This window comes from Medicago sativa, chromosome 8, assembly GCF_051527215.1.
Source record: "Medicago sativa cultivar Bolivia chromosome 8, Bolivia_mono, whole genome shotgun sequence".
NCBI classification, from domain to species: domain Eukaryota; kingdom Viridiplantae; phylum Streptophyta; class Magnoliopsida; order Fabales; family Fabaceae; genus Medicago; species Medicago sativa.
Genome location: NC_140756.1, coordinates 50,181,927 through 50,254,015, shown reverse-complemented (window position 1 = coordinate 50,254,015; position 72,089 = coordinate 50,181,927). Strand labels below are relative to the sequence as shown.

The 72,089-nt window shown below is 38.3% G+C and overlaps 1 protein-coding gene and 1 pseudogene across 1 annotated transcript; both read right to left on the bottom strand.

Annotated features, from left to right (window-relative positions):
- Positions 1-18,882: 18,882 nt before the first annotated feature.
- LOC146899353 (putative LRR receptor-like serine/threonine-protein kinase At1g12460) lies at positions 18,883-19,639 on the bottom strand (annotated as a pseudogene).
- Positions 19,640-39,997: 20,358 nt separating this feature from the next.
- On the bottom strand, positions 39,998-52,466 carry LOC146899352 (cyclic nucleotide-gated ion channel 4-like). Its single transcript, XM_085739343.1, has 8 exons — positions 51,578-52,466; positions 48,422-48,637; positions 44,529-44,845; positions 44,065-44,173; positions 43,640-43,876; positions 43,406-43,492; positions 41,035-41,300; positions 39,998-40,483 (listed from the first exon to the last, which is right to left on the bottom strand). Exons 1-8 carry the CDS (start codon positions 52,115-52,117, stop codon positions 40,234-40,236), a joined length of 2,022 nt encoding a protein of 673 aa, XP_085595469.1. The 5' UTR covers positions 52,118-52,466; the 3' UTR covers positions 39,998-40,233.
- Positions 52,467-72,089: the final 19,623 nt, after the last annotated feature.

Here is a 72,089-nt window from a genome sequence, read left to right as displayed (position 1 = left end):
ACATGGGTGTAAGGTCCGGTGTTGCTCATGAGGCCTATACACGGTGGGTAATAAACCAAGCCGAGGAGATTGGTATGCCTTACCCCTCTATGAGATATGTGTACTGCATCTGTTCCTACCATGCCTTTGCCTCTACTCCCACCTACCCGGAGATGTATCAGGAGCATCTAGCTATGGAAAGTCGGGAGAAGCATCGGTGGAGGGCTAGATACTATGAGGCCGAGAATTTGATCATGACTTTGGACGGAAAGGATGAGCGAGCAGACTCATGAGGTCCCGACACCGAAGAAAGAGTTAGCTAAAGCTCGGAGAGAGATTGAAGAGAAAGATATGTTGCTTATGAGAGACTCTAAGAGGGCTAGGGGTGCCCGTAACTTCTATGCACGATACTTCGGCTACGAGTCCGAGTACGAGGATGACGCTTCCACTTCCTATGCTTAAGGATTTCTTTTTCCCGTTGTTATTTCCATTTGTTTATGCCGGAATTGTCTTGTAAAACAATATGTTGGTTGTTTCCCGTTCATGTTAATTGTTGTTTAGTAATGTTTACAAGTTTCTAGTTTGTCTAAAAACCCTTCGATAACACAAAAAGAGTCTTTTTGCATATGCATTAACACATTTCATGCATCATATGCATTCGTTGGTCACAAAAAACTTCTCTCGTGCTCATTGCCTCCTGGTTTTGTCCGCCGCGGTCGAAAAGTGGCTCGTGTTCGCAAAGTCTACCAACCGGATAGAATTCATCAAACAAGATTTCACAAGAGAAGGATGATGGCTAACTTTGAAGAAGAAAATGCTCGGCTCCGTGCCGAATTGGCTGCTATGAAAGAAGACTTGGCTAAGGCTCATGATGCTATGTCTGCTATGATGGCTACACAGGAACAACCAGCCACATCTATTCCACTGCTACCGAAGCAATTCCATCTATCCCGCCGTCTACCGTGGCTACCGATGCTCGTTTTGTTATGCCCAACGGCCGTCCTTATGGCCTCTCGGCTTACTACTCTCCTAATACCGCCGCCGGTGTCTCTGGTTTTGCCGGTCAAGGGCGATTCTGTGTCCACCGCTATGCCTCAAGTAACTACCGTTGTCACCGACCCTATTGTACACACCGTGCAACAGGTGATTGATGTTGACACTCCGCGTGGACAAGATCCCGCAATGGAAGCTATGAAAAGACAGTTGAGGGAGTTGGCTGGAGAACTCCGTGAGGTCAAGGCTAGCCGGGAAACAATGGCGTTCCCGCTAAAGCTCGTGATCTATGCTTGGTATCCCGATTTGAGGTTCCTAAGAAATTCAAAGAGCCAGAATTTGACAAATACAATGGGACTTCTTGCCCACACAACCATGTCATCCGGTATGTCCGAAAGATGGCTAATTACGCAGACAATGATGCACCGATGATCCACTGCTTTCGAGTAGCTTGACGGATGATGCAGCAGATTGGTACACTAGTTTGAGCAAAGATAACATCCATACTTTTGAGGAACTCGCTGCTTTTGAAGGTCAATATGAATTCAATACCCGTACGAAGCCAAATAGGGACTCTCTTAAAGCCCTATCTCGAAATCGGATGAAACCTTCCGTGAATATGCTCGTAGATGGAGAGGGGCAGCTGCCCGTGTTTCTCCTCGACTTGATGAGGAAGAATTAACACGTACATTCCCGAAGACTCGAAGAAGGAATATAAGGAGAGAATGATAGTCTCGCTCCGAACAACTTCTACGATATGGTCACAATGGGAACTCGTCTAGAGGAGGCTGTCCGAGAGGGCATTATTGTTCTTGAGAAAGGTGAATCTTCAGCCAAAGTGCACCAAAGAAGTACGGTAATGGCCACCATAAGAGGAAAGAGTCCGAAGTAGGGATGGTATCTCGGCAACCCATCCGCAAATGCTACACAATTACCTCTGCCTTATCAATACATGCGGTACTCTCAACATCCTTTCTTCCCACCATTCTACCAAGAATATCCTCTCGCCACCGGGTCAACCACCAATGCCCGTCAATGCCATCCCTCGGCAAGTACAACAACGGCCTCCTACTCGGCGGCAACGGCGGCAACAACGGGGTCCCCGACCCAAACCTTCTTTTCCACCAATACCAATGCGGTATGGTGAGCTGCTCCCAACTCTACTTGCTAAGGGACAACTGCGTCACCGGACCAGGCAAGCCTCCGCCTAATCCATTGCCTCCCGGGTTCCGTCGGGACCTAACATGTGAATTCCATCGGGGTGCTCAAGGCCACGATGTTGAAGGTTGCTTTGCTCGAAATATATTGTGAAAGACACGATAGAAAAGGGACGGTTGACTTTTGAGAATAGTGTTCCTCATGTTCTAGACAACCTGCTTCCAAACCATGCCGCCGTTAACATGATCGAGGCCTTCGAAGGAATCCCTCGTTCCTCGGGAAGAGCCCATATTGGATGTCCGCAATGTTGTCACTCCCTTTGTGCCGTTACATGTCAAGCTCTGCCAGGATTCTCTTTTCAAACATGATCATGCTTCTTGTCCAGAATGTCTTCGAAATCCTATGGGCTGTTATGTTGTGCAAGATGATATCCGAGAGGCCGATGGATGACAAACACTTGATCGCCGGTGATGTATGTGTGATTGTGCCGGTGTTCCATGACTCTCCTATTGGAAGTGTATCTCGGACAAAGAATGTTGAGCCTTTGGTGATCGGGTTACCTGGTCCGGTATCATATACCTCTACCAAAGCAATTCCTTACAAATACAATGCAACCATGGTCGAGAATGGAGTGGAAGTGCCTCTGGTATCCCCGGCTACGGTTGATAATGTTGCTAGTGAAGTTACAGTTTACCGAGAAGCGGGAAAGTCCGTCCACCCTTGTTTCAAAAGCGGGTGGTCACACCTATTGCCACGATAACTCCACCGGTTGATCCTCCCGTTGACAAGAACACCGGCCCAACGAGCCAATCTATTGAAGAGTCTAATCTGGATGAAATTCGAGGCTTATCAAAAAGAGTGACTACAAAATTGTTGACCGAGTCGCAAACTCCGTCAAAGATATCCATCCTGTCCCCGCTCATGAGCTCGCAGGCTCACGGGAAGGTGTTGATGAAGATACTTGAGCAAGCTTATGTTGACCACGAAGTCTCGGTGGATCAGTTTGATGGGATAGTGAGTAATATTACCGCCCGCAACAACTTGGGGTTTGGTGACGATGAACTCCTCGAAGCGGGGAAACACCACAACTTGGCTCTGCATATCTCGGTACATTGTAGATCCGACATGATATCCAATGTGTTAGTGGACACCGGATCGTCTACGAATGTAATGCCCGAATCCACACTAAGGCAATTGAGCCATCACGGAATTTCTCCGAGGGGTAGCAGCTATCTGGTTAAAGCTTTTGATGGATCCCGCAAGGATGTTCTCGGGGAGGTAGACTTGCCAATTACCATTGGTCCGGAGACATTCCAAATCACCTTCCAAGTCATGGACATCAATGCTTCGTACGTTTGTCTCCTCGAAGACCGTGGATTCATGACGTTGGGGCGATCACTTCTACTTTGCATAAGAAGCTCAAGTTCATGAGGAACGGTAAGATCGTCACCGTACATGGTGAAGAAGCATATCCGGTTAGCCAAGTATCATCTTTCTCTTGTGTTGAAGCGGGGTCCGCCGAAGGGACGTCATTTCAAGGCTTGATCGTTGAAGGAGCGAGAACCCCGGAGGGCCGGTACTAGCATGACTTCATTGAAGGATGCCCGAAGGCTGTTCAAGCGGGGCAAGCCGCTTGTTGGGGCAAAGTGATTTAGATCTTGGAAAACAAGCGTAAAGAGGGCCTTGGATTCTCCCCAACCTCCGGTGTTTCAACGGGAACTTTCTACGATCTTGGGTTCATCAATGCTATTACGAAGATGCCTTTGAAGGAAGTCACGTGCCTACATTTGTTATACCAGGAGGCACCGTGAGAAATTGGGAAGCCATTGATGTTCCTTTAGTCATGCATGCTTCCATGTAATGCGTCTTGTTGCTCATGCTTTTTTGTTTTCAAAAATAACAATCCTTCCGCTCTACCCAAGGCGAAAGTGATATCATTGTAAGGGCGTGTTTGTTTCGGCATTGCCGTTATCAATAAAAGTTGTCGTCTTTCTCACGACTCTTTGTTTTTTACTTTTTAGTGCCTTTTTCTTGGAAATAATGGTAATGCCGAAAAAACCAAAACATACGTATTTTTCTTATTAATTTCAAAAATCTGCATGAAAAACATTTTTCTAAAAAAAAAATCATCCCAATCATATTATGCGAGATTGAACCACAATAAACCCGTTGAACACGGTGACCTATGGTTCCTCCAAATTTTGAATTCCCTGTATATGAAGTGAAGATGAGGATGATGATGAAGAGATACCGTATGAGATCACTCGGCTTGCTTGAGCAAGAAAGAAGAGCCATTCAGCCTCACCGGGAAGAGATTGAGCTTATCAACTCGGGTACCGAGGAAAACAAGCGAGAGATCAAGATCGGTGCTGCACTTGAGCCGAAGTGAAAAAGAAGATCACTCGGCTTCTCCATGATTATCCGGATGTCTTTGCATGGTCCTATGAAGATATGCCGGGTCTAGATCCCAAGATTGTGGAACATCGGATACCGACAAGGCACTGAATGTCCTCTGTCAAACGTAAATTGAGAAGATCTCGTCCGAGACATGGCTCTTAAGATCAAGGCCGAGGTGCAAAAGCAAATTGATGCGGGTTTCCTCATGACAGTGAATATCCCGAGTGGATTGCCAACATTGTACCGGTACCAAAGAAAGATGGGAAAGTTCGAATGTGTGTTGATTACGGAGATCCGAATAAAGCCAGGTCCAAAAGATAACTTCCCATTACCTCATATTGATGTGCTTGTTGACGATCTTGCTCAATCCAAAGTGTTCTCCTTCATGGATGGTTTCTCTGGCTACAACCGGATACGAATGTCACTGAAGACGGAGAAAAGACGTCTTTCATCACTCCGTGGGGAACATTCGCTATAAAGTGATGTCGTTCGGCTTGATAAATGCCGGTGCTACCTATCAAAGGGGTATGACCACTCTGTTTCATGATATGATTCACAAAGAGATTGAAGTATATGTTGATGATATGATTGTGAAGTCAAGTGATGAAGAGCAGCATGTTGTGTATTTGAAAAAGATGTTTGAAAGACCGAGAAAGTACAAGCTGCGGTTGAATCCTAACAAGTGCACATTCGGTGTACGATCCGGAAAGTTGCTAGGCTTCATTGTCGGTCAAAGAGGCATTGAAGTTGATCCCGACAAAGTCCGAGCCATCGAGAGATGCCGGCCCCTCAAACCGAGAAGCAAGTCGAGGTTTCCTCGGACGTCCGAACTATATTTCAAGATTCATATCTCACATGACCACTACTTGTGGACCAATTTTCAAATTGCTCGAAAGAATCGGCTGTTGTATGGAATGATGAATGTCGGGAAGCTTTTGATAGCATTAAAGAATACTGTTGGAACCACCTATCCTTGTCCCACCGGTGGAAGGAAGGCCTTTGATTATGTATCTGTCGGTGTTAGATGATTCGGTGGGTTGCGTTCTCGGTCGGCAAGATGAGGCTGGTAAGAAAGAGCATGCTATCTACTATCCGAGCAAGAAGTTCACCGACCGTGAGACTCGGTATACAATGCTTGAAAAGACATGTTGTGCTTTAGCTTGGGCTGCCAAACGCTGCGTCATTATATGGTGAATCATACAACTTGGTTGATATCCCGAATGGATCCAATCAAATACATCTTTGAAAATCCTGTTATTCTTGGAAAGATTGCACGTTGGCAAATGTTGTTGTACGAATATGATATTGTGTACAAAGCTCGTAAAGCAATCAAAGGAAGTGTCCTTGCCGAGCATCTTGCTTGTCAACCTCTTGATGATTACCACCAATTAAGTTTGATTTCCCCGATGAAGAGATCATGTATCCGAAAGCAAAAGACCGTGAAGAGCCAGCGATCAATGAAGGGCCGGACCCCAATAGCAAATGGGGCTTGGTATTTGATGGTCTTGTTAATGCTTACGGTAAAGGAATCGGAGCCATCATTGTAACTCCGCGGGGGCACCACATTCCTTTCACCGCTCGAATAACTTTCGAATGCACAAACAACATAGCTGAATATGAAGCATGCATCTTGGGCATTGAAGAAGCCCTTGACACGAGAATCAAACACCTTGACATCTATGGAGATTACCGCACTTGTTATTAATCGGATAAAGGGTGAATGGGAGACTCATCATGAGAAGCCGATCCCATACCGTGACTATGCAAGACGTCTATTGACATACTTTACCAAGGTTGAGCTGCACCACATCCCTCGGGATGAAAATCGAATGGCTGATGCTCTTGCTACTCTGTCTTCCATGTTTCGTGTCAATCACCGGAATGATGTGCCCGTAATCAAAGTGCAGCGTCTCGATAGACCCGCTCATGTGTTTACTTGTTGAAAATGTGCCGATCGGGCCGATGAAGATGTGAATGATAAAAAGCCTTGGTATTACAACATCAAACAATTCTTGCGAATCGCGAATATCCACTCGGTGCTTCCAACGGGGATAAAAAGACTTTGAGAAGATGGGCTAGCAAATTCCTTGGATGGAGAAATCCTATACAAGAGGAACTATGACATGGTCTTGTTAAGATGTGTTGACAAACAAGAAGCCGAGAAATTGATGCATGATGTACATGATGGTACTTTTGGGACCCATGCTTCGGGTCATACCATGTCAAGAAAACTCGTTAAGAGCCGGCTATTACCGGATAACTATGGAGCGTGATTGCCACAAACATGCTAAAAGATGCCACAAGTGTCAAATTTATGCCGACAAGATTCATGTGCCTCCACACGCTCTCAATGTTATATCTTCCCCATGGCCTTTCTCTATGTGGGGCATTGACATGATCGGAAGAATTGAACCAAAAGCCTCCAATGGACATCGTTTCATCCTAGTGGCAATTGACTATTTCACCAAGTGGGTTGAAGTTGCTTCCTATGCTAATGTGACCAAGCAAGTGGTGTCAAGTTTATCAAGAATAACATCATCTGTCGATATGGTGTTCCCGGCAAAATCATCACCGACAATGGTTCCAATCGAACAATAGTATGATGCAAGCTTTATGTGAAGAATTCAAGATCGAACATCACAACTCTTCTCCTTATAGACCTCGGATGAATGGTGCAGTTGAGGCCGCTAACAAGAACATCAAGAAGATTGTTCGAGAAGATGGTCACTACTTACAAAGACCGGCATGAAATGCTACCTTTTGCCTTGCATGGTTACCGTACTACGGTGCGCGGTTCAACCGGGGCAACCCCTTTTTCTTTGGTGTATGGTATGGAAGCAGTTCTCCCTCTGGAAGTGGAGATTCCATCTCTCCGAGTGATCATGGAAGCAAAGTTAACCGAGGCTGAATGGTGTCAAAGTCGGTACGATCAATTGAATACGATTGAAGAGAAACGTATGGATGCTATGACTCATGGACAGTTGTATCAAGTGCGAATGAAGAATGCTTTTGACAAGAAAGTCCGACCTCGAGGATTCAAAGAAGGCGAACTTGTATTGAAAAGAAGGATAAGTCAACAACCCGACCCAAGGGGCAAGTGGACACCTAACTATGAAGGTCTTTACGTTGTCAAGAAGGCTTTCTCTCGGTGGTGCTTTGATTCTTACACACATGGATGGTGTTGAACTCCCAAATCCCGTTAATGCCGATATAGTCAAGAAATACTTTGTCTAGAAAGAAAAGAACAGCGTGGTAGGTCGAAAACCCGAAAGGGCGGCCTAGGCAAAAATGCGCTTCCGATGGATCGAAAACCCGAAAGGGCGATCCGAGCAAAAGTTAGGGACAAAAAAAAATGAATATGAAAGAGCTCGGCGAGATTGTACGCAACTCGAGCAAGAATGAGCGCCTCGATGAACCGAAAACCCGAAAGGGCGGTTCATGCAAAAATGAGGTTGACAATAAAAGACAAGTAACTATATCCGGCAAATCACCATCACCCCTTCGGGCATCTGCAATCGTCAATGATCATCTTCATCGAAGCTTCGTACTTGTGAATTCAAAATTTCTATGAAATGTAGCGGTCATCGTGTTCAATGTATCACCAACCAATAAAATTACCATTTTCCAAGCTTTGTAAATCCGTGAAGTCATGCCTTTGGTGACTCTCACTCTTTTACGTCAATTTGAGCCCGTGCTATTGTTTGAAACTCTATTTTTATTTCTACTTTCAAAGCCATATACAAAACATTTTCTTTCTATTTGATAATGTCAATATACGAAACAAACATTTTTGAAAATTAAAACATCTTATCCTGTCTATTTTGAAAGCAAACATGAGCAATAGGGTACATTTCAATGAAACATGCATGAATAAATGAGTGTCAATGTCTATTTCAATACATGTTACGAGCGAGGTTACTCCCCAGGATGATCTGTGGTCAATGGCAAGAATGAAAAAACATAATGAAAAGAAAAATGAAAATGAAGATAAAAAGCTCGCTAAGTTGAAAACCCGAAAGGGCGGCTTAGGCAAAAATGAGCACCCCGTGATTGACAACCTATGAAGGCAATTCAGGCAAAAATGGGGCAATAAAAAGAATATTACTCCCCGGTGAATCGAAAACCCGAAAGGGCGGTTCGAGCAAAAATGGGGTTTGAAAATGAAAAATGAAAGAATGAAAAGAATATTGAAAAGCATTGACCACGGATGCGAACATCCAATGTTTACCCAAAGACCGACACGCCTAGCAACGGCGACTGTATCCAAGAATCTTCCAAGGGTCCCTCCTTTACAAGTTTTATTGCCCTCAGCCATGGTTTCGATACGTCTCTCAACGACGGTCTCTCCAAAGAGGTTTTCCCCCGTGAATATGTTGCAGCACGAGCCACTACGTGCCCAATCTTCCAATGTTTTGTCTATCTCTGTGAAACTTTCTTGTCAAGTTATAAACCAATCATGCATTTCAAACATTCATACATGCATACTCATGCATTTTATGTGCTCATACATTCAATAATCTTGTTATACCATACATACATGCTGCATTTCCAATTTCAACTTTCAATTCAACTCAACTTCCAATTTCAATTCAATTCAAATTTCAACTCGTCAAATTCAATTTCAATCTCCAATTTCAAACCAATCACAATTTCAACTCAATTTCAACTGTCAAATTCGATGCAATCCCCAATCTCAATTTCAATTCAAATTTCAACTGTCAAATTCGAAGCAATCTCAATCTCAATTTCAATTCAATGTCAATGTCAATATCCAATCTCAATGTCAATGTCAATATCCAATGTCAATGTCAATTTCAACTTTCAATTCAATTCCAATATCCAATTCAATGTCAATTGCAACTTTCCAATCCAACGTCAATGTCTATGTCTCAATTCAATTCCAATTTCCAATGTCTCTTTCAATTTCAACTCTCCAATCCAATGTCTATGTCTATGTCTCTGCTCAATCTCAATTCTCAATCTCTTTCAATGTCAACTTTCAATTCAATTCAAATCAATGTCAATTCACTCTCAACTTGCTTTTGGGCCAACAAAAATGGTCATGTTTATTTTCAAATCAAGTCAATGACAATTTACCCTCAATTGGTATCTTGTTAAACCAGACTTTCAATTTGTATCTTGTTACCGGTCAAGTGCCGGGTTCGATCCAAAAAGAACCACTTGTACTGCTTATATGCCTATGCTTCCGGACAAACGACAAGTTCAATTCAAAGAACAGTTTGTACCCGGCTTATGCTTTGTTATCGGTCAAACGGCAAGTTCGATCTAAAAGAACAGTTTGCACCTACCCACATGATGTGGTGATAATCCAACGGCAAGTTCGATCCAAAGAACAGTTTGTATCTACCCTTTTGTCTATATCTCGGCCAAACGGCAGTTCGATCCAAAGAACAGTTTGTATACGCTTATCTGTTTGTATCTTCAATCAAGTGTCAAGTTCGATCCAAAGAACCGCTTGTATGCCTATATGTCTATGTTTCCGGTCAAGTGCCAAGTTCGATCCCAAGAGCAGACTTGTACCTATCTCTTGTTTTGTATTCCTTGGTCAAGTGACTAGTTCGATCCAAAGAACGGCTTGTACCCTATTTTCTATCCCCTGGTTTGTCCACCCCGTCAATGTCCATCTAAATCCCCGGTGACATGACATGTTCCATGGACTCCATTGTTTGTCTTGCATTCATAATCAAAGTACCGCATGGCATTCATATTTTTTGAAAATCGAAAAACGTATTTTTATGTCCAAAACGCATTCATATTTTATACCCTAATTTTGGACCTAAAAATACCAACTCAATTCTTCTTTTCTTGCATTTCAAGCCATTTGATATATCTCTCGATCAATTGCATCTTTCTCTCGCATTTTATTTCAATGTTATTTGCAAAATTCACATAGAAGGGTATTTTAGTCATTTCCTATGGCAAATTTCTCTCGGTCTTTCAAAATTTTGTTTGAGTCCTTTCAAGTAGTTTGAATAGGTCCTTATTTCAATTCTATGTCAAAATCCATTTCAAAAATTGCATTAGAAGTCATTTTGAGTCGGTTGCCCCTAGAGGCATTTTAGTCTTTTCAAGTGTTAAAACTCGTTTAATCTCTTAAAATTGTCTCGAGTCTTTTAATTTTGCTTGTATAAGCTCTTGCTTCAAATCCCTGTTAAAAATCCATTTTTAAAATTTGCATTTGAGTCGTTTAGTCGTTTTAGCCCCAAGGGCATTTTGGTCATTTCACACGAAATTTCGGCGAGAGAGAGGTTACTTTAAAGTACCTCATTTAGGCCATTGGTCCATTTTAGTCCGTTTTGTCAATTTTAATCGTTTCACTTTACGTTATTTCCAAATTACGTTTTTTTACCAATTTTATTATTAATTACTTTTTAGTCCTTTGTGTCACTTTGCATTTTAGTCCCCAATTTTTAATAATTGCAGTCTAGTCCAAAAGTTAGTTACGGTCCAAAGTGCCACATGGCAGTCTATCATTGGTCCAGGTCCATACATGTGTCGGCTATAAATAAGCCAACTCATCGAGTCAAAGGGTCAACAACTTTCTCATTCCGCACATTCCCCAAAAAAATCTCGAAACGATTCTGCTTTCTCTCTCTTCCATTCACAAATCAAAACCGAAAATTCACACAAATTCGAAGAACATTGAAGAACGAAGATGAATCTTCATCTTCAACCTTCAACAACATTCATCCAAAATTTCCAAATTAAAAAATAGCCATAACCGATTCAAAAGAAAGTTCCTAAACTCATCAATTTCATCCACACAATTCAGAATTCGTCATAACCATCACCATCGTCACCGCTTCTTGATCCCATTAAATCAAGAACAACAACTGAAATCAAATTCCATACATGTAAATTCGAGATCGTCCAATACAACCGAAACGAGAATCACATCCGGAAATACAAGGGAGGTGAAACGGCACAAAACCGAAGCAACCTTCAAACGGCTCAAGCCGCAAAGTGCAGCGAACCGGATCGAAGGATAGGAACGGAAAGAGCAAAACACGAACAAGAGTCTTGGCACCGTCACGGATCCACGCGAGAAAACGGTGAAGGTATTTGTTCCCTTCGTTTTAGATGTTCATGTTAAAGAAAAAATTAGATCTAGGTCATATCTTCGATTTCCTTTGAAAAACATTTGAAGATTCGAGTGGAGGAGAAGAAAAGGAGTGGTTTCCATAAAAAAAATTGTTGAAAAAACAGGTTCAGTTCTTCCGACGCGGTGGCTCCGCCGCCGGAAACCGGCCGGCCGCCGCGTCGGAACTCTTTTCTTCTTCTTCCCGTTCTGCTTATTCTAGAGTGAGAGGGAGGAGAGAATTTCGACCTAGAGAGAGAAAGAGGGTTGAATAATGAGGGTTTGTGAAGGAATTATGCTTTTATACCATTACATACCGTGTTATCTTGTGTGTGCGTGTGTACGTTCCTCACCATGCCCCTGCGTGTTTCATGACCATTAGATATGAGTCGGTGTGACGTGTATGGTGCGAATCCATTCTTGCCGTGTCTTGGACTTGTTTTACCATGTGTTTTTCGTTGTAGACCGTTGGATCTAGGTTTTAGTTGGATTTGGATCAATCAAACGCCCACGAGGCTCTTGGATGATCCCGGATCCACCCATATGTGCGGACTTGGGCCTCTCGTACACCGTAGATTTCGTTTTTGCTATATTTCTTGCTAAATGCACCACCGTTCAATGATGTTTACACCCCTGGCTTGCTTAAAAATCTTGTAAAAATTCCCCAAAATTTTCTATGTGTTCTTGATATTTTTCTTAACATTTTTGTGATATCCTTTTGTGCTAAAGCACGAGGAAAATATATGTAGCTTTTTTTACTATTCTTGTTAGAATTAGTGATTTTCTTGCACATTTTAAGCCTAAAACCCCTTTAAAAATTCCTAAAAAATTTCCAATGAGTTCCTGATCATTTTCTTGATATTTTTTGTGATGTTGTTATGTGTTGAATCTTGATTAAAAAATAGGTGGCATTTTCTAGTTAATTGTTCATTAATTTTGTTAAAACTTGTGAAATTTCACATGTTTTTTTTGTGTCTAAAATTCTTAAAGCTCCTAAAAATTTCATATATGTTCTTGATAATTTTGTGGTGTCTTGTGATGATTTTTGCATATTAAAATTGATAAAAAGATAATGTGGTAATTTTCTTGTTATTTTGTGATAGTTTGTATTAAATCTCTTGTGAAAATTGCTTGATTTTAGTTCCAATTCTTTGATGAAAGTTTGTGACCTATACCATATGATTTTGTGAAGTTTTAGCTACTATTTGTTTGTGTCTCTTGCTGCATGTGTGTGAATTGGGTTTAATTGCTTAGATTGCAAGTTATGTTTGTGAATAAATGATGCCAATAGGCCTAGATACATCATAATTCTTGACTTGAATGTGTCCTCATAAGTCTCACTTTATTGATTACAATAAAGCTTTTGAAACCTTGTCATGATGTGAGGATTATAGGTCATATGCTTGTCTTGATATTATGGTAAATTTTTAGGCATATTTTGCTACTTGTTTTGCTAAGTTTTGTCACTTTGTTAGTGCTATCTTACCTACCTATATCTCTATCTCTTTGCCTTATATTACTAACCATTTGTTCATTGTTTCATACATCATGAGCATTTCATCTTCCATCTCACATTTTCATCCTTTAATTTCTTACACTTTAAAATTCATGCAAAGGCTTAGTATGTAAAACTTAGGAATCTTTTTGTACTTTATTTTTTATGCAATTTTAATTTCTTGCAAGACCATAGAATGTATCTTGGCCAAGGATGTAATAAGGACAATGGACTCTAATGATGTACACCGACACAAGCACCGACACATGCACACACATCACTTTAGATATATAGCTAGAATATGCATGTTTAGATGTATGTTTAGGATTGTATGTTTAGATGAATGTTTAGGCTTTACACTTAGAAAAATCATTTTCCAAAAAAATGTGAACAACATCACTCAAACTATTTTCAAAATAAACCTTGGGATCAAAATCCCATTGAATTTTCCTTTTTCATTTTCTTAATCAAATTTCAATGAAAAATAATCATACTTAGACCATATTTTGCAAATTACTAATTCAACCTCACAATTTCATAATCTCATGCCCTTGAGGCCTCTTTCTATTCTTCAAATTCCAATTTTCAAACTTAAAATCAACCAGCAAAAACAAAAACATTTTTTGGAAGAGAACTACGGTGGATTTGATCCCTTAAACGGGTACGTAGGCAAGGAATCAAAATTCCTTCAATTCAACTAAAATAAAAATCCAAAAACATTCTTCTCCCTCCAATTCTTCACTTAGCAAACTTTTGGTGTAAATATCATCTTTTAAATAGCATTTAAAAATAAAGCGCGCGCGTAGAAATTAAAGACGGTTCCTATAGGATATTATAGTCGTTATGGGTGCCTAACACCTTCCCATAGCGAAAACAACTCCCGGACCTCGATTCTCAAGGGTTTTGCTTACTTTTTCCCTTCCCAAGAAAAAATAAGATATCACCGGTTTAAAAGGTTCAAACGTAATCAATGTTTGACACCCGAAAACCAAGATAAAACAGCGCTACCCTAGATTAGATACTTAGTTTGTGACGGGGCATAAACTAAGGTTCTATGAGTGTCCTAAGATTCATATATTGGTAAATCTACAGGTACCTTGGTCTTCATTGCCTTGGAAAATCTGGAAAGCCAAAATAAAGTATATGCTTTCAATTACATTTGAGGTGGTAAGACCCCACATGTAAGGATTACCTTGTGACCAGCAGGTGTAACCAAACATTGGAGGGATAGACCTAGTTAACAGAGAAGTATAGACCCCACACGTAAGGATCACCGTGTGACCGGTAGTTGCAACTTGACGACCGACTAGGTTAGTAACGTCCTAACGGCCTCATCAATTGTTTGGATGAAACTACAATCCCTATGGATACGATACTCAACTTATCACTTTATTACTTGGTAACGATTTGGTACACTTGCCTAATTTGCACATCAGTTGCATTAACTTTCCTTGTTATTATTATTTTAATAAATATCGGTCAAATAAGATATTAATCAATTGACTTGTTTGATATATTTTAATTTATTGCATTACCTTTCGTTGCCATAACCTTGAAAAGACCTCTATGTGTGTATGTGTGATGATATATACCTTGAATGTATGTTTAGAACTACTTCCATCTCATAGTAAGGTGCATTCATATGACGACCGGAGTGTGGCAAATGCCTTGACCATCCTCATCGGCTTTTGGAGATACATACGTGTATCTTTATAGAGTCACTATTACACTAGAAACTAGTTAGTTATAGTTTGTTATAACTAGTAACTTGGTAGACAAGTTAACCATATAGAATATATGCTATCACTATAAATAGACTACTTAATCTTAAAAAAAAAAAAAAAAAAACTACTTGTAACCGGCGTGTAACTAGATCAATTCATTCAATATATTCAGTTTCTCTCATTTTTTTCTATGCTTTTGATCTTATAATATTTATTACCCATTTTTTTAAATAAAAATTTACCTATTTTGATTCCTTAAACAATGTTCTAAAATCAATTTTTTTAGGAGAATGTTATAAAAACAACACTTGTCAATCATTTCAATTTGATTTTAATTTTGATATAGTGTCAACAAATTATAATCAATCATATATTTGGGTTTTTATAAGAATCATATACGTCATTTTTAATGTAACTATGATTAAAATCAAATATTTGCAATGGGGAATTTTTTTTCAAAATCTCAATAATTCACTATGTTTTTGCTAATCTTATCGAAAATCAGAACATATAATTAGTCATCTTTTATCAAGTTGCCTGGTGCCATCATTCATTCGGGGAAATGGATCCTCTCTTGCCATTATAATTATTCAGCCATCCATCATGTGTTTCATCCAACAGTTGAGAGTTTATAACAAATAAATAAATAAAACACAGCATTTTTTAAAAGAGAGAAAAACATGAATGAGTGGCTGAAATGATGGCAGGACAGACAACAGCAGAAAAAGTGCAGTGGAGGATCTAGATCCTTCATTCGGGGTACAACAATATGAAATTATTTGCGCCAATTTGTTGGAAGCTCAAAGAGAGGGTTATTGCCAATTTTTTGTCCATTATGTTATGTAATTTTTCTTCTTTTTTTTTTTATGGTGGTGGCTGGAGCTTGAACCCTTGACCTTGCATATATTATGCATTGTCCCTACATATTGAGCTAAACTCACAAGAACTAAACACACTAGTTTACATAAGAAATAGAAAATTAAAAAAAGAACTTTATATTTTCGTCAAACAATCTTGTGTTGAGAAAATTATAAACATATTGTTTTTTTTTTATTTTCAATTATAATTTTTAATTCTCTTTAGTGTAGTGTTACTATTAACTATGCAACTATTACGAAAAGCTTTGTATATTAAATAGCATTTTCAATTAAGAGAATCTCATTCTTACAGATAAAGATAAAATTCATGGAAAGAAAAGACGATAAATGTGTCGAGCTATAAAATGGAACATACCTGTGAAAAAGTTCGTATCTAAAAATACGTTTGTCAGCGATGTGCAGTTTGCAATTGATGGTGGGATGTTTCCTTCAATATTTTTATGACAATAAATTAGTTTATTTAAATGCTACTCACATGGGCACCAAATATCCCCACAGTTTTTTTTTTCTAAAAAAATTCATCAACATTTTTGGTTCCAAAAATGCTAAAGCAAATTGTTACGTGGACTAAAAGTGTGATTTTGTTAGGACTAAAAACAAAATTCTTGTTAACAATACAAATACAAAAGAAAGAGAGAATATCCATAACAACGGAGGTTATATCCATAACATCGTGTTACAAAATGTTATAAGAGAATATATAATAGAATTCTGCTCTTTACCCAAACGATTCTGCTCATTCCCAAAGTAAAAGTCAAAAATGCCCCTACGCAACTTAACTTGCGCTAGTGTATTACGAGCAATAAAACGAAACACACTAGCGCATGTTAAGTTGTGCTAGTGTATTCGAGCTCATGTTAAGTTGTGTTAGTGTATTACGAACAGAAATACACTAGCGCATGTTAAGTTGCGCTAGTGTATTCGAGCTCATGTTAAGTTGCGCTAGTGTATTCGACCACAACTTAACATAAACTCGTAATACACTAGTGCAACTTAAATTGCGTGGGGGCATTTTGGACTTTTACTTTGGGAATGAGCAGAACCGTTTGGGTAAAGAGCGAATTCTATACAATAAACCTAATGGACTCTAACTTACTAATATAAAGGCCCAATAACATAGCCCGATACTTTATTATCTAACACCTACCCTCAAACTCATAATGCATCACAAAGATGCATTGTGAGTTTGTCAAACAAAATACGAAGAAGCATACTAAATAATATAAAGTTCTAACACTACCCTTCAAGTTGAAGCTTACTAAGCTTTAAGCTTGTTACAAATTAAAGAATCAAAAAGGGGGAGAAGAAACCAAAATGTGAGCACTCGACTCACCAAAAAACCAAATGTGAGAACTAGACTCACCAAACAACCAAATTGAAGAATCAAAAAGGGGGAGAAGAAACCAAATTATGAGCATTCGACTCACCAAACAACCAAATGTGAGAACTAGACCCACCAAACAACCAAATTGAAGAATCGGAAACCAAATTGTGAGCATTTGACTCACCAAACAACCAAATGTGAGAACTAGACTCACCATACAACCAAATTGAAGAATCGAAGGGGAAGAAGAAACCAAATTGTGAGCACTCGACTCACCAAACAACCAAATGTGAGAACTCTACTCACCAAACAACCAAATTGTGAGCGCTTGACCCATCAAACAAACAACCAAATTATGAGCACTTGACCCACCAAACAAACAAATTGAACCAAACGAAAACAAAAACAAACTGAACCAAACTAAACCGAACAAAACTAAATCAAGACAACTTGAAGAACTAAAACAAACCGAAACAAATAGAGGCAAGCTGAACCAAAGCAACCCGAAACATACATACGAGAGAGAGACCAATTAACCAAACACAAACACAAATAAACACACGAACACTCAATAAAAGATTGAGACAAGAAGACTTCAAAGCTGAACCCAAACACCACATATGTCATAAAAACACCCTAAGACTCAACCAACCTACAAATAGAAAACTAGAAACAAACAAATAAACCAAAACCTGAAACTAATCCGAACACAAAAGATAAAGACCAATAAATCATAGGGACGAATCATTGTACCAACAAAGAGATGATTAACCAAAGAACCCAAACAAAGCCAATAGAAATCAAATTGACAAAAGAAAACCAAAAGCTAAAGAGAAAAAGGAAGCTTCACGTGTGAGAAGAAAGCCTCACGTGTTCAACTCCAACAATCCACATAAAAAGCAAGAAAACACTTGGATGGAAAAGTTAACCAAACTCACAAATTCCAAAATTCCAACCTCTTGCAGTATCAATTAACAGCCACGTGTGTCGAGTTGCTTTGCAAATTCTAAGTTGCCAAATCTTCCTTCAACATGAACAATCCGAATGGCAAATAATTCTAAAAAACTATCAATGATTCCGCAAACCCAAATAAAAACGGCGAGATAACCAAATCACGATTAATATAATCAATCATCAAAAGACAAACCAAACACAATCCCAAACTTTTTTGGGAATTCGATAACGGAAGCAACGAGTAGTTCAAGGCGGATCGAAACAAGCTCTTGATACCATGTTAACAATACAAATACAAAAGAAAGAGAGAATAGGAATAACAACGGAGGCTATATCCATAGCATCATGTTACAAAATGTTATAAGAGAATATATAATAAACCTAATTGACTCTAACTTACTAATATAAAGGCCCAATAACATAGTCCGATACTTTATTATCTAACAATTCTAAAGGTGTGTTTGGATTGAGGGTTTAGGAGGGGAACGAGAGGGGATGACTCACTTTTATTTTTTAAATTACGAACAATGTAAATGTTTTTTAAAATAAATTTAGTGTTTTTGAAGTATTATATGATTATATATCATCATGTTGTTAATTAAGTTTTCAAAAAATCATTTATAATGTCCGTAATTTAAAAAAGAAAAGTAAACCCTCCCCTCCGTTCCCCTCCTAAACCCTCCATCCAAACACACCCTAAATATTTATAGAGATCATTTACTTAATTAACCCAACTATTTTTATTTAGTCAAAAAATTAACGAGTATTTTATCCTAAGTCGAGTCTTCTACTTTGTTGTTTGTAAAACAATTTTAATAAATAAGAATAATATTAGAAAAACATAAGACATAATGTTATTAAAAAAAATTCCATCTGTCCTATTAATTTTTTCAATTTTACCTTTATTTAATAATATGTGCATTGTTTAAAAAAAAATTACTATTTTGTAGTATGCATTTACGTCAAATAAAGTGAAACAGAGATATATTGCAAATATCACGTTTAATATCAAAGCTATGAGTATCTGAAAAGTAGTTAGATGATAAGCCAACGTATTCAATTGAAGACATATTTGAAATTGTTTGAGGTATGAATCCAGAGAACCAGTAAAAAATTTCAACTGACGAAGGTTACCGATAGATCTTGGGGAATAGAACCACTAAAATTGTTACCCCCAAGACGCAAATATTGAAGTTGTGATAAGTCCCCCAACACTGCAGGAATTTCTCCAACAAACTCGTTAGAGCTAAAACCAAAAAACCTTAACCGGCGCAACCAACATATCTCTTTAGGAAACTTACCACCGAAGCTATTGTTGCGGAGGTCAAGTATAACAAGGAACGACATATTCCCAATGCTTGGGTAAATAGTACCTCTAAGCTCCATGTTTGTGAGATTCAAACCATAGACTCTATTGTGTCGTTCATCACAAGTTACACCAACCCAACTGCATATGGGAGAGGATGTTGACCAATTATTAGCCAAAATATCAAAGGGATCTGAAGTAATAAGTGATTTGAACTCTAGAAGAGCATATTTATCTGTAGTGATGTTTTTTGTATTTGAAGCTAAGCAAGCAAGGAAACAATATTGCATTGAGAGCAAAAAAAGAAAGAGATCAGACAATAGATTGACCATTTTTTTCATAGTTTGTGGATCTTATTGTTAGACGATTCAACTGCAAAGGACTGATGAGTGTATATATATTAGTTTAAAAATGATTTTCCTACACTATTATGAATACCAACGTTTATTGACCGATTTGTGTGAATGTGATTGAAGAAAAAGATGTATAATAAATAGGGGCATGTATGTAAAGAAATAATTAATGTAGTTGGAAATAGCAAAGGGGTCTTATAAAAAGAGACAAAAAAATTTCTCAAAAGGGTCTTATAATTAGGGACGGAGGTGGTATCTGCTTAAGGGTTCGATACAAGCTACTGTGTATGAGTAAAATTCAATTGATAAGGATGAACTCACCTTATGTGTTCCACTAGAGATTACTCATCACTAAACAACAATGAATACTTCATACCTTTGACACACCGACTCAATAAATATAGAAGGATTTTTTTATTTTTGAAACGGTTTAGATAGTTTGGGACACCGGGAATATTTTCTCATTGAAGACTCAAAAGGTGGAAGAATTACTTGATGAAATTAAATATATATCTTGAAGGTGATTCTTAATAAAAATAAAATAAAAAATGGTTTACGTGCTTGTATTACGATTTACGAGTGGTTTTGGAACACTCTCCTTTGTTTTAATTCTTATTGTTTTGAGAGTTTGAGATGGATCAAATACTATTTGTATTTTTCTTTCTGTCGTCTAATAAAATTTATTTGAAGTTCAAAAATAAATTCATCTTTGATAGAACTACGGTTTGAAAGGAACTATAGGGATATGTTGGGTTGTAGAGGAGAAAGTGAACAAAGATAAAGATGTGAGAAAGAGAAAGAGGAGAGAATTTTATTTTATAGAAATACGATTTGAAAGGAGCTATAGGGATTATTTTTTATAAAATCATGTTAACCTTATAGGTAAAGGGATGAAAAACACTACTAGCTCTGAATTGTAAATAAATAAAAAACTATAAATTGTATGTTGTTTTTATTTTGATTCATTTTATGACAATTTTTCTTTTTTTGTCTTTTGACAAATATAACAAATAAATGATATTTTTCCTCTAAAAGTTGATATTTTTATATCAAATGTTTTTAACAATTGTACTTTTTAATTAAATGAAATATCATTATGGAAACCAAGTATTTTAATTAATACATTAAAAGTTGTTTTGATTTAAATGAAGTAAACGGTCATTTAATTCGTGACTAAGACCGATATAAATACTTTAATTCGAGACCTTTTCATGCTAAGTTCCACATCTCGTCGAAACTCCTTAAGTTGAAGAGAAAACTTCGATTCCTGCAAGAGTAAAAGTTAACTAATGTTGACCATATTAAATGAGGTTGGTGAAAATACCAGCTAACAAACATCTCAAAGAAACAATAAAGTTTCACAATTCCATTTTACATAAAAGACGGACAATTATCCACATCAAGACATTCACCATATTAAACACTCATTCATCATTGATTCATTCTTATCCCATCATATTATCATGAAGGTAAAGTCATTTACAAGTTATCCGGTCTAAAAATCTCTTTTTGACAAAGTGCGTCTATTTTCACAAAAACTAACATTTTCCGAATAATTCACCGAAAGCAAAGCATTCATGTTCAAACACCTCAACAAAGCATATACACACATCTCGCAGTTCATATACATCTTTCAAAACCATTTTATAATCATTGTTACGTAAAACAAACCTTGACCCTACCATTTCATTTGAGAAAAATAAGTTTACGAAAATTTCACGTTCTTGAACATTTTTCAAATAATTTCAATTCGATTCAAAAAACCGATCTCAATCTATTCCATTCGATGTTTCCAAAGGTTTAGAAAGCATAACAACAAGTTAAATACATCAAAAGAATCATTTAGGAAAGTCCGAATCGACCCCAAGTACCCGGAATATCCAAAACATGGGGTGATGTGTTGAGTAACTCGCCACGGCGTGCCATGAGCTCGCAAGGCAAGCCGCAAGAGAACAGGAGCCCAAGCTTTTTGTGTTTCCTCTTGGGAACCGATCCAATTTTCACCCCAAAATCTGATTTTGATCCCCTTTGACCCAAATTCGTTCCCCAAACTTGTTCATTAGTTAACATACATCAAAAGATAATCAAAACAACTACAAACATGGAATCATAACCTCAATTAACATCAAAATCATCATCTAGTTCATTTTTCACCAAAAGTTCATATTTTCTCATTTTCATTCAAACTTCACAAACATCCACACCAATTCAAACCCCAACAACATACAAACATATATAATCATTTATGAAGTGAATTTAAACATGTTCCAACAATAATCACTCATCAATTCATGGTTTACACTTAATTAAGCAAAAATCACCAAAACAACTTATCACCAACAACAACTATGAATTTAAGCACATAAACATATCAATTCCATGAAGTTTAACCTACCCATAGTTACACATAAATTAAGAGCACGAAATTCATCATCAAAAATCACAAAAAGTCATAATTCACATTAAGCACTTATGACCCATAATTGAAAAGATGAAATTATAGCTTGTTCATGAAAAGGATCTATCCCTTTTACCTCTAAGTCTTGAATCCACTAGCTTAAGCTTCAATATCCCCTCTAACTCCCAAAACCCTAGCTTTCTCTAGCTTCATCTTCTTCCCTCTTCTCCAAGTTTGTGATCTTCTTTCTCTCTCTACCTCTCTACGTTTGTGAAATGAAAAGAGTGAATGGTTTAACCTAGTTTTTCTCATAAGAGTTATGAATATATACTCCTCTTAATTGGGCTTAACCACTACGCACCATAATGGACTTAAAACTCTCATTAATAGGTTCTAAAAAGTTTTTACTCATTAATCCGCTAAAACACCGAATAATTATCATCTCTAAATAATTACCCTAACTCACTAGTAACTTAGTAAAAATAACTATTCTTGCTAAAATTACAAAAATAACCTTCTTAATGAAATGACTAATTTATCCTTACTCGCCAAATGGCCAAAACACCCCTTAGTCTTAAAATGACTAAAATACCCTTCTAGGTCAAAAATCCATTAATCTCAAATTAAATACACACAAAGACAAACAAGCACATATAAACATATATAAACACATATAAATAATAAATAAAATTATTCTACCTAAAAAACGGGCTGTTACATTGGACACACATATTTTATATTTTTTGGTTCTTCAAACCATTTAAACTTAAAATTTTATTTGAATTTTCGATTTTAATTGAATGAAAAGAAATATTGTTCATGACATTCAAATCTTCTATAGATGACATCGGGTGTGGTTATGGTGCATAAGGAGATCCTTATGCACCGTGCATAATTGCTTTCTACACCCAACATAATTGCTTTCTACACCTCAAGTGAAAGCTTAATTCTAATAAGTAGAGGTGTCAATAGAGCCCCAAATTTCAAAGGCCACTTAAAAGCTTCCACCAAGCCCACTAAATTAAAGCCCCATATTATAATTTTTTTCTTAACAATTTATTTATGCAAAATAGGTTATTCGAAATAGTTTATTTATGCAAAACAACTTATTAGAATGATTTTTTAAAAACCGCTTATTCAAAACAACTTATTTATGCAAAACAAATTATTCCGATCTCATTTTAAAAAGCAACTTATTCAAAACGACTTATTGATGCAAAACACTTATTCGAAACAACTTATTAGGATCACTTTTTTAAAACCGCTTATTCAAAACAACTTATTTATGCAAAACAACTTATTTGTGCAAAACGGCTTGTTTATACAAAACAAATTATTCCGATTTCATTTTAAAAAACAACTTATACAAAACAACTTATTTATGCAAAACAACATATTTATGCAAAACAACTTATTCAAAATGCCTTATTTATGCAAAACAACTTATTCGAAACAACTTATTTATACAAAACAACTTATTTGTGCAAAACAACTTATTTATACAAAACAACTTATTCCGATTTCATTTTAAAAAACAACTTATTAAAAACAACTTATTTATGCAAAACAACATATTTATGCAAAACAACTTATTCAAAACGGCTTATTTATGCAAAACAACTTATTTATACAAAATAGCTTATTTGTGCAAAACAACTTAATCAAAACAACTTATTTATACAAAACGGCTTATTTGTGCAAAACAAATTTTATTTATACAAAACAACTTATTCGATTTCATTTTAAAAAACAACTTATTCAAAACAACTTATTTATGCAAAACAACATATTTATGCAAAAACAACTTATTCAAAACGGCTTATTTATGCAAAACGGCTTATTCGAAACAACTTATTTATACAAAATAGCTTATTTGTGCAAAACGACTTATTCAAAACAACTTGTTTATACAAAACAAATTTTATTTATACAAAACGACTTATTCCGATTTCATTTTAAAAAACAACTTATTCAAAACAACTTATATATACAAAACAACATATTTATGCAAAACAACTTATTCAAAACAGCTTATTTATGCAAAACAAACTTATTCGAAACAACTTATTTATACAAAATAGCTTATTTGTGCAAAACAGCTTATTCAAAACAACTTATTTATACAAAACAACTTATTTGTGCAAAACGACTTATTCAAAACAACTTATTTATACAAAACAACTTATTCCGATTTCATTTTAAAAAATAACTTATTCAAAACAACTTATTTATGCAAAACAACATATTTATGCAAAAACAACTTATTCAAAACGGCTTATTTATGCAAAACAAATTATTTGAAACAACTTATTTATACAAAATAGCTTATTTGTGCAAAACGCTTAATCAAAACAACTTATTTATACAAAACAACTTATTTGTGCAAAACGGCTTATTTATACAAAACAAATTATTCCGATTTCATTTTAAAAAACAACTTATTCAAAACAACTTATATATGCAAAACAACATATTTATGCAAAACAACTTATTCAAAACAGCTTATTTATGCAAAACGGCTTATTCGAAACAACTTATTTATACAAAATAGCTTATTTGTGCAAAACGGCTTATTCAAAACAACTTATTTATACAAAACAACTTATTTGTGCAAAACGGCTTATTCAAAACGGCTTATTTATACAAAACAGCTTATTCGAAACAACTTATTTATATAAAATAGCTTATTTGTGCAAAATGTACTTACTCAAAACAACTTATTTATACAAAACGGCTTGTTTGTGCAAAACAAGCCTATTTTGCACAAAATAAGCCGTTTTTGAATAAGCTTTTATGAGTTAGAGAGAGAAATGAGTATGTATTATGAGTTTCTTTTGGAACGTTGTTTAACATGTTATACACCGAAATTATTACCGAAACCATAATTATGGTTTAATGGTTACGATAATCATGTATGTGAAACCAAGATAAATGTGTAATGATTTTTAATGAAATTATTATTGTTAGATGGTTTTGAATAATGATTAAGATGTTATACACTGAAATTATTACCGAAACCATAATTATGGTTTAATGGTTTTGATAGTCTTCTATGAGAAACCAAAATAATTGTCTAATGGTTTTGCTAAGGCTATGGTTTCTGTGAGTTGGTTTCAAAACCATTTTGCTGTGGAAATGGTTTCCGTGAGTTGTACTCCAAAACCATTTTGCGGTGAAAATGGTTTCCGTGAGTTAGACTCCAAAACCATTTTGCGATGAAAATGGTTTCCGTGAGTTAGACTCTAAAACCATTTTGCAATGAAAATGGTTTCCGTGAGTAATGCTAACGACAGATCCGAACCAGATTGATCATAAACAACACAATTCATCACAACATTCTCAATAATTCATCAAATCCGAATTCCAAATTATACCAACAGATTTCACATCGAATCATTTCCCAATTCCGGTGAAAATGGTTTTGTAATAAAAAAATTGTGATAAACATTTAAATCATTATTAAGTAACCACTTAATAGTACACACTTATAACCTAATGTGAATTAATCAATAAGTAACCACTTTTTTTGTAAAGCCTCGTCATCTCTCTTTTATTTCTTACGTTGTAAAACGAATTTCGACTTTGTCTAAATATAATCGCGCTTTAATGGTTTTAATAGACTTGTATGTGAAAGAAAAATAATTGTCAAATGCTAAATAAAATAAAAGAATAGTGAAAATTATTATTGACAAATGATTTTAAATAAAAACTATTACTGAAACCATAAGTGTGGTTTAATGGTTTTGATAGTGTTCTACACGAAACCAAACTAATTGTTTAATGGTTTTGCTATGGGTATGGTTTCGTGAGTTGTACTCCAAAACCATTTTGCTGTGGAAATGGTTTATGTGAGTTGTACTCCAAAACCATTAGATGTACTTAATGGTTTTCTTTGATCCAACATGGTGCATATCACAATCAAAAATAAAAAACATATGGAATTTTCTAACCATAACAGAACATTTTCAAAACCATCGATTCAAGCACCAACTTTGAATTCTTAGCAACGAGAATCACAATTCTCGTAAAAATTCCCAATTTGATTTCGACAATTTCTCAAACCAAGTCCATCATCAATTTTCCTAAATTCAAATCAATCCCTAATCCCTCCAACTCATTACTCCCAATTCTCCTCCTCTTCAACGTCGTCCTTTCACAATCAACGTCGTCCTTTTTCTTCCAAAATCAAGAATGCAAAGGAACTTGAAAATCTCCAGCAAACTTCATCACCAAACCAATCAAACCCATCATCTATATGTAACCAAAATTGAAAATCATAGCAAGATTCGAATTCAAACACAAAATTATCGGTAGTAACAGTTGACAAATTCCCGAAAGGATGGGACCCGAGAATTGAACCAAAACAAGTGAATGAAATAAAAGTGAAGAAAATATGAATTTCAATCAAAACGAGAACACGGTAACATACCTTTGATTTTCTCAATGCGTCTCTTGATTTCTTGTGAACAAGCTTCACAATACATGTGAACTTTCAGAATCACTATCATAACCTTAGGCCGCACCATATAATAAAATAAAAAATGATAAAAATGATCCATCACAGATTTAGATAAATTTAAAAAGAAAAAAATAATTAATTTACCTCTCCAAACTTTCTTTTCTTCCTCTCGGCTTAGGTTTCTCTTTCTCTTCAATTTTTTTCTCTTGTTCTCAAGGTGGTTTTGGGATCGGAGAAAGAAGCTCAACTTGTCTATGACTCTTCCTGCCGAACTCTTTCAAGAACCTTCAATGGATCCGCTTTTTCTCCTTTAGCAACAACCTTGTGAGATTTGCAATCAATAACCACATCTTCATAATTATAAATCTACACAATTTCACGCATAGCGTTCCGCAATTCAAAATCGAAATCTCTACAAGTTCACAATCACGCAAACTTGTCACGAATTACAATACACGCATACCTCGAAGAATAGGGATGATACGCAATTCCGTTTGGGATCGGCGACCTAGGAATCGAATAAGTTGTTTGTGCAAAATAGCTTATTTTGTGCAAAATAGCTTATTTTGTGCAAAATAGCCGTTTTGCACAAATAAGCCGTTTTGTATAAATAAGTTGTTTTGAATAAGCCGTTTTGCACAAATAAGCTATTTTGTATAAATAAGTTGTTTCGAATAAGCGGTTTTGTATAAATAAGTCGTTTAGCACAAATACGCCGTTTTGTATAAATAAGTTGTTTCGAATAATTTGTTTTGCATAAATAAACTCGTTTTGAATAAGTTGTTTTGCATAAATATGTTGTTTTGCATAAATAAGTTGTTTTGAATAAGTTGTTTTTAAAATGAAATTGGAATAAAATTTGTTTTGAATAAGCCGTTTTGCACAAATAAGCCGTTTTGTATAAATAAGTTGTTTTGAATAAGCCGTTTTGCACAAATAAGCTCTTTTGTATAAATAAGTTGTTTCGAATAAGTTGTTTTGCATAAATAAGTTGTTTTGAATAAGTTGTTTTGCATAAATATGTTGTTTTGCATAAATGAGTTGTTTTGAATAAGTTGTTTTTTAAAATGAAATCGGAATAAGTTGTTTTGTATAAATAAGCCGTTTTGAATAAGCCGTTTTGCACAAATAAGCCGTTTTGTATAAATAAGTTGTTTTGAATAAGTTGTTTTTGCACAAATAAGCTATTTTGTATAAATAAGTTGTTTCGAATAATTTGTTTTGCATAAATAAGCCGTTTTGAATAAGTTGTTTTGCATAAATATGTTGTTTTGCATAAATAAGCCGTTTTGAATAAGCCGTTTTGAACAAATAAGATGTTTTGCATAAATAAGCCGTTTTGAATAAGCGGTTTTAAAAAAGTGATCCTAATAAGTTGTTTCGAATAAGGTTTGTTTTGCATAAATAAGCTATTTTGAATAAGTTGGTTTTTAAAATTAATCGGAATAAGCCGTTTTGTATAAATAAGTTGTTTTGAATAAGCCGTTTTGCACAAATAAGCCGTTTTGTATAAATAAGTTGTTTTGAATAAGCCGTTTAGCACAAATAAGTTTGTTTTGTATAAATAAGTTGTTTCAAATAAGTCGTTTTGCATAAATAAGCTGTTTTGAATAAGTTGTTTTGCATAAATATGTTGTTTTGCATAAATAAGTTGTTTTGAATAAGTTGTTTTTTAAAATGAAATCGGAATAAGTTGTTTTGTATAAATAAGCCGTTTTGAATAAGCCGTTTTGCACAAATAAGCTATTTTGTATAAATAAGTTGTTTTGCACAAATAAGCTATTTTGTATAAATAAGTTGTTTCGAATAAGCCGTTTTGCATAAATAAGTCGTTTTGAATAAGTTGTTTTGTATAATGGACCGTCATCACATTCCTAAGGGCATGAGAGCCCTCCAAAGAAGGCTCTAAGCCCTGCGGAAAGGCACAGGCGCCCTCCCGAAGGATTCTGAGCCCCGGCGCGCCCCCGAAGGGCGCCGCCTCATTAAGCTTCTAGAAGCCTCTAGAAACCGCCCAACAAGCCCAAGTTACACAAATACCCCTGTTGCTTGGAAACCAAGCAACCAAAGCCCAAGCCCATAGCAGCTATAAATACCACTCTTGAGAGCTCTCTCAAGGCATCTAATCATCGATCCTAAAACCCTAGTTCACGACTCTTAACCCTAGAATCCTTACCGTACTTTTGCAAGTACGGTTGGCGCCGTCTGTGGGAAAAGGTAAAACTAACCTTGACCACATTCCCGGATCGCAAACCGTGATTCGAAACCCTTAAACGAGACCTCTAAGTCGTAAAACTCCTTTGCGATTTAGAAACCCTAACCCTTTTCGACCAACCTAAATCGCACCTCACGTACGATTTAGAGAAAAGCCTCTCATCATGGCAACGGCGAAGAATTAGAATCCATGCGCACCCAACTCGCTCGGTGAAAGACCACAACGATGCCCTTCGGGCCTCGATGGAGACCATGCAACAAAAGCAACCGGAGGAAAGAGAAGACTCACACCAGGGCGAGCTAGATGACCCCGAACCACAACCATTATCCGCCGAAATTTGGGACGCACCGGTTCCAGGGCTTCAAGCCGCCCCACCTATCCACCTTCGACGGTAAGAACGACCCCATGGAGCACGTCACGGCCTTCAATACTCGCATGGCGGTCGTCGGGGCTCCCGATTCTTTGAAGTGCAAATTACTAGCAGGTACTTTCACCGACGCCGCCTTACGCCGGTACATGAATCTCCCACGGTTCTCCATCCTCGGCTACCGGGACATGACCGGGAAACTCACACAACGGTTCTCCGCCGCCGACATCGCAAGGTCCCGGCAACTAGCCTCTTCAATGTACGACAAGGGCATAATGAATCCCTCGAGAGACTACACGGCCGGATTCAACGATACAACCATCAAGGTAATCAACCCCAACCAGAAGTGTTCGTAGGAGCTTTCCAAAACGGACTAAGGGCGGTGACAGTTCAACGAGTCTCTAGCCCGAAACCCTGCGGATTCCATGGAAGAAGTTATAGCCGGGGCGAATGCTACATCAAGGGCGAGGAGAGCAACGCGAAAGAAGGCCGTAGACGCCAAGGAGCGCGCAAGCAATCCGAACGGCGACCTTATCAACCGGCAATGGCAGAGATCGCGCCCCCTACGAGAAGGCCGGAGAGGCGACCGTTCAACCCATATTCTCAAAGAGACTTCACACCCTTGAATACTAGACCAGAGCGGATCATGAAGGAGGTTTTAGAAGCAAGATCGATCCCCGTAGCCCTTGCCGGCCCGAAGCCCCGTCATGGGAAGAGATGAAGATAAATGGTGCAAATATCATAAGGTACGAGGACACGACACGGACTCATGCATTCATCTTCGCCAAGAAATCGAGCGACTAATACAAAGTGGGAAGCTAAGAGGTTATGTGAGGGACGAAGGGGCGAGAACAAACAAAAAACGGATAACAAGAAGGAGGAAGTGAACGACGAAAAAAGACACGCCATAAACACTATCTCGGGTGGCTTCGTCGGAGGGGGGAGTCAAGTTCGTCGCGAAAGAAATATGTGAGGCGAGGTAATGCTATGCCAGGAATATGAAGAAACGGATCGAAGCACGAACCAGAGGTATCATTCGCGCCCAAAGATTTCCGAGATGTGATACCCCACGACGACGACCCCATGGTCATCACTTTACAAATCTTCAAGTGGGACGTGAAGCGGGTATTGATAGACCCGGGAAGCTCGCGGATATTCTTTACTACGACACATTTGATCGAATGGGACTAGACCCGTAGCAGCCGCAACCTTTCGGGGAACTGCGGCGGGCTTCACGGGCGAGCGAGGTTCATGTGAGAGGATACATCACCCTAAAGACAACTTTCGGAAGCGGATCGCACGCCAAGACCATTCGAGTCGGGTACCTCGTCGTAAACTCGCCTAGCTCTTACAACATCATCATTGGTCGCCCTGCCTTCAACCCGTTGGGCGGATTCTTATCCACAAAGTATCTAGTAATGAAATACCCTCTTGACTCGGAAAAATCGGAACCATTCGAGGCGATCAAAAACTCGCCAGGGAGTGCTATCATAACGGTTGCATTTGCAAAAGACCGTAAAGAAGTCAAGCAACGAAATAATGCACGAAGTCAACATGATCGATCTAGACCCCAGAGAAGGCTTCCAAAGAAGAACGCCTGGAACCCACCGAAGAGTTAAAAGAGGTCTCCATCGGACCGGAAGCCCACCATACAACAAAGATCGGCACGTCACTACCCCGAAGAGGAGATCGCCACCGATCAAGCTACTAAAGAAGAATGCGGATCTCTTCGCTCGGCATCCATCGAAATGCCGGGGATGGACCCCGACATTGCCGCCACCACCTATCTATCAAGGGCCGGCGTGAAACCGGTAGTACGGCGGAAAAGGAAGATGGGCGAGGAAAGAAGAAAGGCGAGTTGATGAGGAAGTGAAAAAATTAGTTGAAGCCCATTTTATCGGCGAAATAAAGTACCCCACGTGGTTAGCCAACACTCGTACTTGTCAAGAAAGCAAATGGGAAGTGGCGAATGTGCGTGGACTACAACGATTTGAACATGGCGTGCCCCAAAGATCCTTATCCTCTCCCCAACATCGATCACCCGATCGACAACGCCTCGGTTACAAAACTCTAAGTTTCATGGATGCCTATTCGGGTTACAATCAAATACGGATGGACCCGCCGGACGCTCCAAAAACGGCCTTTATGACAAGCACAAAGAATTATCACTACGAAGTCATGTCGTTTGGTCCGAAGAACGCGGGCGCCACCTTCCGGCGTTCTATGGACACCGCGTTCTCCGCACGAGATAGGACGGAATCTGGAGGTGTACATTGACGACCTAGTCGCAAAGACGAAGGAGGGAGACAACACTACGAAGATCCGGAGGAGATATTGAGCCGAAGGTTCGAAGATACGGGATTCGTCCGAACCCATTAAAATGTTCTTTCGGGGTGCGGGCGGGAAAATTCTTAGGTTTCCTCTTGACAAGACGAGGCATCGAGGCAAACCCCGACAAATGCCGGGCGATCATCAACATGAGAAGCCCCACCAACATCAAGGAAGTGCAACAACTCACGTGTGCTCGCCGCTCTCTCTCGTTTCTTGTCATGCGCCGGCGACAAAGCCTTCTCTTTCTTCGCCTCCATTAAGAAAAAGGAGAAATTCGAATGGACTCCGAATGTGAGGACGCTTTCCGGCAAATAAAGAAGTTCTTATCCGGTCCGCCCATCCTTCGGCGACCAACCCGTAACGCCATTCTTTTCCTGTACCCGGCGATATCCGACAACGCCATGAGCACAGCTTTGGTCGAAGATTCAGCAACGGGAGAGAAGCCGATTTATTTCGTCGGCGGGGTGTTCGAGAGGAGCGAGCTACGATATCGGAGAAGATAGAACGTCTCGCCCTTGCCGTCGTCATAACGGCGAAAGCTTCGCCCCTACTTCCAAAGCCACGAGTCGTCGTCAAATCGGACTACCCAATCGGGCAAGTCTTTGGGAAAACCCGACTTGGCCGGAAGAATGGTGGCTTGGTCCATCGAGCTTTCGCAGTTTGACGTCCGGTTCGTACCAAGAGGGAGTATTAAATCCTGTGTTGGCGGACTTTGTAGTAGAGCTCGCCTCCCCGGCGAGAGGAGCAACCCCTTTTGTATGGCTCTTATCTGTAGATGGTTCATCCAACCTAAAAGGCGATGGCGCGGGTGTTATCTTGGAGGGTCGGACGGCGTCCTCATCGAGCGGTCCCTCGGATTCGAATTTAAGGCGAGCAACAATCGAGCCGAGTATGAAGCTTTAATAGCCGGCATGACCCTCGCCCTAGAAATGGGCGCCGAAAATTTAAGAGCCGGGAGTGACTCCCAACTCGTAACAAGCCGGATCACGGGTGAATACCGGACAAAGGACACACAACTAGCCAAATACCCGACCAAGGTGCAGAGTCTCGCCAAGAAACTTCACTTCTTCGAAGCCGTTTATGTGCCACGAGAGCAGAATTCCGGAGCAGATTTGTTGGCAAAACTCGCCGGCACTAAGCGACTGTGCAACAACGGGACAGTTATCCAGAAGTAGTCACAACACCTAGCACGAAGGTGGACGAAGTGCTTCAGGTCAACGAGAACACAGGAGGATGGATGGAGCCATTGCTTAGATATTTGACGGGGTCATTCACACCAACCGATGACGAGGAAGAACGAGATAATCGGAAGACGAGCGTCCAAATTTACTTTGGTTTCTAGGAAACTCTACAAAAGAGGCCGCACGACTCCCTTGCTGCGATGCTTAGGAGAAGGCGAGACGCATTTGGTCCTTTTGGAAGTACACGAGGGCGTTTGCGGCGGTCATATAGGCGGGCGGGCTCTAGCCTCCAAACTCCTCCGCGCGGATACTATTGGCCCACTATGCTTCGGGATAGCTCGAATTTCGTAAAGAAATGTGACAAATGCCAAAGATTTTCTCGACAAGAAGCACGTCCCGGCTCGGGAGTTGACCTCTCGTATACTCACCATGGCCATTTCACAAATGGGCGGTAGATATCGTTGGACCCTTTCCTCTCGCCCCGGGGCAGCTGAAATTTCTCATAGTCGGAGTGGATTACTTCACCAAATGGATCGAGGCGAAGCGGTCGCTAAGATAACCGCGGAAAGAGTGAAGAAGTTCTACCGGAAGAAGATCATCCGTCGTTTCGGCCTACCTAAGTGCATAGTATCGGATAATGGAACTCGGTTCGCAAGCTCAACGGTGTTGGACTTCGCAAGAACCTAGGGATACGGACAAAATTCGTCTCGGTAATTCATCCGCAAGCCAACGGACAAGCTGAATCGGCCAACAAAGTTATTCTTAGCGGGATCAAAAAGAAATTAGAAGCCGCCAAAGGTTTGTGGGCGAGAACAACTCCATGAGGTACTATGGTCCTACCACACTACCCCTCATTCTACAACCAAGGAAACACCGTTCACTATGGTCTACGGCACCGACGCCATGATACTGTCGAAATCGACACACCCATATGGAGGCGAGATGCGTTTTCGAAGAAGGTATCTATATCATTTCGCCGGGCGACTAACATTTTTTGGTGCGGGGTAATATTGCTATTATAAATTTACGCGTTATTTTCTTTGAAAAAGCTAATGAAGTAGGTATGGCGGTAAGCATGGACGTCATCGATGAGGTCGGGGAGCAAGCACACATCGGGGAATTCGCGGCCAAGCGAGAGAGCGGCCGGACGATATAACTCCGCAGTGACGCCCGGGGAGATGAAAGAGGGCGACCTAGTCCTCAAGGTGTCGTCGCCCCAACCGGAATAGGCAAACTATTCCCAACCGGGAAGGACCTTACGAGAATCGGGGAAAAGTACGCTCACGGGGCGTATAAGTTGGAAGAATTGAATGGAGACGCCGTACCTCGCACTTGGAATGTGGCCAACTGCGTCACTATTATAGCTAGATTCCTTTTCTTTTGCATTTTAATTTTATTATGTATTAAATAAGGATGATGTAAAGGTCACCACTTTGCAAACTCTTATCTTTTGACTTTATCAATAATACGGGGTCGTGGTGGCACTCTTTTCCCCTGCAAGGGCGGGGGTTTTTAACGAGGCGCCCTTTCCTTTTTCATATCTATGATTCTATCCACGTTTTTTCTATTATCATGCAAACAGAATTCGCACACCGAAAGTACAAAGATCCACAACGCCAACCACGATAAGGGCCCCGGCGGCATCGACGTAATACCTCGCCTAACCTTCCATCGTAGTTGGAAGTGAAAGTCTTCCCCCGTAGCGGGAAACCAAAGTCCTCCTTCGTAGTAGGAGGCGCCTTCCATCGTAGTTGGAAGTGAAAGTCTTCCCCAGAGCGGGAACTCCAAAGTCCTCCTTCGTAGTAGGAGGCGCCTTCCATCGAGTTGGAAGTGAAAGTCTTCCCCCGGAGCGGGAAGCCAAAAGTCCTCCTTCGTAGTAGGAGGCGCCTTCCATCGTAGTTGGAAGTGAAAGTCTTCCCCCGAGCGGGAAGCCAAAAGTCCTCCTTCGTAGTAGGAGGCGCCTTCCATCGTAGTTGGAAGTGAAAGTCTTCCCCAGAGCGGGAAGCCAAAAGTCCTCCTTCGAGTAGGAGGCGCCTTCCATCGTAGTTGGAAGTGAAAGTCTTCCCCCGAGCGGGAAGCCAAAAGTCCTCCTTCGTAGTAGGAGGCGCCTTCCATCGTAGTTGGAAGTGAAAGTCTTCCCAGAGCGGGAAGCCAAAAGTCCTCCTTCGTAGTAGGAGGCGCCTTCCATCGAGTTGGAAGTGAAAGTCCTCCCCGGAGCGGGAAGCCAAAAGTCCTCCTTCGTAGTAGGAGGCGCCTTCCATCGAGTTGGAAGTGCGAAATAAAGTCTTCCATCGTAGTGGGAAGCAAAAAACCCCTTCGAATAAAAGGTGAAAGAATGAACGCCGGGCGGTACTTATTAGGGCGACGAAATACTCCGGACGAGTAAATAGAAATTTAAAATTAAGCAAATCGCGGCAAGCCCTCGCTTTTGAAAAAATAACTCATGGAGACACATCCAAAATGGAACCGAACGTAACATAAAGAATCATAAACATTTGTAGAATACCAAAGCACAACAAGAAAAATGCACCGTATCCGACATAAATACATTCAAAGTCACAAAAACGTCGGGCAAACAAAGTGTTTAAAAGGGCGCTCTAAGAAGCCGCCAATGTCAAGTTACGTACCAAGAAGCATAAGTTAAATAAAAAAAGAAAAAAACAAATAAAAGAACACAAGACTATTCATCGTCCACCAACTCGCCATTCGCAATGATCTTGAATGGATCGAGCTCATCAACTTTGGCCTCTCGGGTTAAACAAGAGCACCCGATCTTTGGCACGCATAAAGCCATCCTCAAAATATATCGCCGCAGCCCGCCGTCCTTCATCTACCGCCAACTCGACTTCTCTAGCGCAGCCTTCGCCGCGTCCCTCCGTCTCCGCGGCCTCCTTAGCTCGCTTCATTTCTTCTAAAGCGGACTCGGCGGCTGCTTTGTCTTTCGCCGCATCCCCGAGACGGCTTTCTAGTCCGGAAGACTTATGTTTCCATTTCTCCACATCTTCTGCAGCATCGGTGTGCTTCTTCTCCACCAGGTCATACTTGCTCTCCAGTGCAATGGCTCGGTAGCATAGTCCTTAAAGCTGCGGTATGGATGTCCGCCACCAGTCGCCGCACTTAGCTTTCAATCCGGCCTTCCACGTCCACCTTAGTAAAAGGCACTGTTCTTTCATATACCGCGGGATCCTCAAACAAGAAGGTCACTAGAGTTCAAGAGCCTAACGGCCATAAGGAATCAACGCCCGAGAAAATAAGAATAATATTATACCGGCGGATGTCGAATCCGGAATGCCGAAGGAGTCCATCACGTCATCATTCAAGGAAGTCCCCCCAACTTCTTTTCCCGAAGGCGGGCGGCTGCTGCTCGGCTTCGATCCTCTTCCCGTCCTCGCCTTCTTAGATGAAGGAGAGGCCGCCGAAGTAGGAGCATTTCCTCCACCAACAGCCTTCTTGGTCGTCCACCTCGATCACAACAGAGTCACCTTTGCTAGCTTCTTTCCTCTTCAACCTCCTCAAGGAAACGCCCGCCGGATCTTGGACACATAGCCGTCGGGATTCTTACTCCTATCCAAATCGGCCAAGTACTTCTTCATCTCGGCACCGGTCGGGGGCAACATTTCGCCCGCACAAAGTGGAACAAACTCGGGTAAATAAAACAAGTGAAACGACAAAACCAAAACAAAAGCAAAATTTTTGAAAGGCACTCACGCAAATAGGCCGCCATGCGAACAGCGTCGCCCTCCCTATTTAGAAGGTCATGAATATTCGTCAATGGAACCTTCTCCAAAACCGAGCTAGCTCATGCTCATAGGGCGACATTGCATCCAAGTCATACCCTTTCACCGCCAAAGGGGCACTGGACCACCGAAGAGGAAACCTTGGCTCGCCGTTCACCAAGACCCGAAGACGTCGAGCATCCAGGCGACCCCCGCACTCCGACAAAAGTATCCCGCCACTCCTTCTTAAAATTACACGCATAAGTGGGAAAGAGCCTCTTCCCGAGTGAGCGAGAGATAGCTATCCAGGTCCCTTTGTTGACATCCTTTGTGCCATAAAAATGAAAAAAGACGGCGACAGAAGGCTCAAGACCCAACGACTTACATAGAATTTCAAAACCCCGAATAAACGCCCACTATTTGGGAAAATACGTGTGGGCGCCACGTTCGAAACTTCAAAACGTCCATCTCAAAGGGCGTGAAAGGGATTTTCACGCCGAATTCCTCTAAGACGGCGGTATAGACAAAGTAAGATTCGTCTCCCTCGCCCGCCATCTCTTGATCACACACGCGCTCGTCCGGATCGTAAGACAGCAACACCACATCCTCTTCTCGCCCGGACGCCGAAATATCAAACTTGCTACGAAATAAATCCATAGCGAGACATCCACATAGAGGATTCTTCTAACAACACTTCCTCCGCAAACAGAGACATTCCCCGTAACCCGAGAAGGTAACCTCTTCCCCTCCACTCGCGCACGAAATTTCTGAAGCGGACGAATTTCCCAAAGACTCGTCCTCCTTAGCTGCCCCCGAAGTGGCGTACGTAAACACACAGATTCACTATCATGGCCCGAATTAGCACTTGACTCGCTCGAAAGGTCACTAAACAATTCTTCCCCGAACAACCCATCATAATAAGCGTCCCGAGTTAATAATCCCATCGGCACCGTAGCATGCCTCGGACACGCTTTCCTCAAGTTTTCCTTTTCAATTGGATCAATGGGTTGGACCGGTTTCCCCTCACCATCGCACTCCCTAATCAGAACCATCTCCTAAAACTAACGCTTTTTTCGCTCTAAGCATAAAAATACAAGAAGAAGGAAAAAGAAGGAATGAGAAGTCAAGAGGTACTGCGAAGGAGTGGAAGACGAATCTCGGAGGCTATACACCGACGAGCAAGACGAGTAGCGAACCGAAGGAGAGAGCGGCGGAGAACGTTTGGGCAAGTGAAAAATGAAGAAATGAAAAGCGAAAAATGAAGAAACGACAACCTCGAAATCCGTTTTTAAGGGAGAACAAAAGCCGCCTCGGGAAACGTGTCGGGCACGGTTAGGATCGGGACACGTGGCGCACATCCGTGGTTAAAGGCATATCAAAGGTCCATAAGCACCCCGAGAACGCCTTGGGGAGCTCGCCATACAAGGGAACATACGAGATCGCCTAAATGGCGACCGCCTTCGAAGCGGACATACACGAAGCAAACCCGAATCATCAATCATCTCGCCTGTCCCAAGACTCGTGCTTCGGGGGGCATAATAGAGTACGGGCACGCAAGAACATACACCCTCGGGTTCCGTCAAAGCATTCCATGACCGACTCGATACGGCGTTCCAAGTTCAAGACATATGTCTACCCTTGGGATATCGGTGACATCCGTAAACCGCCCCGGGGAAATCCTTTAAAATAGTCCGACGGCATAGCAGGATTTCATGAAACCATCATCACTTCGCCTTGTCCCAAGACTCGTGCTTGGGGGCCGTGGACCGTCATCGATTCCTAGATGAATCAAATGATCACGTAAAGACTCTTCGCACGACGTCATCACTTCGCCTTGTCCCAAGACTCGTGCTTGGGGGCCGTGGACCGTCATCACATTCCTAAGGGCATGAGAGCCCTCCAAAGAAGGCTCTAAGCCCTCCGGAAAGGCACAGGGCGCCCTCCGGAAGGATTCCCGAGCCACGGCGCGCCCCCGAAGGGCGCCGCCTCATTAAGCTTCTAGAAGCCTCTAGAAACCGCCCAACAAGCCCAAGTTACACAAATACCCTGTTGCTTGGAAACCAAGCAACCAAAGCCCAAGCCCATAGCAGGCTATAAATACCACTCTTGAGAGCTCTCTCAAGGCATCTAATCATCGATCTAAAACCCTAGTTCACGACTCTTAACCCTAGAATCCTTACCGTACTTTTGCAAGTACATATAAATATGTTGTTTTGCATAAATAAGTTGTTTTGAATAAGTTGTTTTTTAAAATGAAATCGGAATAAAAATTTGTTTTGTATAAATAATTTGTTTTGAATAAGCTGTTTTGAACAAATAAGCTGTTTTGCATAAATAAGCTGTTTTGAATAAGCGGTTTTAAAAAAAGTGATCCTAATAAGTTGTTTCGAATAAGCTATTTTGAATAAGTTGGTTTTTAAAATTAATCGGAATAAGTTGTTTTGTATAAATAAGTTGTTTTGAATAAGCCGTTTTGCACAAATAATCTGTTTTGTATAAATAAGTTGTTTTGAATAAGCTGTTTTGTATAAATAAGTTGTTTCAAATAATTTTGCATAATTATGTTGTTTTGCATAAATAAGTTGTTTTGAATAAGTTGTTTTTTAAAATGAAATCGGAATAAGTTGTTTTGTATAAATAAGCCGTTTTGAATAAGCCGTTTTGCACAAATAAGCTATTTTGTATAAATAAGTTGTTTCGAATAAGCTGTTTTGCATAAATAAGCTGTTTTGAATAAGTTGTTTTGCATAAATATGTTGTTTTGCATAAATAAGTTGTTTTGAATAAGTTGTTTTTTAAAATGAAATCGGAATAAGTTGTTTTGTATAAATAAGCTATTTTGAATAAGCCGTTTTGAACAAATAAGCCGTTTTGCATAAATAAGCTGTTTTGAATAAGCGGTTTTAAAAAAAGTGATCCTAATAAGTTGTTTCGAATAAGTCGTTTTGCATAAATAAGCTATTTTGAATAAGTTGGTTTTTAAAATTAATCGGAATAAGTTTGTTTTGCATAAATAAGTTGTTTTGAATATGCGGTTTTTAAAAAATCATTCTAATAAGTTGTTTTGCATAAATAAACTATTTCGAATAAGCTATTTTGCATAAATAAATTGTTAAGAAAAAATTATAATATGGGGCTTTATTAGGCCCACAAATAAATAGATTTTATAGTGGACCCAAATAATTCTTTTCACTTGGGGTGTAGAAATCAATTATGTTGGGTGTAAAAAGAATTATGTACGGTGCATAAGGATCTCCTTATGCATAATAACTTTTGCCGATGACATCTATACTTTTTAATAATTGGAGATTTGGAATTTTTAAAACCATTAACTCCATTCTCTTTAGTTATTTCATCTGTTAGCATGTTTTATATAACGGTTCTTCTAAGCTTACATTTTTCTCATTCATTTTACTTTTTCTTTCACTTAAATCTTTGATAATAATTTTTTCCCAAATCAATTTTTTTTAAGGATTCCCAAATCTATAGTTATGCACTCTTTTTTTGAGGCAAGTTATGCACTCTTTTGATAGTCGCTATATATATATATATATATATATATGGAAAGTCATTTATTAGTCACTATATCATTTTTTTTTGTTGAGAGAATTAGTCACTATATCATGTATATGCAAAAATTATGAAAATAAATATATATATAAAAAAAATAATATCAACACCCAAGTGTCGCACGGGCCACGCTCTAGTTACTATTTAAAACTCAGAAATTCTAAATTTTACCAATGATCCAACATTTGTTGATGAATTTGATAGATTCTTGTAAAAAAATATACACGATTAACACCAAAATAGTAATAAACATATACCATGCCTACATATTTCTCTTGATTTGTCTTCCACTACTAAGTTCAAGCAATTCAATTCCACACCCAAATTCACATATTGTTCTCAAAAGTCAAAATCATCTTGATTAGGCTTTGGCGAAGTTAACAAAGCTGTGTAGATTCGAAGTCTATCTTCTCCCAATGAAGAACATCTTGACAAGGGCCTTCTAGGTCTTATAAACGACAATGAGTTCAAAGTTAACCTATGCCTGTACCTTCTCCATGCCAATTGTATGGCCACAGCACCCCAAGTTCTCCACCCTGGTGAGTAATACCTAGCACTTCTCTTCACCTTTTCCTTCACAAACGTGTACCTAACATTTATGTTGTTTTGAAATGGTTAATATATTTTAAATATGAAAAAAAAAATTATAGATCATTTTATTAAATCAAATGGAAGGATTCAAATTCCAAACAATGGGGTAAACACACTTACAAATAAATTCGAAAGTAAACGGTTTAAAGGAAACTTCAAATCAGTGTTGTCAGAACTGGACCAAATGATTCAACCGAGAATCAATCAGTTGGTTGGTTTAACCATATTTAGTTCTAGGGTTTGTCTAACATGTTAAGTCTTTTAAAACAGAATTATTATGATTTGAATTAAATTGAACCGTGGTTGATTTTATCAAATTATATTTTATTAAAAATAATAAAAAGATTATTTTTATTGGATTAATCATCTTATTCAACCGATTGAACCAATAAAATCATGAGTTTAAGGTTTCACCGGATCTTCAATTGAATTTTTAAAAGATTACTTAAAACTCACTCCATAACTTTAAAACACTATCTAAAAAATCAAAACATCATCATTCAAAATGACGATGTAAAGATCCTCTTTCTCTTACAATCAAACTTGTACCTGAAATGTTGTGTCACATACTTGACATCCTCAGCTTCAAGACCAAAAGCCTCTGTTGTTTCAAGCGTGACAAGTGTTGATGTTGACAGTGGAAGACGCTCTATGAAAGGTCTTCTCAAACACCATGAAAGGAGCTCGTCCCCACTGAAGTTTCCTGGTCCTAACATGCAGCAACTTTTCAACCCATCTCTTAATACTTGGCTGCTTTGAAGATGACCCCTCACTACAAATAACATTCTTTGAACTGGGTCTCCTTCTCTTGCTATCTGCAGTATCATAATTCAATTCATCATGTTCATATTTAATCAAGTCATTTTGTTAATCAAATTTAATATGTATATACTTATTGTGTAAAACTTCTTTAAACATGTCTTCAATCAAATTACACTATGTAGTGTATGAACTAATGTAAGAAAGTGACAATATGGTGTAATTTGATTCGTGTTGGGTATTTGTATTAGCGGCATTGTTGCTAAAACAAATATCCATGTATGTGTTGTTGGAACCAATGTTCCAACATGTTTCGAGTATCTCTGTAAGATGTTGGACACGATGTTCCAACATTCGGCACGGTTCGGTGTGTATGGGTTCATGCCCGTTTGTACGCGCGCCATAGATTATTTAAGGAATTAAACAATATTTCCTTATCTTATTGACCAAGCAACGCGCATATCTTTACTGAGAATCGGTTGTGGAATATTCCTAAAGTTGTGTTTATATTTTAGGAAATATTTGTAGTCTGTTTTGGACGATTCTAAAGATGTTCCTACATTTTAGGACTTTCCATATTTGTCTACGATTCTTGTTTTGCGAGATCAATTTGGACGATCCGTTTTGTTACGAAGCCCAACAAAGATATTTGACCCGAGTTTGCTTCGGTATATAAGGGAGACATCAAGACCTAATTGATTATTCAAACCGTCATTCTAAAAAGTTTAGTTTTTAGGGTTTTGAGTCTACATGTACTCTACTCTTGTATCATGTTGATGCAAGTTTAGAACCTTTTATTATGAGCCTTTCTTGTGTCGTTCGTGATACATGTTAAGGACCGTGTGTTGAGTTGTAAACTCATGTGTGCTACGCCAAAGTTGTGAAGTACGGTGTTAGTTGTTTGTTTGAAGGTAACTTCATCTTTGTGTTTGTTTTTAGTCTCGATCGATCACGGGGGTTGTGATTGATTATAGGGTAGTGAGATGAGATCTCGGATCTAGGAGTTCCTAGGTTGAAATCAATATGGATAGGTCCTAGGCCTTTAGTGTAAACGAGGAGTTTGCCGAGAGCTATAGAATAAGGACTACACTAGTGGATTTCCTTCCCGGCTTGGTAGCCCCCGAGTAGGTGTGTTTGTCACCCAACTGGGTCAACAAACTCACCGTGTTCTTTACTTTCTGTCATTTATTTTCTTGTTTTTATTTCGTTTACTTCGTGATGTTGAAACATTAAATCGAACATTATAAACGTTGAAACATCGCACAAAACATATTAAAACAAGTACGCTAGAATTTCAATCCGTGAAGCACAAACATTCCTCGACTAATTAGGCGTGTCTCGGTGTCGGGCACGCGCCAATGTCCGATGCCGGCATGACACCTATAACTATAATGGGTTATGTTATTTATTCAAATTATTATTGGTGTCGACATGTCGGTGTCCGTTTCGTGTCGGTGCAAAGAAATCAATCTCTTTTTCTAAATACCTTGACAATTATTTTAATTGACAAAATTCTTTTTAATATAATAATTTGTAAATTTTAATATTAACCAATGAAATTCTAATATCAATTAAAAATGTTATTTTATGAAACTTTATATTTTTCAAAACAACAAATTTGACAAAACATTTTAAATTTAATTTATTAGCTACAATATCTCTCACTATCTTTGTTCCTTTTTACTTGTCGTTTTTGTAGAAAACTTGTGTGTGTTCTATTTACTTGTCATTTTCAAAGTTTAGTATAAAATTTTGTCCACAATACTCTTAACAGTTATTTCAAAGAGTGAAATAATAATTTGGTAAGGATTTGTTCAAAAAAAAAAAAAATGGTAAGGGTATCATAGAGAAAAGATAACAAAAAAATATTATTTGAGAAGATTTTTTTATTAAAAGTAACAAAATTTAATGCTTTTCTTAATGTGTAATTAACTTTGAAACAAAATCTAAAACAAGGTAAAATGAAATATCAATTATCCATTGTATGTACGTGGTTATCATTGCAAGTGAACAGTGGAATCAGTCCCTTCAATTTAGATTAGTCGGATCTTAGACCGGATATCGAGTTAAAAAAAAATGTCTGTCGTTATCAACTGACTTTACTATATGTTATAAGTTCATCATTGTTGAAAAATGGAGTTTAGTAGGATTCAAAGCTTACCGTTTCTCCCTTGGTGAATATCAGAGATTTCACTCGGTCACATATGTTCTCTAGAACCAGCTCATCCATATGTTGAAACAATGGCACCTGAATACAATATTATCATATCATATAAGTCTCTCCCTTATGTTAGATTTGAGTCATGTAAAGTAAAATATCAGTTATATAATCACAAATTTTTTAGTGACCCTATGAACAATAGACCTTAACATCAAATTGCTTGAGAACTTTTACCTGTCTCACCAAATCTAAACAAAGATGGTATTTAATGTCTCTTCTTAAACCTTCAGGAAGATTTTTGGTCATTTCACATTCATCAACCCCGCGCATAGCAGCCCAACGTTGTCTTTCATAGTTACGCACACGTTGTCGAAATCCCTGTGGCAAATGCTTTTTCCTCATCCACCATTCAACATTTCTTATCCTCAATTGCATCACTTGCTTCTTCGACGTTGTTGCATGCAAAAATACCTGCAACACAAGCATTCGAGAGCCCTATTTAGCGACCGATTTTCTAAATCAATCGTTAAATAAATGTGACCGATTTAGCGATCAATTTTTCAGAAGTCTCTAAATTTGTCCTGAATAATTCACTTTATAGCAATTTTTTTGCAGTAGTAAGAAACAATGATCGTGAAGGTTAAGAATTAGGTGTTTACCTTGATGTTTCCAATCAACATAGTGACTAGAAGAAGTCCACTCGTCAAGATTATGATGTTGAAAACTACTTCTAACCAATCCGTTGTGCTCTCTAGGTTTCCGAAAGTGCTTATGACATCAAAGAAAAATAGTTAAGTAATTATCAAGCAAGGATAAACATCTAAGAAAAAACTAATATGCACAATTGATTTAATTTTTTTTCCACCAAGGTTTTTTTTTTGTTACAGTTCTAAATATAGTCTTTATTAAATTATCATGGAAGAAACTTTTCCAGACCACTAAATTGAATATGAATCGTTATTAGTAAAGAGAAATGCTAACTTGTGTCCTAAGAACACACGTATTCTAGTCTCTAAGATATGTTTTGCATGAAAACCACAAATTAAAAGAAGTTTATAAATACTCCTATAAAATATTAACTTTAAGCATATGTAGGAAACCAAGGACGAGGAAATAAATGTACCTGAGAGTCATTAAGCCCCAGAAGATTGGGAAAAGTACTTTTTCTAGTCGGTTCTCATTAGTGAAAAGTTGAACAGTCCATTTATAAGCTCCATAATTGAAGTGATCAGGACTATTTAAGCATGCAGACCTTGCTTCCCTATTCCCTGCCCATGCCATTCTTGCCATATCTTTGCTTAACAAACTTGTACTTCCATAATACATTGGCTTATGACAAGAAAGGAGATTCATGCCACAACCATTTGCTTTATAACATTGCTCTTTGAGACATTTGGATGCTCTTTGGATCCCCAATAAGTACCAACATGCCCCTGCAGCCTATTTTAGTATGCATGAAATGAAGAATTAAGGTGGTTAGCTAACATTTTTGCAAATTAAAAATTATATTACATGTTATTGAGTACTTGGTTGCTTATTGTTTTTCGGTGGTAGAACTAGTTTTGTTTTTATAGTTCATAGAATTGGATGGTGTTTCGCTAGTTAGATTGATTTTGCAATTTGTTGTTATTGAAAATTGTGTTGGTTTTTTCTTGTTGTACGTGTTGGAATTTGAAATTTGGTGCGGTTGGGGTTTTTCAATTTAAGAGGTAAACACCCTTTATTTTTTTGTACAGCCATGTGTGGCCGGGTCGGATTGCATATAAACTCTCTTTCTTATGAATATCATTTCTCTTTTGATTATGCACCCGGTATGCTTGACCATAGAGGTCAAAACGACTGAACTTAAGGAGAATATGATAGATCGCCGGGGTCTTCAAGGAAGAAATTCCTAAATGTTTAAAGAGATGTGTCATGCAACCCTCGTTTACCCCGACTAGTCACTTAAATTGCTTCATGAGTTAAGCTGAGTGAGTCTATGAGGACTTTAGTGTCCTTCCATCTCGGGTGGCTTAGTAGTATGTCTCCTCTCCGGGGGTTTTTTGATGTAGTTTTTTTTACCACATATTATTTGTGTGTCATTGAAAAGTGTGTAAACTGTTTTGTGTGTGTGTTTATATGTCCCACATCGAATAGAAAAGTGGAGGTTAAATATTTTATAAGCGAAATGATCCATAAACTCATTGCATTAAGATTTTGGGTAAGAGTGTCGTGTCTCTCTCACTTATGTAGTTGTCATGGCCTAGATGTCGGCGAGGTGTCTCTAAGTTGTGTGGAGGGAAATAGTATGTTTGTGTGGAGGGAAATAGTATGTATAATGAATTGATGTGTTGTGAGGTGTTGTGAGGTGTTAGTTGTGTGGAGGGATGTTAGTTGTGTGGAGGGAAATAGTATGTTTGTGTGGAGGGAAATATGAATTGATGTGTTGTGAGGTGTTATTAAATGTTCAATTTATTTTATTTATATAATGAATTGATGTGTTGTGAGGTGTTGTGAGGTGTTAGTTGTGTGGAGGGATGTTAGTTGTGTGGAGGGAAATAGTATGTTTGTGTGGAGGGAAATATGAATTGATGTGTTGTGAGGTGTTGTGAGGTGTTATTAAATGTTCAATTTATTTTATTTATTTTATGTGTTGATAAATTAGAATATGTGACATACTTGTGCGTGTTGTTGTAAATTTTGAGTATATTTCAAAAGTTTCAAATATTTTGTGTCCCGTATTTTCAATTAAAAAAAAATTAAGAAAATTATTATCATATTATTAATTATAATATTTGACTTGGTCTAATTCTTTTGGCCTCATGATTTTAACTTAATTAAGTCTAAGCATTTTATTCTCATTTGAAACAGTCAATTAGGCACATGGGATTCATTTTGCAACCGAAAGAGATTAAGAAGGGAGTTACGCTTTGACCATGAGTTTTTTTATTTATTTTATTTTGAGAAGTACTAGTGCCTATTTATGCTCACAAGCTAACTGCAAATTTTAAGAGAGTTTTATGTTCCTTGTACGTGCTATCAATATAAAAATGAGGAACACCATTTTTTTGTATAAAGACTTATGCACATGCTAAACAAAAATCCCTCTTTACTTTTTATGCTTCAAGCTATACATAAATAGATTTTCATGACTACGACATATAATTACGGGTGACATCCTCCCCGAAAATATTTATTCTTGATAGTTCCGCATCCTTGGTTTCAAACCAAGAAGAGCCTCGCTGAATCTGGGGGATTTGCACTTATGAGGCGGATAAATCCTTAAGGACGGTGCGATCGGCACGCCTCATGTTATATCTTGGTTTTACTATTTTGTAGGTTTCATATGAATTGTCGGTGGATGATATTGATGGAACCGTGTTGATGGCCAAGTCCATACAATAATATATAGCACGGATAAATTTACTTGATATCTCTGTTGTTTATTCTTTTTAATATTTAATTATTTCTCATTTTATGTATTGATCATTATTTGGAGATAATTTTATATTAATATTTTACAACACGTGTTTGGTGTTTGTTCTACTATTGCTATGCGTTAACATGATCTGATTACTAACCATTCCATTTACTTTTGTTTAACGCTTGCAATTGTGTTGTTTGGTTTTGTTTTTTTGGTTATGCCAAAAACTTCATTTGGATTTTAATTATGTTTGAATTTGATCATGTCGATTCCACCTGTTCGATGGAACCTTTAGGTTTGATTTTATTGAGACATTTGAAGTGTGAATTACGCTATATATATGTCATGTATCCGCGACATCTTACGTGTAGGTGTTTTTTTTTTTTTTTTGGAAAATCACTACTTACTTGTGGTAAATACTTTTACGCAAGGTTGTCAAAATCGAGGATTTTATTTCAAGTCGAAAGAGAAGATCAAAATCGACAATCGTAAAATCGCAACCAAAATCGAAGGATTTTACTCAACTACTTTTGTAGAATCAATATAAAAAATTGTAAAATCGCAATCAAAATTGATGGATTTTACCAAAAAGATACTAAATATATGTTATAAATGGTATATAGTCATAAATGACTTAGTTTATAAGAAATCGTAATATCGCAATCAAAATCGATGGATTTTGTTTATTTTGGGATTCTACTATGGATTCTACTATGTTATAAATGGTATATAGTCATAAATGACTTAGTTTATAAGAAATCGTAAGATTTAAGTCGGGATTTTGACAACAATGCTTCTACGATGTTAGTATACTTTTTTGTGAACTATTTTGGAGTTTTATAGTGTCTCAGTGGAACCTAAACGAGTACTCAAGTTATGTAACTTGGTGTTCATGGTGGTGAGGTTGGCATGTAGGTTTCTGCTGGTTTGGAAGGGATTAGGGATATGTAGAGAAGAGGTTATGTTGGTGACGGGGAAAATGATATCAATTGGAGCACCTAATGTAAGGAACTTCCTTACTGATAATCAAAATCCAAAGACTTAGATAAAATAAAAGAGAATTCTAACTTTCTTGAACATTCATCATGTGTATTATTCAAATCAATGATCAACAAGTACACTATTTTTACCTACGGATCTATAGATCCAAAACATTTTTATTTGGTTTTTGTTTATTATTTCAAGTTTTTTCTTAATCTATAATAAAGAGGTGGGCTTAACTATTGAAAAAAATTTAAAAAATAAGTACCAATATTATCCTATCTAAAATAGGTTGATGGTAAAGTGGCATGGATTAATTTTCATTGTATAGTATGTATTTGTTTTTGAGTGTTTTTCCATTCGTCAATTTTTCGAAACAATTTGTTTCGCAACATTGATGAACACATTTCGATTTAAATATTTTTGTATTTTGCTTTTGGCAATCTTCTAAACAACTACTCCTTTTTTGTAAACAAGAAAAAAAAAACTCCTTTAATTAACAAAAAAAAAGGTAAAAGAAACATGAAAAATGAAAGACTCCTTGAAAATTTATTTCTTTTAACTGAAATTAAATAAAATAAAAGAATGTATAAATAAATAAATAGGTTGAAAAGAAAGGTGTAGCAACTTACATGGGAAGCAACAAAATACGCAATCATGTTAAGGGCAATACCCCACCAAACAGTTCCAAAAATGTAGCCAGATAGGTTTTGTGTGCGTCGCAAATGGCATACAGAGTGATAAATTTTGGGAAGGTATTGGAACAGAAATACAATTAACAATATTGTCATCACCAATGTAACTGAACCTTGCTCCAACAAAGAAGGAATAGCCACCCAAAGCACAATCTGATGAAAATAAAATTAATACCAAAATTACATATCAATTTACTATGACACAAATAAATATTCCAGATGTTAATAATATATATGTGATTGTTTTCATAAGATATATGAAATTAGATATATACTTTTGAAAGTATATGAATCCGTCCATTTTTTATAAGATATTTGAAATTACCATCTTTCATATAAAATAAAATAAAAAATTGAAATCATATATTCACTAATGGATAACCAAATTGCTTGGGCTCTAGTGGCAAGGAGCTCCTTCCAAAGACGTACCCGGGGAATATCAGGTTCGATTCCCGGGGGAACAACGCTTATTTAGTGCGCATGCCTCTGCGCACGAGTCGAGATTAGTCGGCACATACCTTTGATGGGTCGGAAACCGGTTCGAAAAGCCAAAAAAAATAATGAACAAAAATAAGACGACATATATACGTACGATGTTCAGTTCGATCACTGTGTAAGTATTCACAACCACGAATGAATTGCTACAAATGTGGACATGCAAATTTGTACTGATATTTTTGGGGACCATTATTTGTTACCTATAATTATCATTATTATTATTTCTGATCAGACAAGTTATCAAATCTGTATCAAGCTTTGTGGCTATCCATTCATATACTATGCTGTAACATATTTTATGTTATTAATTTGATTTTGATTTCTCAAAAACAGGTAATACAAAGGGCCATACACATACACACATCATCATCATCATACAGTACAATACAAGAGCCGTGAGCTTTCTTCTAAGAATAATAACAAAAAACTCTTCACAAATTTTCCTTCAAGTAGAAGCAAACAAAAGAAATAAATGACTTAAATCAAATCACAAGAAAATATAATCTAGGTAGGGACGTTGTAGGGAGATGCATTATGTACTAGGCTCGTGTAATGCTCTGCCTTGTTAGGTTAGAGTTGATCACATGCACATATTTTTCATCAACAATGATATATAAACACTCCCTCACCCAAAAAAAAAAAAAAAATTATATATAAACACTTTCATTTTCTTATTGCCTCTTTTTTTTTCAATAGGTTAGTATCTAGATTCACACACTAAGTGTGGAGAAGTAAAAAATTCAGGGTTCAAACATCGGCTCCTTTATTCCATTGTTCATGGACCTACCAATGTTTTTTTTTTTTTTAGAAATGATATTTATACAATCATTTGTTAACAATCTTTATGAAAACTTTCTCTCGCATACTCACATTATGTTTTTACTTTCTTTCTCTATTGTTTTAATTTTTGTGTGAATACCTCATTTTCTTTGTAAATTTATGGTTGTCACAAAAGTTGTCATCCAAATACTTGTTCAAATAATACAACAATTTTTTTCCTATGCTACCATATCAATAATCTATTACATTTATCACATAACTCTTTTTTTCCTGTCAAGGTGTTTATGGATGTTTAGGTGTCCACAAAAAATTACCTTTTTTTCATGTAGGGAACCCGAAACGAGCAGGATAAAAACATTTACGTGTATAAAATTTAATTTAAAATGTAGAAATACTTCAAATCTAATAAATTATAAATGTTTTAAATAAATATAAAATTGGTATTATCATTTTACATTATTAATTAATCAACTTTAAAATCTATTGAATTGAAAATTGAAATAAATAAGTCAAAAAAAAAACTAAAGTTAAAAGTTAAAGGTTTTTTTAAAGGGAAAATTAAAATTAAAAGTCGGAGAAATATGAAAAATAATTCAAAATTAAATAATTGATTGAACTAAATGTAATTTTGTGAAAAGGTAATTAAATGATATAAATTATATCATTATGTTGGTGTATCACAAATATATATATATATATATATATATATATATATATATATATATATATATATATATATATATTTTCAATCATACATGATATATGGTTTGCACATAAAACAAGTTAAGTATAGGATAAAACACAATCATGTCCATATTTTTTTCATATGATTAAGCAAACACTATATGTTTAACTAAATATAGTAGGGAATATATTGTTATAATTTTGGATGTTCTTAATAAATTAGCCTTTAAATGTGAAGCTGCAGTAAGCAATAATACGCATACCAAATTACCTCATTGCCAATACTTTGCGGTTAGTTAAATTACCTCTATAGTATAAGGATCCTGCTAACCGGTGCCCCAGAGACCTTGGTTAAGCATACCATAAAAGAAAATTGTTTTTGACTTTATTATAAATTAATTACGGTTTCAACGCATTAACTACTTATATAATTTCCTTTTTAATATCCTTAACGAGTGCCCCAAGGGCACCGGTTAGCATCTCCCATAGTATAAAAACCATCTTAATAAAAAAAAAAAACTTGCCCCCAAATCATAAACTTATAGAAGGCCATACCATATGAAAAATAGCACATGGATATGCAGCATATGCTGACAACCATCATCAATAATAATGTCCGCATGCAAGCAACGACATATAACACCTATCGTCTCAAATTTGTTGTGTTTTTTCTTTCCCTCTTTCATCAAGGAAAAAAAACAAAAACTTATCGTTGAAAGGAACCGTATATAACGTGCCAAACTTCATAATTGACATGGATTGCGTAGTTAGAAGAGAATGTCGTAAAATCAATTATTAAAGAATATATACTATTTTTAATTAATAAATATTTATTTATCAGAATGCTATCTGTTTCTATTGATTTTTACCCAACAAAAACAAACAAACAGAATATTGCATAAAGGTAAGATATTAAACAATTAGGTTCAGACTAATCATATATGAGAGAATTCTTGCATTTTTTGTCAAGCATAACAATAAATATTTTGATTTCCATATTATTTATTTATTAATTTTCCAATCCCTTAACCTTAATTTTAGCTTGCAAATAATATTTTAATTTGTTTTAAAAAAAGATTTTAATTAGAAAATAAAATAGACAAAAAAAAATGGAAGATTTGAAATTCTAACCTGAGGTATAGGAAGAATAACAAAGAGGTCAAAGAAGAAGCCACGGCGGGACTTAAGATAAGCAAGAGCGACCAAACGGCGGCCATCCGCGGTGGCCGAATGGTTAGCAAATGTAAGTGAGCTGCGTTTCGCCGTCTTGAAGCGGAGGAAGATATTCCAAAAGTGCAAAGCATCAGTCATGCAACGGAGCACCGTTACAGTGACTGCGAACCATCCATCGATGAAAAGACACATACATGAATCACTGATGGAAAGAGCATAGAAGAAAAGTGGATCCACAAACAACCCTGCTGCACATACTAGCAAGAACACTCTATTCCATTCTTGCACCCACTTTGCTCTTGGGTCCACAGCTCGACTAATACTTGCTGAAGATATTGACCTTCTATAATTCACCGGTTGCTGCTCTTCTTCCTCGTCATCATCATCGACGTCGTCTAGGTAGTTCTCCGGCTCACTGTCCTCAGTTGCGTCATCGTTCGCGGTGTCGTGCATGTATGAAGGACGTGAGGTGTCTTGTTCTGTTGTTGTGGTGGCCATGGATAGAGGAAGAGTGTTAGGCAGGGATTTTTTATTCTTTTAGTGGTTTTTCTTTTAAATGGCAAATATATTTGAGTGAATGAAGTGAGGAATTGAAACAGTGTGTACTAGGTAGTAAAAATATACAAGTTGCACAGTACTAGTGTCATTTCACCCTTACTTGCACAATGGATGTGACGCTTGTGTTTAACAGATAATTTTGGTAGTCTTATGGTATTGTACTAGCTAGTATGATTTTCTCCTAAGATTCTGTTTGCTGAGTTTAGAATGGAGGGAAGGAGGACTTTGGGTCAAAATACAGAACAAAAAGAGAGAAAGGAATGATAGTTCCCCAATTTGATGGGAGTTTAATTTTTTTCTTCTTCTTTTCATAAGACAATTTTACTAACATAAGTAACTCAAAAGATGTTTTAGAGGATAATTTTGGGATTTTTTAGAAGTTTTAGACAAATTCTTCAAATCATTTTCATCACTTTATAATAATTTTCAAAATTAATTTCATGACATTTTCACTTTAATTTCAATTATACCACTGAAATAAATTTTCTTATAAGAATTATATATTATTGATGTCATTCAAAAAGATAATAATTTATATTAAATTTGTTATGTTGTTGGTGTCAATATCGATGTCCCCTTGTGCAAGTGTTCTAATTCGTTGGAAGCCTCCGAGCGGAACGTTGGGTTAAGTTCGGCATTGATGGCTCTTGTAGTGGTAATTGGGTGCGGTGGTGCGGCGGTGTGATTCGAGGGAGTGACGGGGAATGGTTAGGGGTTATTTTGGAAAAATATTGTATGAATCGATTCACTTACTAGTTGAATCGATTCAAACCATGTAAGACAAAAGGAACCAAGGGAAAAATATGATGAAGAATGATACGTGTAAAGTGATAATTGAAACGACTCAAAAAGCCTAGAAGGAGATTGATACGATTTAAAACTAGTTTGAATCGATTCAAACCATGTCGAGAGTTTGATGAATCGTTTCAAACAAAAAATGATATGATTCATAGTTCAATCGATTCACTATATAAGTGATATAATTCATATGAAGTCGAGAGTATCAAGTTGGTTTCAAAAGCTAAGTGAATCGATTCAAGCTTTGTTTGATACGATTCATCCGAAGTCGAGAGCAATGCAACTTTTCTAAGACACATGAAATGCAATTTTTAAAAGGAAACAAGTTGAAACACTTTGTCCATGAATGCCTGATCTTCTAGGGTGCTATTACACAAATTAGGAACCTAACTAAACAACAATTATATTCAAATCAAAAGGGAACATTGTAACGCCCTATTTCTATTAAAGCGATAAAACACGCGAATATAGCAAATATTCAAGAAATAGACGCTATGTCTCAACTAAACAACAACTTGCATGCATAGATATAAATCTCAACAATCGCAATGGACATATAATCATACATCTCCATATCAAATCAATATATATCATGGTCAAATACATCATCAACATAAAATTCTCCAGATCTCAACAATCGGTACATCTCAAATAAATGAAATAAGTCCAACACAACTAAAACACACCGACTCAACCTAATCGAGCCCTAAACTATAACTCCAAAATGATAGCGGAGGCTAACTCCGGCTATCCAAGTACTCACCGTGAGCGGACTACTCCCCGCATGTAACACCTTACTTCTATTAAGCGGTAAAACGCGCGAATATACAAATATATTCTAGAAATAGATGCTACGTCTTCCAAATTAAAACATACATGCATAAAGATCATGTTACATCACATAGCGACGGAATACATATATAATCCATAACCACAACAAATCTCGAATAAAGATATAAAGATAACATCCTCCAATCTCAAATACAATAATATCTCAGATCTCCACATAATAATTTCTCAACACCAACTACATAATCAAATAGAAATCCAACGTGCAAGAACTATCCTAGATCGCAGCCCTAATCTAGACACTTGAGCATAAAAAGAGGAACTCACGCTCTCTCGGCAACATCAACACAAGACTAAGCATCCCGCACTCCATCTACCCGTCCATACGGAAAGGTAGGTGGTAAACCACCGAGGGTTAGCATTACATCATCATAATCCAATTAAACTTAACAAGAAACTTTGAGAATGAAAGATACATTTAAGAACGATGAATAACAAACTATACACATACTCACAAGTATTCTTAACATTCACATCATTCATTATCATCATCTCAAGTTTTATATCCACAAGTGTATCATACACACATCACAACATCAACCATGTTAATCAACAAATAACCAATTCAATTGTCATTCACAACTTCAATTGCATTTCAATTCACCATCAAAGTATGCAATGGCTCTAGACTCATCTAGATGCATGTGGTACCAAATCACCTCAAGGTCGTCACCTCCGATGCAACAAAAACATCGTATCACCTCAATTGGATATAAAACCCACCACCATCAATCATGAATGCATGAACATATGACTCGACAACAATGCATATGTTCACACAAACAAATCACCTCAACACCACCAATACTTGTATATATGCAAACAACAACAATTCACCACCACTTAACATATATACAATCACCAACAACGTCCATAATTCAAGCAACATATAGTTGTCACATATATACACCACCAATCATCTTCACATAAGATATAACAACTATCCATAAAGGATTCACAAGACAATTAGCTCATAAAGTCATATTCAACAAAGTTCGTCTCTCAAAGTCACAACATAAAATAATTAAAGGTTATGAACCAAAACCAATTCTACAAGCTCAATTGCCTATGCCATGTACCCTCACAAATCACTTATACATGCAGTAGAGGTTACATAAACATTTCATCGGCCACATATGGAGAATTACCAAAAATTCCGAAGTTCGTCTCACTTGACCACTTTTCACAAAAATTCCCATTTCCAAAGGAAAACAAGTAGGTTCACTACATCACAGTTTAACCACCTTAGTTGAACTCATAAAAATCAAGTTTCAAAGATTAAAATCATTCCACAAGGATTGGGTCGACTTAGAACTAGTTATGAGGGATTTTCGACAAAACTTTTCAAGAGTATTTTCCCCATAACTTGAAAACTAAAAATCATATTCAAGTCAAACCAACACCTTTAGAAAGCTAAAAATATTATCTACAATTTTCATGTTTGTACCAAAAACCAGTTCACGGCCGAAACGAGGGAAAAAGGTGCAAGAATGCAAAACGGGGGTTCGCCTGTGCAACTCGCAAGCTGCGAGTAGATTCACTCGCCATTGCGAGTTGGCTTCGAAGAGCCTGTTGCTCGCATCCAACTCGCAGCTGCGAGTGCGGTTGCGAGTTATGACAGGTAGTTTCGGGAAAAAGAGCCATTTTCACCCCAAAACCCCAATTTTGACTCCCCAATGCCCAAATTTGATTCCAAGGTTTATCCAAACATTTCTAAACATGAAAAGACACACAAATCCATATAAAATTTGTCCCAAAACATTCTCTTAACGAAAATCATCATTTGACCCATTTTTCATCAAACTTCAAAAACAACACAAGTTCATAGCAAACTTCACCATTATGATTACCCAAGGTTTCAATTATCAACAACATCATCTTTCAACAACAACAACAATTAACCATCATGAATGCATCAACAATTCATCACAACAACACCTCATATCATCATTTTTGGACAAAAATGCAAAGCATACATATAAACACAATTTAAGCATGTAATTTCATCATCAACAATTCAATTAACATTCAATTTACATACCCAAACATTGCATCAAAACATATGCACGAATTTACAATTAATTAGGTTCAATTCATCAATTTCACAAAATGGGTAAAAAGAAAAAGTTATGAAATTATGAGTGAAGTCTAACCCTCTTACCTCTAGCACCAAGAATCTCTAACCCAAGCTTCAATTTAGCTCATAGATGATGAATCCTCTTGCCTCTAACCCTTGTTCTTGTTCTTCCCTCTAGCCTCTATCTCTTCTCTTCTCAAATGAAAAATGTTTGTGAAAGAACCCTATTCCTCTACTAACATTAGTTTATATATAGGCTCACTTAATTGGGCTTATCTCACAAACCATAATGGGCCTAACCCATTTCTATTTCAACCTCAAAAATGTTACTACTCACTTACGGTAAAATATAACACTAACGGTCACTTAACGGTAAAAAAATAATTACTACACCCTTTAGTAACTTGGTAAAATAATAACTCTCACTAAGCAATAAAATTAACCTCGAGCAAAAATTACAAAATTACCCATACTCTCAAAATGACCAAAATGCCCCTAAGTCCAAAATGACTAAAATACCCTTCTAACACCGAATTCTACAATCCCCGACCAAAATACACACAGAGGCAATAATCACATAAGAGCACATATAACACACATAATTAAATGAAATAAATCTAGCGAAAAATCGAGAACATTTACAACTCTCCCCCACTAAAAAGAATTTTCGCCCCCGAAAATTACTGAAGGAAACAACTCCGGGTACGCAACCCTCATCCTACTCTCCGATTCCCAAGTGGCACTTTCACCGGTCGGTCCAACCCAAATCACTTTAACCAAAACGATCTCCTTGCCACGCAAACGCTTCACTTCACGGTCCTCAATCCTAACCGGTCAAGTCTCAACGGTCAAATTATCCCTTACTTCCAACTCATCCACTTGGATCACATGAGACGCATCATACACATACTTCCGCAAGCTGAGACACATGAAACACATCATGAAGATTCGACAAAGATGGTGGTAACGCAATCCGATACACTACAACTCCAACCTTCTCAACAATCTCAAACGGTCCAACAAAACAAGGAGTCAACTTCCGAGCACTTCAAAGCACGACCAACACCGGTTACGGGATTCACTCTCAAAAACACATGATCACCAACCCGAAACTCAATGTCCTTCCTCCTCTTATCATGATAACTCTTGCCTACTTCCGAGATGCTCTCATCTTCTCTTGGATCATCTTAACCTTTTCGGTAGTCTCTTGCACAACATCCGTTCCTAATAAAGCACTTTCACCCGACTCATACCAACACAAAGGAGTCCTACATCTCCGACCATACAAAGCTTCAAACGGTGCCATCCCGATACTAGAAAGAAAACTGTTGTTGTAAGTGAACTCAATCAACGGTAAACATTCAATCCAACCGACACCTTGCTCCAACACACAAGCTCTCAACAAATCTTCCAAACTCTAAATAGTCCTCTCCGTCCGACCATCGATCCGGGATGATAAGCGAACTCAACCTCAACTTAGTCCCAAAGCGGCTTGCAAACTTTCCCAAAACTTAGAAGTGAACCTCGGACCCCGATCCGACACAATACTAGAGGGAATACCATGCAATCTAACACCGCCCAACGTAGATCTCGGCCTAACTTCGCTACGGACATACCGAGTCTTAATAGGAACAAAATGTGCCGACTTCGTCAACCGATCAACAATCATCCAAATCGAATCAAAACCCTTAACAGTCTTTGGCAACGCTCCAATAAAGTCCATAGAAATACTATCCCACTTCCATTCGCACGAACAACGGTTGCATCAAATCGACGACTTCTAATGCTCAATCTTAGACTTCGACAAACCAAACAAGCATACACAAATTCCGCAATCTCTTTCTTCATTCCAGGCCACCAAAACAACCTCTTCAAATCACGATACATCTTAGTCGCTCAAGGATGAATACTCAAACTACTTCGTGACCTTCTTCCAAAATCGTCTCTTAAGCTCAAGAACACTTGGCACACAAACACGATCACGAAACATCAAAACACCGTTCTCACCCAACCCGAAGTCCCCACCTTTACCTTTATTAACCAACACCACATGATCTACAAGTTCCAAATCTTCCTTTTGACCATTCTTAATCTCTTCCAAAATATTACTCGTCGACTTCAACATTCCCAACCTCACACCCTCCGTGTCAACTCACTAACCAAACTCAAATCTCGAAACCGCTCAATCAACTCCAACTCTTTAACCATCAAAGCGGACATATGCAACGACTTCCTACTCAAAGCATCAAGGCAACAACATTAGCCTTTCCGGGTGATAACTCATGAAAATCAAAATCTTTAAGATACTCCAACCATCTTCTCTGTCTCATATTCAACTCTTTACGGTCAAACAAGTATTTCAAACTCTTGTGATCACCGAACACCTCAAACTTAGAACCATACGAGATAATGCCTCCAAATCTTCAACACATACACAACGGCCGCTAATTCCAAATCGTGAGTCGGATAATTCTTCTCATGCACTTTCAACCGCCTCGAAGCATAAGCCACAACTGACGATTACGCATAAGCACACCACCAAGACCCGTCTTAGAAGCATCACAATACACAACAAACGATTCCTTCGGATTCGGCAAAATCAACACTAGAGCTGAAGTCAACCTCTTCTTCAACTCTTGGAAACTCTTCTCACACTTAGCATCCCGAACATAAGCTTGCCCTTTCCGAGTCAGCTGCGTCAATGGCAACGCCAACTTAGGGAATCCCTCAATGAACCTCCGATAATACCCCGCCAATCCAAGAAAGCTTCTAACTTCAAAAACGAGTTAGGTGATTCCCACCGCAACACCTTTGCATCAACCTTAGACGGATCCACGACAATACCACCTTTAGAAATCACATGACCAAGGAAACTCACTTCCCGCAACGAACTCACACTTCGACAACTTAGCAAACAACTTCTTCTCCTTCAAAACTCCTAACACAATCCTCAAATGCTCGGCATGCTCTTCTTCGAACTTCGAGTTCACCAAAATATCATCTATAAACACCACCACAAAACGGTCCGAGAAAAGGATGAAATATTCTATTCATATATTCCATGAAGACACTGGCGCATTAGACACTCCAAATGGCATCACAGAATACTCATAGTGTCCATACCTCGTTTGGAACGCAGTTTTGGATATATCTTCCGCCTTTACTCTAATCGGATGATATCCCGACCTCAAATCAATCTTGCGTCGAACACTTCCGCACCAACCAGCGATCCATCAAATCATCAATCCTCGAAAGCGGATACCGATTCTTAATCGTCACCTTGTTCAACTGCCGATAATCCACACACAACCTCATGCTTCCATCCTTCTTCTTAACCAACAACACGGGAGCACCCCACGGAGAAACACTCGGCCCGATAAGCGCTTCTCGAGTAACTCTTCCAAGCGCTTCTTCAACTCACCCAACTCGATGCGGACATCCAATATGGCGCAATCGAAATAGGACTTGTTCATGGTACCAAATCAATTGCAAACTCAACTTCCCTCTCGGCGGTAATTCGGTAATGTCGTCGGAAAAATTTCGGAAACTCTTGCACTACGGCAAATCACCAACTCCTTTCTCACTACTTTCCTTCAAGGAAGCAAACATCATGAACACACTAGCTTCACCATCCAAGGACTTCTTTACTTGTTCCGCGGTCCAAGAACTTTCCACCTTGCTCGGCTACGGGCTTAGAAAACGTTACACTTTCTTGGTCAAACAATTAATGTTAACACCAAAAGTCAACATCCAATCCATACCAAAAATCACGTCCATAGGCTTCAACGGAAGACACACAAGATCCAACTCAAAATCAACATTGCTAAAACTAACGGGACACTTAGCACACACTAAAGAAGTAGTCACCGAACCACTAGCCGGGGTATCGATAACCATCCCACGAGACAATGGAGTCACAACCAAACCCAAACGCTCAACACAACTAACCGCGATAAAAGAATGAGTAGCACCGGTATCAATAATTGCAATCAAATGAGTACTATTGATAAAACACATACCTCGGATGAGATTATCCGGATGCTCCACCTCTTCCGCATTCAATGCAAACATCTTTCCTGCCGCCTTCTTCGGCTTGGTACACTTAGTACCGATATGCCCCTTCTCACCACAATTGTAGCAAGTGATCTCCTTCGTGCACTTAAACGCCTTATGACCCGCTTCCCCACACTTGTAGTATTTCTCACCACTCTTGCAATCATTAGCAAAATGACCCATCGTGCCACACTTGTAGCACCTCACCTCAAAGCAACATTCAACTTAGAGCCTCCACCGAGATTCCTTCTTCTTTCCTTTGTCCTTGTTGTACGGCTTCCCAAATCCATGACTATTTCCATGCTTCTCATTCATCGCCTTGTAATGGTTCACCTTGACCTTTCCGGCTTCATCAAACATACGACACTTATGCACCAAAGTATCAAAATCATAGATCTCCCGAATACACATATACCGGTAGATGTCGGGCCTCAAACCGTTTTCAAACTTCACACACTTGGAAACCATAGCATCCTCCGCATTGATGTACGGACAAAACCTCGAAAGCTCCTCAAACTTTGCCGCATACTCGGCCACGGAATGGTTCTCTTGCTTCAAGTTCAAGAATTCCACTTCCTTCTTAGTCCTCAAATCCTCACGAAAGTACTTCCTCAAAAACTCGGTCTTGAACCTAGCCCAAGTCACAACTCCACCGGCCTCAAGCCTCCCCTTAGCATTGGTCCACCAATACTCGGCCTCCTCGGCAAGCATGTGAGTAGCCAATCCGACCTTCGATCCTCACTAGTCACCATAGCACGAAAGATCCTCTCCATGGCTTGCACCCATGCCCGAGCTCCATCCGGATCGTATCTACCCTTGAACGTCGGCGGACTGTTTCTCAAGAAACGATCAAGCCTCCGCTCTTCGGCCTCACCGGGATCACGATGACCAACCGCCGCCCGCTCGTTAGCCCGAGCCAACACTGAGCCATCGAAGCCAAAGCCCGAGCAATCGCCGCATCATCTCTACCACCATCATCTCAAGACTACACAAAACCAACCAATGGATAAAGACAACAAGACAACAACCAAGTATCGAAGGTAACTCATTACCATTCGCATACTAACGGGAAAATCAATGAATACTAGTCTACTAGTCCAATAGTCCGGACAAGACCGACCATGGCTCGATACCAACTTGTAACACCCTACTTCTATTAAACGGTAAAACGCGCGAATATACAAATATATTCTAGAAATAGATGCTACGTCTTCCAAATTAAAACATACATGCATAAAGATCATGTTACATCACATAGCACGGAATACATATATAATCCATAACCACGGCTAATCTCGGAATAAAGATATAAAGATAACATCCTCCAATCTCGGATACAATAATATCTCAAATCTCCACATAATAATTTCTCAACACCAACTACATAATCAAATAGAAATCCAACGTGCAAGAACTATCCTAGATCGAGCCCTAATCTAGACACTTGCGCATGAAAAGAGGAACTCCGCTCCTCGGTAACATCAACACAAGACTAAGCATCATGTACTCCATCTACCCGTCCGTACGGAAAGGTAGGTGGTAAACCACCGAGGGTTAGCATTACATCATCATAATCCAATTAAACTTAACAAGAAACTTTGAGAATGAAAGATACATTTAAGAATGATGAATAACAAACTATACACATACTCACAAGTATTCTTAACATTCACATCATTCAATATCATCATCTCAAATTTTATATCCACAAGTGTATCATACACACATCACAACATCAATAGCTTCCATCCTTCTTCTTAACCAACAACACAATAGCACCCCACGGAGAAACACTCGGCACGATAAGCGCTTCTCGAGCAACTCTTCCAACTGCTTCTTCACTCACCCAACTCGATGCGGTCATCCGATACGGCACAATCGAAATAGGACTCGTTCTGGTACTAAATCAATTACAAACTCACTTATTTCTAAGGCGGTAACTCGGTAATGTCGTCCGAAAAAACTTCGGAAACTCTTGCATTACCGGCAAATCACCAACTCCTTTCTCTCTACTCTCCTTCAAGGATGCAAACATCATGAACACACTAGCTTCACCGTCCAAAGACTTCTTCACTTGCTCCGCGGTTAAGAACTTCCCACCTTCCTCGCCCATCGACTTAGAAAACGTTACACTCTTGGTCAAACAATTAATGTTAACACCAAAAGTCAACATCCAATCCATACCAAAAATCACGTCCATATGCTTCAACGGAAGACACACAAGATCCAACTCAAAATCAATGTTACCAAAACTAACGGGACACTTAGCACACACTAAAGAAGTAGTCACCGAACCACTAGGCGGGTGTCGATAACCATCCCTCTCGACAACGGAGTCACAACCAAACCCATACGCTCAACACAACTAACCGCGATAAAAGAATGAGTAGCACCGGTATCAATAATTGCAATCAAAGAAGTACTATTGATAAAACACATACCTCGGATGAGATTATCCGGATGCTCCACCTCTTCCGCATTCAATGCAAACACCTTCCCCGACGCCTTCTTTGGCTTGGTACACTTAGTACCGATATGCCCCTTCTCACCACAATTGTAGCAAGTAATCTCCTTCTTGCATTCAAAAGCCTTGTGACCTCGCTTCCCCACACTTGTAGCAACTCTCTCCCTTCTTGCAATCATTAGAGTAATGACCCAAAGTTCCACACTTGTAGCATCTCACCTCGGCAACATTTGACTTAGAGTCTCCACCGCATTCTTTCTTCTTTCCTTTGTCCTTGCTATACGGTTTCCCAAATCCAAGACCATTCCCTTTCTTCTCATTCCGAGCCTTGTAATGATTAGCCTTAGCCCTCACCGGTGTCATCAAACATACGACACTTATCCACCAAAGTGTCAAAGTCACGAATCTCCCGAATACACATGTACCGATAGATATCGTGCCTCAAACCGCTTTCAAACTTCACACACTTGGAAACCTTCGCAACCTCCGCATTAATGTATGGATAAAACCTCGAAAGTTCTTCAAACTTTGCGGCATACTCAGCCACGGAACGGTTCTCTTGCTTCAACTTCAAGAATTCCACTTCCTTCTTAGTCCTCAAATCCTCGGGAAAGTACTTCCTCAAAAACTCGGTCTTGAACCTAGCCCAAGTCACGGCTCCACCAGGCCTCAAGCCTTCCCTTAGCATTGGTCCACCAATACTCACCTCCTCTGCAAGAATATGAGTAGCCATCACGACCTTCTCGGTCCTCACTAGTCACCATAGCACGGAAGATCCTCTCCATGGCCTGCATCCATGTCGAGCTCCATCCGGGTCATACCTACCCTTGAATGTCGGTGGACCGTTTCGCAAGAAACGATCAAGCCTTCGCTCCTCGGCTTCTCCATGATCACGATGACCAACCGCCGCAAGCCTCGCGCAATCGCCCGAGCCAACACCCGAGCCATCGAAGCCACGGCTGCGCAATCGCCGCATCATCTCTACCACCGGCCATCTCACTTCTACACAAAACCAACCAACAGATAAGAACAACAAGACAACAAACAAGTACCGAAGGTAACTCTTTACCATTCGCATACTAACAAGAAAATTCAACGGATACTAGTCCCGACAAGATCGACCACGGCTCGATACCAACTTGTAATGCCCTATTTCTATTAAAGTGATAAAACACGCGAATATAGCAAATATTCAAGAAATAGACGCTACGTCTCAACTAAACAACAACTTGCGAGATATAAATCTCAACGGTCGCGGCGGACATATAATCATACATCTCAATATCAAATCAATATATATACGATGGTCAAATACATCATCAACATCAAATTCTCCGGATCTCAACAATCGGTACATCTCAAATAAATGAAATAAGTCCAACACAACTAAAACACAACGACTCAACCTAATCGAGCCCTAAACTATAACTCCAAAATGATAGCGGAGGCTAACTCCGGCTATCCAAGCACTCACCGCGAGCGGACTACTTCGCACAGCCGTCTACCCATCCATACGGACGGGTAGGCGGTCAAAACCACCGGAGGTTAGTTTTACATCGGTCATAATCAATATAAATAACTTGATATAGATAAAACAGTTCAATTCTCAATTAATCATCAACATTTAACCTCCACATCCACATTCATATAACAACCTCAATCATTGCAAGTATATAATCATTTAGCACACTCATCATCAACATTCATCATTCAATACAACAATTAAGACTCATGCAATGTGATATGCCTAAACTCGACACGTACATGCATGTGGTACCAAATCACCTCAAGGTCGTCACCTTTGATGCAACAAAAACATCGTAATCACCTCAATTGGATATAAAATCCGCCACCATCAGTCATGAATGCATGCACATATGACTCGACTACAATGCATATGTTCACACAAACAAATCACCTCACCATCACCAACATTTAGTATATATGCAATCGACAACAATTCACCATCATATATACAATCACCAACAACATCCATAATTCAATCAACATGTAGTTGTCACATATATACATCATCAATCATCTCCACATAAATTATATCAACTATCCACAAAATATTCATAAGGCAATCGGCCCTTAAAAACATTTTCAACAAAAGTTCGTCTCTCAAAATCACAACATTAGAAATAATTGAGCATTTAAACCAAAACCAAGTAAACAAATTCCAATGCCTCAACTAAGTACACCTCTAGGCCACATGTGGGTGCAGTAGAGGATACTTTGGCGTTTCACCGGCCAAGTGTGACGAAATCATGAAAAACTCAAAGTTCGTCTCACTTTATCACTTTTACAAAAGAATGCAATTTTCAAAGCAAAACAAGTTAAAACTTGATGAACCTAATCTCAACCATTTTTAGAAATCATATAAACATTATACAACCTTAACCCCACTTCAATTTCGGAGAAAAACAAGTTTTCGGAAAAATCAACGTTTGGACCGTTTTTCCAAAGTTAAGTGAAAATACACAAAATCCGGTCCAATTCAATTCAAACCATGTTCCAAAGTGGGATTAAGTGCATAAACAGAGGTTTAACAAGTTAAAAGAAACATTTTAGAAGTCTCATATTGGTCCCCAAGTGCACGAAACAAGAATTCAAAAGTGGCCGAATTGGGAGTAGCACGCTTAAGCGTCATTCGCACGCTTAAGCGTCCAACTTCCAGTAACTGCAGGTTGTGCACGCTTGGAGGACGCCGGGCAAAGACGCTAAACGCTCGCTTAAGCATGGTGAGCACGCTTAAGCGTCCTCCCTTAGACCGTAAAAAACCGATTACGGGTTTCAACCCTTTTCACCCTAAAATTCCCAAATTTGATTTTCTAAATGCCCAAACTTGTTCCAAAAGTTGTTTATAGGTCATATATACTTCAAACCACTTAAACATGTACAAGTTTTGAAATTAAAGCATCAACACAACAAAATTCATCACTTCACCAAACTTCCACAACTTTCAACAACAACAATTCTCATCACCGATTCATTAATTTATGATACTCAATGCATCAATTCATCAACAACACATGTTAGAACAACAACAACAACATTTGAACATGAATTCATCATCAATCTAACAACCACAACATTATTCATCATCAATTTCATACAAAAACTCATCATGTTCACATCTACCCATTTTAACATACAAATTCAACAACAACAACACAATTATCATTCATTTCATGCATATAATCATATCATCATAATTAAGCACGAATTTCTACAACAAAATCCCAATTAACAACTTAAGCAAAGAATTAGGGATAAACTACAACAATTGATTATGCTTGAATCCTAACCCCCTTACCTTAAATCTTCAAAATCAACACTAAGGCTTCACTTTAGCTCCAATCCTAGCTCCAATCATTGAAGCTTGACCTCCCTCTAGCCTTCTCTAGATCTCCTCTTCAACCCTTTCCTTCTCTATCTCTATCTCTCTTCAATTGAAAATGTTGGCAAAAACCCTATTTTCTCTACCAACTAGAGCTTATATAGGTTCCACCTAAATGGGCTCAACTCACAAAGTCTTAATGGGCCTAACCCATTTATATTCTAACCAAAAATTTTACTACTCACTTAACGGTAAAATGTAATACTAACGGTCACTTACCTAGGTTATAATAAATTACTACACTCTCCAGGTAACATAGTAAAATAACAACCCTCGTTAAACACTAAAACAATCCTTAGCAAAATTACTAAATTACCCCTACTCATAAAATGACCAAAATGCCCCTAAGTCCAAAATGACTAAAATACCCTTCTAACACCGAATTCTACAAATCCCGACCAAAAATACACACAGAGGCAATAATAACATAAGAGCACATATAACACACATGAATAAATAATAAAATAAATCTAGCAAAAAATCGGGCTGTTACAAACATCATCAAAAACTATTAGCTAAGCTAGAGGCTTCAATCTCCCCTTTTTGATCATGTCAAAATAGGATATGTTGATAGTTTAAACTCGGCTCCCCTGAAACTTATTGTATATAGCGAGCAATAAGTTGTAAATATATAGCATGTATCACAATCTAGCAAAAATATTCAAGATCCACACACATAAAAATAGCACCATAAAAATAGCACCTAGCCTAGCCAAAACAACATGTTTCAACACATATCACATAAACAAACATAAACATATCCCAAAACATAACAGAATAGACATAAACATATCCCAACACATACTCCCCTTTGATAACATCAAAAAGGGATAGTGCAACAAGATAATAAGAGAATTGAGCCACAACAAAGGCGATACTATTAAAGTGCAAGAAAAACAATGCCACAACAGGCTAACAAAAAGTATGAGACAAGAGCATCAAAATAGAAATGTTATATAAAATGCATGAGGAAAAGATGAACTCAAATGCATCCATTAGGTTTCATTTGTTGGGTCAAGGGATCCGGCCGCATCATTTTCTTCGGGAAAAAAGTTACTAGTTGAGCCAAAGAAGGTTTGTGTTCCACCCGTGGAATTGATCTTTCATTTCATTAAACCGAGTCTCCTTTGTATCAAACATGTGTCTAATCTCCAAGAATTGACCTTATTGCATCAATCTCTTCAATAGAGGAACAAGCTAGAACAACAATATCATCGTAGAACCGTAAATCACCGTTATCATAATATCAATTGCTCATACCATCTTGATAATAGTGCATCTTGTTGACAAGCACCAATGTCAAGACCACTTCTTGGCTTAGGCTTGGTTAAGAGGGTGTCGAAGACCGAACACCACTTGAACCGAGAACACAACCAAGGAAAGAGGGATAGGGCAATCTCTTAGAGTTATCCAGTTTGTAAGACACCATCCTATTGCGGAAAAACAGAGGCCAATTAACTAAGGTCCTATTCTTGATTAGCCACATCAAACTTAAGTCAAGATCATCAATCCTACCAAAATTTTCTTGCTTGCATAGAATGATTTTGGCAATAATCCGGTGAAGTATCTTGTCATTGCACTTGAGTTGCATAGCACCGAAATTTGAATACTCTAAGGGGACAATGCATGACTTTGATACACTTTGCACAAAGGAAGTTTTGTCATAGTTTGTGAAAGTGTTGTCACTTTCAATGTTTACTCCCTCACAAACCAGGTCCGGTAACATTAGTCCAACTATTCGGTGATAAAGAGACAACATGATTCTTAAATTGACACATAAAACTAACCCCATCATCCTTGCCTTTCAAAGAACACAAGAAAATGCTTTTACTTGTGATGAGTCATATGAATTTTTCAACCCAAGAAATCTTCCTAAATTTTGAAATACCAATAATTCTTTGAAACCAAACCCAAACCCAAACCCATCTATTTCATCAATGTTGTAGAAGAATTAACTAGCGGTAAATGCATTATTCGGCACGTTAGACTTACGATGTTCCAAACGATGTTCCAACACGGGACACGATAAACAAATGTTGTATATGATGTTTAGAACATTAAGCTAACAGATATAAATATAATAAAGCAAATAATAGACAGGGAAAGAAAAAGAGGCACAGAGAATTGTTAACCCAGTTCGGTGCAACGTCACCTACATCTCGGGGCTACCAAGCCAGAAGGAAATCCACTAGTGCGGTCCGTATTCAAAGCTCTCGGCAAACCACGTTTGCACTTATGACCTAGGACCTACCCCAACTAGACTTCAACCTAGGAACTCTTAGATTTGAGATCCCATCTCACTCCCTTACAACAGATCACAATCCCCCGTGATTCCCAAATTACAGACTCAATTCAAATGAGGTTACCCTCGAAAAACAACAACTTGCAACCTTGCTTAAAAGCTTAGATGCAGTCCACAATCTACCTAGCTCCTTGCTTAAAAGCTTCGGAGTAGTGCACGGTATTACAACTCAAAGCACGATCCTAAACATGTATCAAGATGATACACGAAAGGCTCACAATATGTATGACTCAAAACCTAAACAAAACTCTATTTGTAAACCAATGTCTTGAGTGAATATCTTCAGTCTTGCAGCCTTTTATATACCGAAGCAAGGCATGTCATTCCCTCAATCATGCTTCGTAATCGGATCGCTTGACTTCTTCATTAAGCAATGGACGGATATAGAAACTCCTATAAAATAGGCTTATTAAAAGTCACATAAAAATACTTTCCTAAGTCATTTCATCAATTCCTTAAGAAATCACATATGTTACGATCTCTTCATAATTGCACACGGTTCATACCAACACATGCCGGTGTGGATTCCTTCAATCAAGCATGCGCGTGCGTAAACATAGGTCGGGCCCGAACGTATGGAACAACCCTTGATGTTGGAACATTGTGTTCCACATCTGAAGTGAATATTTGTTTTAGGCAAAAGTGAAGCCAACATACAAATATCCAACAATCTCCCCCTTTGGCAAATTTTTGGCTAAAACAAATTCAGCCCACACCGTTAAAAACAGAGAGATAGCACACGCAACCTTTCCTTCAATCTTCGAAATAAAATCTTCCTTGAAGAAAATTTCACATTCTCGGACTTCCAAAGGATACCAAAAATATAGTTCTTCGGTCATCACACATAATCTTCGGGACTAAAGAAGTATATTATAAGTCTCGAATTCTGCTTCCAATATTTTCACACAACAATTAACACATGGAAATAAGCGTACAAGAGAACTATAAGGTATCGTAGAGAAAATCGTAGTCTTGCGGCGAGAGGACGTATAAGGAAAAATAAATTCTGTACATCCTAAACGGACAAATAATCGTCACAACACGCTACTTAGAGAAATAGGAGTATAGTACTCGGTAGCTCAAACCATCGGGATGTTCCAACATCCACGGGAACATTCAGTGGACACGAAGCTTACTCCCCCTCAAGGAGTACAAACGAGATATTCTTTACTCCCTAAATACATGCACTTAATAGAATCTTACTCGAACTAGATCAATACGAAAACATGCATGCATAAACACAGAAGACTTCAACACATCAACACATCCATCGAATGTCACAACATCAATAGGCACATTATCACATTATCATGCATATCTACTCCCCTTTTTAGCCATAAAATATGCCAAACTATTTGAATATAACGTATAAGAAGTCTTCAAAGCGGGAGAAGTGTAACATAAGAGTACCAAGAAACATAAAGTGCGGGAAAATATCTTGTTACGGACCATAGCACATATAGTGCTCAAAATATCCGGGGCATAGCCAAAAAAACAAATATAGCAAAAGAAACGAGAAAAAATATTATTCTTACGCCTCGTAGCTACTCCCAGATTCTTCTTCTTCTTCATTCTTGTCACCGGCTTCCTCATCTTCATTTTCTCGCTTCTTTATCCTCCTCCTCGAGATTCAGCCCCATCATCATCTTCCTTTTCACTCGCATCCTCCTTATCTTCTCGTACCAGGGCGTCCCGTCCTTCCAGAGTGTGGATCATCAGCTCAAACTTAGCCTTCCTTTCATCCAAAGCATGACACAGGTGTCTTTCAAGGCCGCAATGATCTCTTCCTTTGTCATAATACCCGTATTAGGAGCGAGAGGCGAATGTTCCAACAAGATGCGGAGCATGATGAGCTTTAAACGAGTTTACGGTGGAAAGTGAGAGGTGATTCCCTTTTCATAGCCAGATCGGTAAGCAGAGATGATAGCGGGGTATTGGCTCGAATGATCTTACACGGCAAGGTGGGAAAAGTAATAGGCAATTTCACAACATCAGTCTTAGCATGCCTCATGGTCCGATCAAAGACATACCTCCCAATGTCCATTTTAGTCTTAGTTCCTACGGCATAGATGAACCTAGCTAAACCGGTTGCAATATCCGAAGAGTGAGTGGTGGGAACCCAATTAGCAAGACCAATTCCGTTAAGAACCTTGCATACTTCATACTCGGCTTTCCAAAAGAAATCTTCCACTTTCTTTGGCCAAGCTTTCACCTTGTTGTTGTGATTTCTTTGCGAGATTTGATTGTCGGTGTCTTCTACCTCGGCGGCACCTCCTTCAACACCTAGAAAGCTATTTATGATGTTGGGTGAGAAGTTGACACATTCTCCTCTAACATATACCTTTTGATAATCTTTCTTGAGAGGATTGTCACGGTCTTTAGGAATATTTGCCAAGAATTCTCGGACCGGCTTTTCATAGCAATCTCCTAGCTTGCACCTTTGTTTTCTCCCGGTCCGGCCTCATTAATCAAACTCATTACCTCTTCAACTTTCAAGGCTTCTTCACTCAGTTCTCTTTCCAAAGCAAGTCTCCTATGGAAAATAAATTTCCACCTACGAGCAAAACTTGGGAGATGAAAAGACACTTTGTCAATGGGCACATCTTCTAAAACCTGTAGATCTTTCTTATCGGCTTTCTTGGAATCGGTGGAAATGATGTTTGAAACATCCTTCTCAACATCATACTCGACTCACTTGAAGAAACAAACTTTTCTCTTTTTCGAATTCCCAAGAGCGGCTTTCACCATTACTTTACTCCAACTTTTCTTAGGACCAACACCACAGACTTTGTCCTTCTTTTGGGTGTTTCGATCACGGGGGTATCAGGTTTTCTTTGAGGTTTGGCTAACGGCGGAACAGCCTTACCTTTGTTACTTCTTAGTCTCTTGGCCATGCTATTACCGGGAGTTTGTGTCCGAGGAACATCCTCTAGACCGAGTTTATCAACATCTACCACACCTTTATCACTTTCTTCCCCGCTTCCTCATCATTCCTTTTAGAACCATCACCAGAGACACTACCTTCTTCTGTTTGGGCTTTCTCCACGGACTTTTCGGGACCAATCTCCTTATCGAATCGACTCAACACTAGGTACCTTTTCAACACTCACATTCTCTTCTTTCACCTGAGATGACTTAGCAAGTTCACCTAGGGATGTGCTAACATACGGTTCAACATTCTCTTGACCTAGGGTTTCTTTGGGGTTGTTTACAACGAGGCCTCGGTACTCGGTTTCCTTTTCCCATTTGTCTAAATTCATGTTCTCGGTACTCTCTATAGCATCATTCGGATCTTATAACCCTAGTTTTCTATCGGATACGGAGTTCATCGGGAATTTGAGTAGAAATAGGATTACCTTTTTCACAATTCGGTGTTGCAACATCCGAGGGAATCTTTGAATCGTCACCGGCGTTAGTATCACTAACAGCGAGTCTTTCTCCGTCGCCTTAAAAGGATTCTCCTTTTCATAGAGATCTGTCATGGTTAGGGCTTGCTTGGATTCACCCTTCTTTGCGATCTTCCTCTTCTTAGTGGAGGACTTCTCGGCTTTTCTTCATAGATTTTGCGGGAGGGACAATGTTGAGTGGCTTGACCATTTTAGGGACGGAGGAACTGGTGTCACGTTGAGTGGCGGCTTTTATTTTAGAGGAAACGGGGTGCCCTTTTTGTATTTCATGACGGACAAGAGAAATGATATGGAATGAGAAGGAAAGATTGAAGATTGATTTGAATAAGAATGAGTGTGAATGGTTTTGAAAGGTTTTGCAAGAAGAAAGAGAATGACAAGGGTTAGGAGTGATATATGTGGTATGATTGCGGTTGGAAGAGAGAGGGAAGTTAATTGGGGAAAACCGCCTAAATTTACGTGCCCTAATAAACGTGAAGCACAACCTTCTTTTGCACGCTTTCCCTTAGTTAATCGCTATAACTTCTTCCTTGGTGAAATGTCCGGTTTGTCCTTTATT

Coding starts and splice junctions, on each gene's coding strand:
- LOC146899352 (XM_085739343.1), bottom strand. CDS start 52,117: ATGGCCACCACAACAACAGAACAAGACACCTCACGTCCTTCATACATG. Junction 44,846..48,421: donor CGTATTTTGTTGCTTCCCAT/GTAAGTTGCTAC, acceptor ATACTAAAATAG/GCTGCAGGGGCATGTTGGTA. Junction 43,877..44,064: donor TGTTGATTGGAAACATCAAG/GTAAACACCTAA, acceptor CTTGTGTTGCAG/GTATTTTTGCATGCAACAAC.